Below are 72,089 nucleotides of genomic sequence, written 5' to 3' on the forward strand. Positions count from 1 at the left end.
CCACGCCGAGCTGCTTATTTTCACCAAAACAAGAAAAACCCATTTTGATAGGACATTAAAGCTGTTGTCAAAACCTTGTGCAGTCAAACGTTGTTTAACATGACCAGATCAGTGCTCTGGAAGTGGTTAGTGAGGTGTGGCCACTTTTTTTTTTTTTTTTTTGAAACAACACACACTGCTTTGTGTTTCAAAACAAAACAAGTACACACGCCATGATTCAAATGTTACTTGTTTCTGTGACAGTACAATGACCCCCCCCTCACCTCAGGCACAGGACCTGATGAGGACTGTTTTCTTTTCTCTGGGTATGAATGGCATCATTTCCTCAGATGAACCTCAGTGATCCTCCTCCTCCTCCTGACTGGAGATGTAGAGGATGCATTAGTGCAGACTTGCAGCCTCCTCGCTCGCTGCCTGCAGAGTCCTGTGGTGGGGGGAAACCAGGACGAGTGCCAGGTCTGGAGGGTGCACGCACAGACCCAGCCATGCTCAGCATGTCCCAAACAACCGGTGCACAAACCAGAACCATCTGCTGTCTCGTTCACTTACATTCTCACTTGATGCTGCGCCAGATGCTTGCTTCCCCCCCCCACATCTGGAACAAAAGAGACAGCGAAGGTTCAGGTTCAGCTGACGGGACAGGAAGGAACACCTTTGCAAACAGAAGAGCAGCAAGAACATTGCTAATGCTATCTTTCCTGGATGCAGAAACGGACAGAAGCTCTGCCACGAAAGTTAAAATGAGGCAGAGAAGGAAAGCAGAGTGCTGCAGTGAGGCTGCAGCTATCACTGATGGAGAAAGAGTGAACAGTGTGTCGTGCTTAAACACCTAATGCACCTTTTACTCGGGTATTAACTAGTATATATGGATATCTAGCAGTGGCAGCTGCTGGTCTGTGAAACGGTCAAACTGACAAACAACTGGAACGAGGAAACTTAGGATATTGATTTTATTTTCAGTGTATAATATGTACAAAAGGAAATGGAAATGGTTCCAGACTTCACTCCGGATGCGGCTGAGACATGAAATAAGGCTCTGGTCTCTAATTCTACAACGCTGTCAATCAAAAAGTGGTTCCACCTTTCAGACAGTTCCTCCGATCATCATGCGTCAGCAAAAAAAAAAACTAGAGATCAATTGAATCTAAGCTTCCTCTGGTTTTAATGCACCGTGCTGCTGCGTTAAAGTACCAGAAGAAAATAGCGTTATATTGTGATAAACTGATTCTGAAAAAACTATTCATACAGTTTTATACTGCTTATACTTTTAGTCATGAAATCACCTCTGGTTACAAGTTAATGTTATTTCTATAGGTGCAAATCTTGACAGTTTACTATAGTATTACTATAAGTATTGAAATTATACAAGTTGTGATGAAATTGGTGCATCTACTGCCTCTCTCTGGTCAAACACCAGCTACTGCATCCAAATTTTGCGCCACTATCATCAACATCTTGTCTACTCAGCGCGTGACTCCTCCCTCTTTTAATAAACACTGTCGGCGACCTTGAGTGTCTTGAAAGGCGCCTTCAAATATAATGCATTATTATTATTATTATTATTATTATTATAATTAATGTTGCCCCGCCCTCTTTCTCTCCCCATGGCTTCTTGTGGTTTGTCTCACTGAGCACTTCACTCGGCTACCAGGCCACGCCCCCTGCACTGATCCCCACTCTCCCCCACTCACTCAGCCCACTTCTTGGCATTGAAAAAAAATTATTAGACATTGCAGCAGTGTTTTACAGCATTTACGTTACTATTCTGTACAAACACTGATAAGCAATGACTTTCAGCTGCTTTGTCCCTCCTCTCCATTATTGGCCACACCCCTTGCACCTCGGAAATTATGCAACTTAAAAAAAAAAAAAACTCATCATTGAAATTTGCCACGGTGAATAGTTGAACATTTTCCTGTGGAGTGAAAAAATCTGTTTTTATTACTTCACTCTTTAAAAAGTGCTTGAAAGGTTTAAGTGCACAGAAGAACGACTCAATTACAGGAACATAAGTAAATGTAATGTCCACCTCTGATATTTGGTAAGGGAGGATTCTTTCCTGTAATATCTATCAGAGCTGCGTTTAGTATTATGGTACAAACTACTTCCTGTCATGACCAGATCTGCCTTCCCACTCTTGTTGAGTGTGTTTGAGTAATTTCCATCCGCTAAATAACCATTAAGCACTCAGTGGTACGACCTCAGCCGCTGAAGCACATAAATGGCTCGCGGCCTGAGCATCAGATGCATCATCATCATCTTCACGACTGCCACATCACTGTTTGAGTGATTTCCTCCAATTAAATAAGCATTAAGCACTCAGCGTCGTCAGTTAGAGCTCGCAGAGGAGGGAGGAGATGGAGCCGAGATGTTTGGACTCGCAGAGAAAAGAGTTCCAACGAAACAACAGTGGTTGATTTCTGTCATCTGCCTTTCAACGTGACCTTTCAACACGTTTCCTGTCAGTTGTAAGAAACTACAAGTGTGTTTCGGTTTGAGTCATTTTTACTCTCTGAGCTCTCTCATAAAACACTGTGCCCATACGGATACTATCTATATCTGTATTTAAGTGTTGTCATGCTGTTAAATATTGGATTTATCAAGCTGGTCATAAACATTTATGACATGATTATGTTTGAATGTATATAATTATGCTACATGTACTGTGTTTTTATTATTATTCCCCATTATACTTTATTATAGGAGATGACAAAATCATAAACGCTTAAACGTATTGGCATTAATTAAATATGAGCTTTGTTACATGGCTTGTAGAAATGCATTCAACTTATATTATTCTGCACTAAAGGTGTTTATTGTTTTAGTCTTTTATGCAGTTTGTCTAGAAAATATGTTCACCTAATCCACTGGCAAATAATCCATAATCTGACTAAGGCAGCAAATAAAATATATATATATAATATATATATATATTGTATTTGTATTTGTAGTTATATAATGTATATATTGTATACATTATATAAATGTTTATTTTGAATAATACTTTCATGAAGTACGCTAACCCTTTTTTTTTTTTTTTTTTTTTTTTTTTTAACCTGTCCTGTCCAGTACCTTGGGCATGCACTATGGTTGACTGCATGTCTGTTGGTGTTGAACAGATTTTGCTGTTTGCAGGGCGAGTGATTACAGCGCTGTAATGCCCGTCCTGCTATTTATGTTTTTATTTATTAGGTTGTGTGGGAGGACCGGGCCAGACAGGGGGGGTGGGGGTGAGGGTGGGTAGACAGACAAGGGAGGTGTGAGAGAGATGGGGAGAAAGAGGGAGAGATAAGAGAGGGGGAGGGAGGGAGGGAGAGAGGGAGGGAAAGAGAGACACTAGATAGAAATTAGTAGCATAACACACTAAGGCAGTAATGACAACATTACAACATTAATAACACTGATATGCATTTGTATTACAGTACCATTAGAATTTGTTAACAACCACATATAGATAAGGTGATCTTGTCTATAACGGTTGTATCAGTTTATATTGGTTCTATCATGAACCAGAGTTTGTCTGTGTGTGTATCTGTATGTCTGTGTATTCGCGCATCCATATATATGTATGTGCGGAGGTTGTCACTTGGTGTGGTCGGGAATCGGTGGTGAAACCGTGTCGCCGCCCCCCAGCCCCCCGGAAGGAGACCGGCGGTAACCCAGGCACACGGGGCGTCCACCAGCCCCCCGGGCCCGGAGATACCCGCCACCGCCCGACACAGGGCCAGCCGCGAGTCCACCCCGCACAGGACCAGGGCAGGGCGCCGCAGATCTGGCGCCCCCCACTCGCAGAGCACGCCCCGAGGGGGCAGGAGACGACGGCACCACGAGCACAGACCAGCCCACCACACGCCGAGGCAGGTCCTGAGGCCCCAGGTCCCCACACCCGGGACCCACCCAGGCCCCCAGGGCAGCCCAGCCCATCACCAGGGACAGTAGAGCCTCCCCCAGAACGCCCCCCCAGGAGGCAGGCCGGAGCCCGCCACAGCTATCCCCGACGCCTACCCCGGAGCCAACCACACGACTTCCCCCCCAGAGGGGAGCCGGCAGAGGCTCATGTAGGGATCCCAGCCGGGGGCCCCCAAGGAACAGGAGGCAGCAGGGTCCCGGATGCGCCCCGGGCAAGCCCCCTCACGCAGGTATGGGTCAGAGGCCGTAAGACCTGTCACAGCGGACCCCACGCCCACCCGGCACAGGGACCCACCGTCCACCCAGGGCAGGGCGCCCAAAGTCAGCCCCCGCCGAGCGACCAGCCCGCCGCCCACCATCACCCTTCCCAGGAGTCATGGAGAGCCACGGCCAGGTCCCCCGGGGCTCCCCCCGACAGACCGACAGCCGACCCAACTACCCGCCGCAGCCGCCAGCGCCCCGGAGCTCCACAACCGCCCCCCAGCCCAAACCACCGACCCCAGCCCAGCCGGGAGGCGGGCGGGACACAGGTACCCGGGAGGCCCCCCCCACCCATCCCCCACCCCCCCCCACCAGGATGTGGTGTGGTGTGTATGTATGTGTGCTGTGGGATGTGTGTATGGCGGATGTTGGTATCTAGTATGCATTAAAAATGTGGGGGGGAGGATGAGGTGACAACACCCCGCTGCTTGCTGACAGCGGGGTAGTCGATATGCCCCACCCCACCCCCAGGCCCTAGTGTCTAATATGCCATAAAATATTGGGGGAGAGCGGAGACCCCTGGAGGGGAAGATAGGGGATAGGCCCACTACTTGGTGGGCCCGCCCCCCAACCCCTCCAATGGTCTTCCTGTATCTCCCCCAATACCCTAGTTGTGTGTGAGAGTGATATACCAGATCTGGTGGGGGAGCACGGAGGGCAGGCAAGGTTGGCCACCCGGGCCGGCTGCTAGCTTCCTGACTAGCAGACCGTGTATCCCCGCCCACCCAGCCCCCCAGCCCAGCAGAGGCCAGTACGCTCAGACCGGGGCGACGCCGCAGCTCTCCTTAGTACGCTAACCCTTAATCAAGCAGGATATAAAGCTATTGAATTCAGCACCACCTAGAGGCCACTTCTGATACAATGATATAATTCTGAATACAGTAATTTTGCGTATTTGTACGTTGTTGTGTAATTTTACACATGTATTTGCTCTTTTCCTCAACAAGCTACTTTTATTTTTAATTTGTTGTTATAATAACATCATTTGTGGCGTTTTAAAGGTCCAATATGCAATACTTCGGTGTGTTTATTATGTATATTTATGTAAATTTAAATCATTTGATTTCTGTGGCCTGAGAATAAGTCTTTTATATATATGCTTATAGGCAAGGCCCTTGTTTTGTGGAAGCCGCCATCTTGTGCCGCCATGTTTCTACAGTAGCCCAGATGGACAAAAACTGTGAGTATGTGTTTCGTGTTTTGAAGCTGGAGCGTTTAATGAAAAAATTACAACGTAAACGTGATGCTTATACCACTGAAGAAGAAAGAGGAAGTGACAGGAAGAGTCGATAAAAGAGTGTAAAAGAGTGTTTACGTCCTTTCTGGTCTGCAAAGGCCACCGTAGACTCTGATTCTCGCACACTGGATTGAAATTGTCCATATTTTCATCATGAGATGAAGCCAATCTAGTGGTTTCCCATCAGGCATCTGTTCACATGAATGTCTTCAAAACATCCACACTTTTGTTTCATTCACGCACCATTTACCGCTGACGCTGACAGTATTCATATGTGCTTGTCCGTCTGCCAGATGAAAACATTATTATTCTATTTTTCTCTCTTTGTATTTGAGATCATGAGTGCTGAAGCGCCTCAAGCTCGCAATTTTCTTCTTCTTCTTTCTTTAAATGTTGGAAATTTCCAGCGTCTGATGAGAATCAAACACAAGCATTGACTCATCCACTGAGCGACGTTTGCGCTCCTCGTCTGCCTCTCTGTGTCCGTCTGTGTCCTCGCTGTGTCTTTTTGCCACTAAACTGAACTTCCTGAACGAGATCCAGGCTAAGATGGAAAGTTTTAGCTTCATGTCTGTTCCAACACCTTGAAGCCAAAACAAAACACAAGTTATTCCAAAATAAAACTTGTCTGTCCTCAGATCATTGTTATTTGTGCTTTGCAGAGATGGACCCTGCCAACCAGGCTGTCCTTCTTCTGCTCTCTCGGAGTGTGTGTGTGTGAGTCTGTGTGTGTGTGTGTGGACCACACGCATAAGCTGAATGTCACAAATGTGAAGTTTTAAAGCCATGGAGAGAGAAACATGGTGCTGATAATTCTTTTAATTTCTCTTTGTACACCGGCGGTATGTGAACACAAAGTGATAGTGGTGTATCCATCAACTGCTGTGACAGTGTGCAATCTCTGTGTGTGTTTGTGTGTGTGCACTTGTGTATTTATATATCTTTGAGAGGACATTTTGTCTGGTCCTCACAACTTTAAAGGACTTTTTTTTTTTTTTAGAGTTTAGAGACACTTAGTTTGCATTCTGTTTATGATGTAAAGATCTCTTTAGGACCTTTTCTGGCACTGACCAGATGTCCTCATGGAGACCAAACCTGGTCCTTAATGACCCAGAACCTGTGGAACTGTTTAGTATTTGAATTGTGGTGAAGTTAGGGTTAGGGTTAGGGATAAGGCTTTGTTTATTCTGTTCAAATGAATGGAACTCAATGCAGAACAGCTGTACAAGCCTATGTGTGTGTGTTTCAGGTATTGCTCATGTTGTGGGGACCTAAATCACATTATGGGGACAAACAGACAGTAGGTTATTACATTTTAAGACATGTTGTATGGTTAGGATGAGGTTAGGGTTAGAGTAAGTGTCCAGGAAATTAATTTAAGTCAATGTAACGTCCTCTCAAGTCATGGAAAGCAGACTGTGTGTGTGTTCTTATATGTGTATATTTGTGAGGACCAAAAACTGAATAAACCATAGTGAGGACCTCACAACTTTAAAGTTTAAAGTTTTTGTTAAGTTAAGATTGGGTTTAAATGTTAGATATTTGTGATAGGTAAGGTAAGGATAAGGGGCTGGGGAAAGCATTATGTCTATACATGTCCTCACTTAAAACATCATATAAGAATGTGTGTGTAGGAGGGGCCATCATTTAGCTGTGAATGACTAACGGCAGGAAGAAATGATGCATATATGATCCATGAGGACAAAGTGATGATAAGGTCCCACAGAGTTAAGTAGGTTAACACACCGTCGTGCTGTTTTTTTATTATTTTATTTAATTTTATACACACACACACACATACTTTATTACTGGCTGATCACCAAATACCTTTTTCCAGCTGCATTTCCAAGTGATCCGCAGAGAAAGAGTGAGACAGAGAGTGATAAAGGGGAACGGCCTCATGTCGAAAATGATGCCAGTTGTACATCTGTAGAATCTATAAATACCTCGTCGGTGAAACGTCAACAATTCATCATCAGTAAAACGCATTAGAGCGCAGACGGTATAGGACAAACCCGGAAAAGGACTGACATGTTCCAGACGCCTGTTCCAAACTCCACTCAACCTTCGGTGCATGTACACCTTCAGGGAATAACCACTTCAGGTAATTTAATTAGCAGGATAAATTACCTCCATCTCCCTCCATGTTCATGTGATTACACCAGGTTTTAACAGATAGACTCCACCACGTGTCAAGCGTTTGACCCCCCCCCCTAAAATCCAATGTTGCGTGTAATACTGTGTGTTTTTACCTTCCGGAGATATGATCATCCATGGCACGAATCAAGCAGGACTGGAAATAATAAGAGCTTTAATCAGGCTTGGATCAGGCTAAAAAAGAAAGTTCTGTCATCTCTGCGTGCGGCCCAGAAGCTACTTTAAAAAGACAGAGAATCTTAAGAACACACGGAGATAAGGAACGGTACATTGGCTTGATGAACACTTGGATACCAATTACTCTTTCAAATGGAGATGAAGGTGAAAGGTGTGCGGAACAAGTAACCTGAGCAGAGACTTTGATTTCAGGTGAAAGTTGGTGTTTTGTGAAAGTGTGGTCGTATCAGGTACTGACGGATCTAAAAAAGATGAGACGATAATAAATCATTTGCAGACTCATTCTTGGTGTGTTTGGGCCCCATGGTTCCTAACCCCATGGATCCTAACCTGGGGTCCAAACCCCCCATACAGGGGACACCAGAGGTCAGTGGCCAGCAGTCTGATGACGTCAAAGTTTGGTATCCGTTCAGATCGCTTGGAACCTCAACAGAGACAGGTACCGTCACTAATGTAATAGCAATTAAAACCGAGTAGAGTGTACAATGGAAAACACTTCAAAAAGAAGGCAATTTCTCAAAGAGTTACCTTGATCTTGATTTTTTTTTTTTACAGTTTTTATCCATATACACTGAGAGTATAGGAACAAAAAACTGACAACTGCTCTTTTTTGCAAAATTCACTGCAAAAACAAATTGTAATTCACTTTATCCCTTTTGTGTGTGTGTGTGGACAGGGGTTCAACTGTGAGGCCTGGTTTGTCTTCAAGGAGAAACTTCTGGGAACCACTGTGGTAAGGTATATTTAACAGTCCAGCATCTAATGAGAGAGGAGGTGTGGGTGGGTGAGAAGAGGGGATTTAAAGGTTTTTAATGGATGCTTCTCACCTGCAGGCCGTCCTGATTGATTGCGCCGCACACACCGAGAATCAAAGAGTGCGACTCAGCACTTTTCTCAGTTTTTAAAACCCTCGTTCACATTAAAAACTTCCCACGATGGCTGCCAGTTTCACACCAGGCAATTCATGAAGTCGTTAAAAAACCACGTGCCCTCAAAATGTGTTGGCAGCATCTTTTTTTCTTTTTTTTTTTCTTTCGGGTCAGGTCATTTCATTCACTGTCATCCTCCCGCGGTGCAGGTGACTCAACACAAGAGCTGATCAGCATCTAAAGGAAATGAAAACAGATTTGAAATTCATTGTTCCAAAACTGCTGTGCTGTGCAAAGACCCACATTAGTTTCTGTTTTGCTTGCAGGGTGACAAACTGTGCTCTGCAAATAATAATAAAAAAAACACAGTGTCAAAGTGAATTAGAGGAAAACCGTGCAATAAAACAATACCCAGAGGTGAGTACTTTCCCATACGGCCGGGCACGAGCAGTGGACACGGACAGTCTCTGAGGACAGGGCGGGGACTGGGTGCTATGAATGATGCATGGATTTACTGCGTCTGCTGTATGAGGAGGACGAGGGACTGAACTGACTTGTCCTGTGAGGAGTGTCAGAGAAGTCAGCAGGGACTGTGACACAGAGACAGGGTTACACAGGGACTTTTATACAGGGACAGGGACGGATACACATGGGCCGTTACATGGGATCAGTAACACAGGAACAGTTACACATGGACAGTAACATGGAAACAGTTACACATCTATCTATAGAGCAAGTTGCGTCTGTCTGTGACAGGCATATCTCGCTGACCTTAGTCAAATTAGCCTAAGACTTAATTTTCACTGATTTATAGCAGCTCTCGGAATGACTTGAAATTTACCATCATAATAGTCAGCATCGCCCCGAACAAGGAACTGTTGAAAATATTTGCAAACCACTTAAGGAATATTTTTAATGCATTTTTTGAAATTCAGGAAATGACCCATTTGCCCTGATGCACTTTGACAGTGAGCTGGCTTTCTTCTCAAAAACAAAAAGTATCTCGGAATGACTTGAAATTTACCATCATAATAGTCGGCATCACCCTGAACAAGGATCCGTTTAAAATATTTGCAAACCTCTTAAGGAATAATTTTAATGATTTTTTTAATTTCAGGAAATTATCCATTTGCCCTGATGCACTTTGACATGGAGCTGGCTTTCTTCCCAAAAACAAAAAGTATCTCAGAATGACTTGAAATTTACCATCATAATAGTCGGCATCGCCCTGAACAAGGATCCGTAGAAAATATTTGCAAACCTCTTAAGGAATCATTTTAATGAATTTTAGAATTTCAGGAAATGATCCATTTGCCCTGATGCACATTGACAGTGAGCTGACATTTGCACATGGACCGTTACATGGGGACAGTAACACAGGGACAGTTACACAAACAGTAACACAGGGACAGTTATACATGGACAGTAACATGGGGACAGTTGCACATGGACCGTTACATGGGGACAGTAACACGGAAAGTTACACAAACAGTAACACAGGGACAGTAACATAGGGACAGTAACACATGGACAGTAACACAGGGACAGTTGCTGTTTTGGAAAAGGAGAAGTGGTTTTACACACAGGTACCATTATGTGTGTGTGTTTTTGTATTTGTTATCTGTTTAGGACCTTTTATTCGGCATAAACAATGACCTTGTCAGGACCAGTGGTTGTCATGGAGACCAAAACCTTGTCGTAATGAGGCAGATTTCATTTCTGAGGAACTGGTTTAAGTTTATTGCTGTGATTTGAACTGTGGTTTTGTTCAGGTTAGGGTGAGGCATTAAGGATTGCATTATACCTGAGTGTCCTCATTAAGACTGCTGGACAAGACTGTGTGTCTACTCCTTTCTGACCCAAACACAGACCTTGCCAGGACCAGCAGTCATCATGGAGACCAAGACCTGGTCCTAATATGGCAGAACATCATTTTTGGGGGGAACTTTGTGGGACGTCTCGGGCTAAGATTTGAACTGTGCTCTAAAGTTAGGGTTGGACATGAACTCGTGATGGTTAAGTTTAGGGATTATGTTTTGGTTTGTGTGTCCAAATGAATCGATCTAACGTCCTGATGGAGAACAGCTGCAGAGACAGTTTCTGTTTTAGAAAGGGAGAAGTGGTTTTTAACTGCTGCTGCGTGTGTGTGCATAATAGGACACATTGTGATTTAAAGCTATTGTTGTGGGGACATTTTGAGGGTTAAGACTGGGTTTTCGGGTTTAAATCAGGGTTAGGGCATTTATTTATGTATTTACCCATTATCTGTCTAAGGTAAAGGAAACGGGCTTTGTGAATGCATTATGTCCTCATAACTATAGAGATGTGTGTGTGTGTTTATAGGTGTGTGTGAGAGAGTGAGATGGTTGACAGTGCATATACACACACACACGCACATCAGTGTCAGCTGTAGAGGGTGTGTACCCACAACCATAAACCACAGAACACACACACACACACACACACTCACGATTTAAATGCCTGTACACTTTAACATAGGTGCAGTCGATCAGAGTCTATTCCTCTCGATGACACCATCATGCGACGCTCTGGGCTGTTGATTTTGGGTCTCCTCCTAAACGTAGCTCATTGCTTGGGAATCCTGGGTAAGTGTGCAGGGTTACAGTCCGTCTGTGACTGTCAGCTGTTTTATCGGCTAACTTTACTGGCCCTTAAGGTCTTATTTAACCTGTGGCATTCACACTTAAACAGTGCAGCTTACGTTTTTCCATGAGTGATTGGTCCAATTATAAATGCACAATAAAGCCACTCACTGGGTGCATCTTTAAAAATAAATACATACTACATAGTTTATCATAGGGATTTATGACTTATTGTATGTTGGTTTACTGTTATTGATCAGCAGCTTCACCTTAAAAACCACATTAGCTCCTTTTATAGCCTTTTAAAGCTAATATACGAGTGTTGTTATGTTTTTTCTTTCTTTCTTTCTTTAACTGAGAAGGGAAGAAACAAAACCTCTGCAGGCGAGACTTAACCCACGGTTTAGTTTCAGTCTTTCTGCAGAGTCACTGGAACTCGGATGAAAGTTTAGAAATGTGTGAAAAATGCTTGCTTTGGTGCGTCAAAGTCGAAACTCTTATTCGTTGACCACATCCCCAGCCTGGTGTGTGAGTGTCTGTGTTTGGCGAGAGGGAAAAGCAAAGCCTGCAGGCTCAGGAAATATGATGCAGTGCATAAATGTATGATATATATTTTTTTACTTGGTTATTACTGCTCGTATCCTTAAGGTGTGCCTCTTTTTTTTTTTCTTTTTTTTCTTCCCAGTCTTGGCTGACATTTATTTTTGGCAATAACGTGCAAGGGCAAATGAAGTATGAACCCATGAGGTATAATTGAACGAGAAATATGGCTCTGCATTGTTTCCATCTTCTGTCAGTGAAAAGAAAAACGGCATTTCACTGTTGGCATTATGGTTTTCTTTGCTGTATGTGACCACGGTGAAGTGTCACCCCCTGTTTTTTGCTCATCATGCACCTCCGGCTGAATAGAAGGTGTTGGCTTGGAGCGGCTGATGGAGCAAACTGTGTCCTCGTGTGCACTTGTGATGAAGTCAGCAGAGTGAGCAGGACTTGGTATGCACCGGAGTCTGCACACTGTCCCCTTCTGCAAGTGCTAAAACCTGTCAGCTTCTATTAAATGTCCTCTTCACCGCGGCCCTCTCTAATCACGGCTGATTTCTCATTGCCGCGGTGGGAAGAGGTCGCTGGAGTTTGGGTATAGATCAGGGTGGAACTCCTGGACCGCTCGCTCTTAAATATACACAGGAGAGGACAAGACAGTTTATTAAGTGCCAATGTGTAAGAGGAAAAAGTTCAGTACCTGTTCAGCCTGGAGGGTTTTTAATTTAAATGTTCAATTGCATCTTCTTCAGGTCAATGTTTTTGGACATTAACTTTGTCCAGAATGCTGAAGTACTGTGTTTTTTCCATCATGAATAATTCCAATTTCCCTTTTAACCCCCGTCCTCCCCTTTTTTTAACGGCGGCAAAAGTTTGTTCAGTTAAATTTCGATGACAGCTTTTTGTCCTGGGCTCCTCAAAAGATGAGCATGATGTAGATGCTTTGTTCCATTTACATCAGAATTTGGAACTGAAAGTTTCACAGCGTTCCAGTTGCAAAGTCAAAAACACAAATGAATCTTGAGCTATAGCCACTGTCTCCATGTCTCTGGTTTCTCTGTGTATGACTGATTTAGTGTGAAACAAATTCGACAGAGTTTCAGAGTTGGAGTTCATGACCTTTTTTTCAGTGCGTAACCTCTGTCGCCCCCCTGAGGAATTCTGAGTAATTACCAAAACACAATTTTTTGTTGAACTCCCTAAAAAAATATTTATTTTTTTTGCCATTTTATCCATGAGTGTTTATTGATATAGCTGTGGCATATAGGGGGCGCCAAATAGCTCAGTTGGAGGTAGAGGTGGCACCCCATAGATTAAGTGTTTAATGAAAGCAAAAATACAGGAAATCAGATTAACACATGCAATAAACTCAATAAAATAAAACTAGGTATTAAATGCCATTCTAATGAAATATGTTTTACTTGATCAGTGTTTCTCAAACTCTATAAAGGCACCTGGTTTTAAAACTAAATTAGAGCACCAATCATGATGAGAGACTAATTTAGCGAGTAATTTAGAGGCGTATTTGTAACACCAATAATTTACCCTAAAAATATGTTTGGTAAATTAATTAAACCTTCATTGTATGCATGTTATATACAACATATACACATCAATCTGAAGTAATGGGTTGAGCCAATTCTACAAGTTTGTTTTTGGACCCTAAAAGCATCTCCCATGACCCATTTATGGGTCCCGACCCAGTGTTTGGGAATCCCTGCAGATATGTGTTGAAGCACTACCCGTCATTGCTTACAGTGATTAAACCTTTAGTGAATGCTCCATTTGTCCCCGGCCTCCATGTCCTCACCTGTTACCAGTTAAGTCACAATAAAAGTATTTATCTCCATCTTTGATTGCATTAGCGTAACGACATTAGCCTTTAGCTCCGAGCCCCAGCCCCTGATTCGGTCCCATTTGCATTGATTTGCTTATTGGCACGTTGTAATTGTGATAAAATGACGGACAGCCTGGTGACCACTGACTCGTTTACTTCACCTCATCCATCACAGTTTCACTTGACCAGTGAAAGACAATGAGACGAGCAGAAAAAGCCCTTTCATGGGCACAACAATGGACATCCATCAGCCTGCTGTCTGTCCTCCACAGCAGCAAGAACAATCACATTTTGTCCCTCAAGACATTTTCTGCTCAGTGTCAGAACAGCTCAGAGTGAACTCTTGACCTCTCATTATCACTGAACGTTGTTGTTGTTGTTTTTTCTGCGTCCCAGGTGCGAGCGAGGAGCCCAGCGTGGAGATCGCAGACGTCACGGCGGTGCTGGGCGAGGTGGCGTACCTGAGCTGCAGCTACCGGGGTCAGAGTGAGGTCCAGAGCGCCCACTGGGTCCGTCAGCTTAACTCCAAACTCAAATCCAAGAAGCTGGCAGGGTTTTCAAACGGTCAGCTGTACAGCAGCAGCAGTGACCTCTCAGAGCCAGACTCTGTCAACAACCTGACGGTGAGGATGAGTGTGTCCAGTGTGTCCGTGGAGGGAGAATACATCTGCGAGTTCGAAACCGAGGAGGGGACTCTCTTAGACCGAGCGTTTGTCACTGTAGTAGGTGAGCATTATTCTGTCAGTCATGTCTGAGACACTGTTGGCACAGAAACCTGATGTTTGTAAACTGCTCACGCTCCTGCACCAAAGACCATAGACAAAATCAGCGTTTTTTTAACTCATACAGACACAGGAGCTCCTGGTCTACTGCTGTCAAGTTTGGTAGCTTTGTGTCACTTAGGTAAATCTGAATGGATTTCAAACACCAAAGTCACAATTCTTCCACATTTGATATCACTGATAGAGGAAGCTGTGGATCAATGACTGTTGTGTGCTGTGGTGTAAAATCGTTGGTTTTCTCTATGGAGTTTGGTGCAGGAATGCAGTGTGTCAGAAACTTTGATTTCCAGTTGAAAAAGGTCATTTTACAACAAGATAAAGATATTCTTATGATATCAAAATCTGTTTTTCCCTCGACACATACACTATCATTCAAAAGTTTGGGGTCACCTGTACAATTTTTGTTGTGTTGTCCATTAAGAGTCACACATTTATTAATCAAAAGAGAAAATATAGTCACAACATTGACAAGATTAGAAATTTATTCAAAATAATCATTTTGCCCTTTCGTCAAAGAATCAGCCAACCAAACTGTTTTCAGCTGTGCTAACATCATTGCACAAGGGTTTTCAATGGTTTTCTAATCATCCAATAGCCTTCTAACTCCATTAGCAAACACAATGTACCATTAGAACACTGGAAATGGGCCTCTATACACCTATGTACATATTCCATTAAAAACCAGAGTGTATTTCTGATTCATTCAATGCTATATTCATTGGAATTCAAAAATAAGGACATTTCTAAGTGACCCCAGACTTTTGAACAGTAGTGTATTGACCAGAGACACCAGTGCATGGATGACACTGTCAATTGTCAATCAATCCACAGCTCGGCCTGACATCCAAGTCCTGGTGACTGCAGAGACGGTGAACGGCACTCACTACCAGTCGGTGTCGTGCATGGTCAGCGGTTGCAGGCCCTCGCCTCAGATCTCCTGGCTGGTCAAAGACCGCCCTCCCTCAGATCCTCAGATCTTCACCGTGAGCGAGAGCAACATCACGGCTCACACGAACGGCACGTTCACCCAGAGCAGCACCCTCCGCTTCCCCACCCGCCTGCAAGACGAGGACAGCGTGACATGCGCCGTTCGACACCCGACCCTCCCAAACCCCAAACTCACCACAGTGAGGGTGGAAACCTATGGTGCGCTTACATCTAACATCTATGTGTGTGTGTGTGTGTGTCTTTGTTGCTGTGTTTTAGATTTTTGTAGTTTCATGTTACATGGCTCTGCTGCTGCTTTTCACTCCTTCATGTGGTAATATGCTCTCACTTGTGTTTAGTATATGGAAAAACTTAAGATCAGAGGTCAGGTCAACTTTATTTATACAGTAAGTGACAACTTCTGTCCTTAGACCCTCAAACAGTGAGGAAAAACTCCACAAAAAGCCCTGTACAGTGGAAAAATGGAAGGACACAACAAATTCAGCAGAATAAGAACAAAACCTCAGAGAAACTATAACATTAATAACAGTTATCATCATAACTATTATCTTCATCATTTCTCTGAGGTTGGTTACAGCTCCTCAGGAACCCCCAGAAAAAAATCATTTATCACAGACTGATGGTGCCATAAGATAAAAACGAATAAATATAACCCTACATATAAAAGAGCACACCTCCGCCAAGGCTCCAACACTTTGTCACCTACATTTGTTACATCCTGACATTTTAACATTTTCATCCACTGAATCCCAAAGACATTGATGTTGAATCGACGTCCTGTGTGCCTAATAAAGTGGCTGGTTGAGTACAGGTGCTTAAGATCAACACACTGGAAAGCTCTAATCAATAATCAATCAATCAATCAATCAATCAATCTTTATTTGTATAGCCCACAGTTTACAAAACATAGTTTGTCTCACGGGACTTCACAGGGTTGGTAACATCCTCTGTCCTTAGACCTTCGACCAGGGTAAGGAAAAACTACCAGGGAAAAAAAAACCCTTGTAAAAGGGAAAAAGGGTAGAAACCTTAGGGAGAACCACAGGTGAGGGATCCACTCCCTGGACGGACAGACGTGCAGTAGATGTTACCCAAAACATACAATACACAATGACAAGAATAAAAAGTGAAAAAAAAAAAAAAAATGCCCTAAATTATGAGGAATATTAAGAAAGGAGCAGGTTGTGAGTGCAGTGTCTCTCTCTCTCTGCTGTCATATTAGCTGCTCTGTGTTTGGAAGCCGTTGTGTTTTCTCTTCATTTTGTTTATTTCTTCATGTGCGAGAACATTTTTCTTCTTTTCCCATTTGTGCTCCGTGTCGTTGAAAGGCCTTTAAGTGCCGTCCACTCTTCAGGCAGAGCATGGTGGAAACACCGTGTAAGCTCACAGCGCTGCGGTCGATTACAATCGGACCACGATAAGCCCCGGTCAGCCGGATCATTTGTTCGCGATACGTTCAACGCGGCACTAAATCACCGCAGCTTAGCTCATTTCCTATAACACGCATATCTTTAGGTGTTAACAGATGGAATATGTAAAGCCCAAAGCGCTTTGATCGTACAAATTCTTCAGCTATTATGAGCCTGTAGCTCAGTTTCCTAACTCATTACGGACGCCTGGCGATCGCATGACACCGCTGCCTCTTTTTTATGGATTTGATAATAGTTTGTGATCTCTGTTGATTCCTGGTCTTAAAGCCTGTGGTTCTCTCAGCTTTGGTTGGAGCGCAGCTGTGCCAGACATCTGCTCTCAGCTTCGGCCCGGGCCAACAGATGGGACAGGTGATAAGCCTAAATCAGCACTCCATCCAAAAACCCAAGCAGAAGCCCCCTTATGGTCCGTGTTTAGCTAACATTCGCCTCATCCGGCCCCAGCTTCCTATTTTTACAAAAACACCCCGAGACTTCACTTGCTCTCTGACTTTTTAATTTTCATGGAAAAAACACATCAGCCCCAGTGAAATAATAACTCTTCTCCCCTTTCTGCAGCGAGGCCAAATGTGACCATTAAAGCAGAGATGGTACAAAAAGGAGGAAATGAATTCTGGGTGGTCTCGTGCATTTCATCTGGAGGGAGACCCGACACGGGTATCAGGCTGTCTTTGAACTGCGACGAAGAGCCGAAAGAGAGAGACTCGGACTCTCAGAGCAGCTCCGTCGTCCTCCCTGCGACGGCGTACGAGGGCTGCAACGTCACCTGTGCGTTCCACCATCCCAAATTCACCCGCACTGAGTCACGGGCCGTCACATTGCCGTCTTTTTGTGAGTGCTGTCAACATCTGCTCGTCGCTAGGCAGGAGATCACGGAAATCATTTGTGTGTTCTTTTCTCTCGTGCACAGATTTGTCTGGAGTTCGGTTGATCAACGTCGAGTCGACCGTCGACGGCAAAGGAGCTGAAAACTTCGAGCTGCGCGAGGGGGAGAGCGACGTTGTTATCGGCCTGGAGGTCACTGGGAACGTGCCACGATACAATGTCACCTGCACAAAGTAAGAAGTATTTGAACACTCCTTTCAGTTCCTTTGTGTAAGAAATAGTGACCCCTAATGGTGAGTCTTCAGATTGCCTTTTCCCTAGCGCACAGGTCTCATACCTGCGACGCCCCAATGATTTTTTTAATTTACAGACGAAAGACGTTTTTATTGTCAACTTTCTATCAAAAACATAGGCTTTTATTTTGAAATGTGTGAAATAGCTTCACAAATATCACGATTGTGACATCATGTCATATCCTAATCAATCAATTATTACCAGGTCGATAAATGATCTACATAAATGAATCAGAATGGCTCCCACAACAATGATATTTCATCATTTCAAAATAAAAGCGTTTGTTTTTATATGGAACATATGTAGACGTAAAATAAAACAGTAATAAAGAAATAACAGACATTTTGAAGTGATAGTACTCTTAAACAAACATACACATGGGTAGTACATGTAATTATATCTGCCAATAAATCTGCCAAAAAACTTACATACTATATCTTTAGAAGAGCAATGGTGGAAACAACAGTCCACTAAACCTTAAAAATAAAATGTACAAAACAGTACGTACTGTATATGCGTCTCTATATATGTACACAAATACCATGCATGTGCATTTATTTCACCTGCTACTGTTAATGTGTACATAAAGGTCTGCCAGATGTTGTTTAGGAAAAGGCAAAGTTATTTATAAATCACATTATCACTCACACAGAGAGTACATTTAAAGAGAAGTAAAACATAAAAAAAGAGATTTAAAAACCTGCCACTGTTCTGTTTTGATTATTTATTATAACCTTTTTTTTGTCTTTAATGTGAGGCAAAGTGAACATGGCAAAGTTTCTCATGCTCGCACCTTGCGTCAGCAGCTGCTGCACAGTCTAATTATAGTTACGTGAACATACAGTTTTTTTATGTTAAGCAACATTCAGTGTTTTACTGCAGTATCTGGGTTAAATGTATTGTTTCATTTCAGCACTACATCTATTAGATTTAAGTGAGTGACTTTAACACATTATACCTTGGATGTTGTGGTTGTGAATTCTGTGAAATGTGTCATTACATCAGTGAGAAGGTGCTATAAAGTTGCATTATGGGAAGTGTAGGATTGGGAGTCATCTTTTATGTCCTTAAACATAATGAATTCTTCTTCTTCTTTGGTGTTTGACAGCAGTAAAGTTGCATCACTGCCTCCTCCTCCTCCTCCTCCTCCTCCTCCTCCTCCTCCTTCTGTCCACACTTTAACTCTGTGCCAAAACATGAACAGAAACCCTTTAAAACAGACTTTTTTGGGTGTGTCGTCATTCACTGATTTGAGCAATAAGTGTTTTTCTTTCCAGATCACGTCGTCTGCAAACAGGAGATCCTTTGTCTGCGTTTTTTCCCCCCTTTTTTTTTTTTACATATTATTGTTTTTCTCAAGAGCACATCGGAAAAAAGTGTTTCCTTTTTCAGAGACAAATTGCGTCTAAACCTTGCACAAACCTACTGTATACACAGAAACAACTTGCATACCTTCTGGAGGATGTGGTCACACATTTGGTGGCACCAGACCACAAGTGAGTGACAGCAAAAACATTTAAACTGAAGCTTGACTCTCTTTTTTGTATATTTGCTTTTGTGTGTTTTTTTTCAGAGATTCTGAGCCTTTGCCTGAAGGTTTGGAGCTGGTTGGCAGTAACCTGACAGTCCACGGTCCTGTGGAGCAGCAGCAGCACGCTGGCCTGTATGAATGTGTTGTCTCCTATCGCCATCTTAAAGCAGAGGTGCACATCAACATCACAGTTCAGCCCCCTGCGATTCAGCCCGGTACGTGAAGCTGCAGGTGTTCCCTTCACCCTGAATGCTCTGCACTGTATTAGTGAGTGTGTGTGTGTGTGTGATGTTAATGGTGGAACCTTCTCCTCAGTTCCTCCCAGGATACGAGTGGATTTTCAGACTAAAGGTGGACACTGGGTGATTGAGTGCTCAGCAGCTGACGCTGTTCCCGCAGCCAACGTATCCTGGATTCTACCAAAGGGTGTGTCTGGAGTCTCTTGGTCCAATTTCACTTCTCATAATGGAAGCCACTCTGTCAGGGGAGTTTTTCTGCTCCCTGCCTGCTCGCCTCGGGAGCTCACTGCAGAGTGTGTGATAAATCACCCAGCGTTTGAGGAGCCAGAGAGCAGGAGCATAACGCTGCCTCATTGCGGTATGTTCAACAAATCAAGCCGTGGATAATCCCGTGTAGGGCCGTGAACATACAAGCATTTGGCCTGCGCATAAAAACGCACTGTAGAATTTAACTCACGACCTCTGTCTTTTCGCTTTTCCTCCCCCGTGCAGCTCGCACTAACATCACCGTCAACTCCAGCACCGAGTGGAGACACGGTGAAGAGTTCACACAGGTGGACTGCTCTGCACACAGCGTCGCCCCTGCACCACTGATAACCTGGTATGTCGGGAACAGCGACAACAGCATCACCAGTAACCTTTCAGAGGCTGAAGTAAAGGCGGACGGTTCGGTGTCGGCGCGCAGCTCTGTGCACTTCCTGTCGTCTTTGTACGCCGGGCAGAATTTGACCTGCAAGGTCGAGCATCCGAGCACAGAGGAGGCGGAGAGCCGAACCATACGCGTTCCCACGCAGAGTACGTCACGTCATCTTTACTTCTATGAAATATTTAATTCTATGACAACCTCACAGCGCTGCTCATCTCCTACCTGTCACCTCTCATTTCCCGTCAGAGGCCCCTCAGCTGAGTGTGTCACTGGTGAGGCAGCGGGACTCTCATCTGTGGCTGGCAGTGTGTCAGTGCAGCGGGGAAGGCGTCCAGACGAACCTCGCCTGGCTGCTTCCCGAAAATGCCAAAAGTCAAACGTCCCTGCACGCAGAGTATGAAGGACACTCCCTGAAAACCAGGCTGACTTATCAGTTCCCTTTGGCCCTTCACGAAGGTCAGGACCTGACCTGCGTTTACCAGTTTAAACACCGGGTCACGGAGAGGAGGACCATTCATGTCCCCAGATACTGTGAGTTTTAAAGACAATTGTATGAAGTAAAAGTCCTGCTTTAGAATACAAATTGCTTGTGTTTTTGGCCTTGTTTTTTAAAGGCGCTCCATTTTGCGCTTAAATGGCGCCGATTCTTACATACTAGACCTTTAAAGGTCACCTGAAAGGCAACGCCAAACATCGAGGTACAAGAAAGCAATTTCTAAGGCTAGAAAATCTAATTATATTTATTTTAAAGCATTTATATACTTACACAAACATACTTTTGGGTCACGCATTACATTTTTAGCCAATAAACTAGAGCTGCAACTAATTATTTTCGTAATCGATTAATTTTGTCAAACCTGGAAATAAAGACGTTCTCAAATGTCTTGTCTTGTCCACAAACCAAAATGATTCAGTTTTATAGGTGCATTATGTAATAAATCTAAAGCAACTGGCCATAAAATCCTCCTAATATGTCACAGAGACTCAGGAATAATGTTCATATAACAAACTGAACTCACCAACAACAACCAAAATATAAAAAAAAATCTTTTGCAGACTGTAAATCATGTTTATGTTTTGAAATCATGTTTTGGCATGTGGCGCCACCTACCGCCGTCTACCAGTCATTGCAGTCAGTAGAGTCTCAGCTGCCAAGCAACCACGAGGTTGCCAGTTACATCAGAAAACGAAACCTAAAAGACCTCGGTGTTTTGAATTTGAGTGTAGTTACTGTTTTTGCCACATTCTTACATATGATGCCTTTATCTTTGTTATGTGGAGCAAAGAAACGAAGAATATTTAAGAACACATTTAAGAAGCTAAAACAATCAGAAATCTTGTTTTTATCATGAAAAACAAGCTCCAAACAGATTATCCATCATCAAAATAGCTGACGATTCGATTAATTGTCTCAGCTTTACAATAAACCCATCCCAAATGTTGCACACTGGACCACACGAGGTTAATTTCCAAAGTTGAGCTGACTTTCTCTCTCTGTGCAGATATCTCTGCTGTGCGAGTCCTGAACCGCACGACTCCTCTGAGAAGCCGCCACGGTGCTGCTGCTGATGCAGCCGTCATACACAGATTAACTCTCCAGGAAAATCATCACAACCAGAGAATACTGCTGCGAGTGGAAGGCAACGTGCCACAGTATGACCTCAGCTGTAAGAGGTGGTGTATCACTGCGTTCATCACGAGGCAGCACCTGTGAAACTCTGTGTTCTGCACTAAATTCAATTGTTCTGAGCTAATACAACCACAATTATGCATCATTTTGACATTAAATGGGCTAATTTTCTTTTTTTGGGGGGGGGGGGGGGCAGTGAGGGATGCTGCAAATAAGATTGATAACTCAAAATGAAGCACAGCCAGATAGTGAGAAAAGCTTAGCACAAAGACTAGCATGTCTTTGTCCAAAGACAGCAAAACTCTCCCCACACATTTTCACGGCTGTTTATTTAGTCCAAGAAAAGGGGAAATAAAAATGGCAATTTGTGGTTTTATGTGGATTTATGTGCAGGAATATTTCTTTGCCGGGTGCAGCAATAAAGAGCGGTATCAATCTTCTTTGCACCTCTTCTTGGCAACAAAGCAAATGAGTGTATTTCACAAAAATGTCAGACTTTTCCCCCCCCCTCCCTTCAAGGACAAATTAATTTAACAGTGGCGCTCGTGTTTCAGGAGCGGCGGCGCGTTCGTCCACATGGACGGACTCGAAATGGTCTTCCCGTCGGAAATCACAGAGGAAGACGGAGGCCTGTACACCTGCTGTGCTTCCTTCTATCACCACGCAGCCACAGTCAAGATTCAAGTGGAGGTCACGAGCGAGAGCAAAGTCTTCGGTGAGCGTCTGCCGTTCTGCAGGTTTTCCCGTAAAGAGACTGACGATGTTTTCTTGAGAAATACTACACCGACAGGCCCGACGTATAAACTCGCATGGTTACTTTACCATCTGCTTCAGGCTTTCACGTGTTGTGTGTCCTGAGATGTTCCGAGTTACTGACCTCTGGGTATCAACAAATTTCAAAATAAAAGTCACCGCAGCTGGAGATAAAAAGATAAAAGACATAAAAAAAATGGGGTTTTAACGAGTGATTTTGAAGAATTCACCGAATCTGCGAGCCTTCTGTCGTCAGGTAAGTCGTTTCCAAAGTCGATGTCGGGCCTTGACGGAAAAAGCAGAGTTCAGCCTCGACTTTGGGACAGATAACAGAACCCCAACCAGCACCAGGGGACCGACAGCTGCGAGCTGGCTCGTGTTTGGTCTGCATTTCTGCGATCTCGTCTGGAATTAGAGCCATTCAAGCCTTAAAAGTGATCAGTAACATCCTTAAATCACTCACAGAGCCGTGCAGGGAAGTCGGGAGGTGGTGTGAACTTTGAACTTCAGCAGCTTTTCTTGACCTTTCTTACAGTGTTGTACAGTAACAAAGTACACACTTACTAGTACTTTGCTTTATTTGTACTTTTCCCCCACTACATTTCCTCTAACTTACTACCAAATACAACCAGAAGAAGAGTTGCCAATGGTTTTGTCTTCATGAGCTGCTTTTACACTAGTTTTCAACCATCCACAAAGTATCTTACTCAAGGACACATAGACTAGCAGAGCTGGGAATTGAACCCAAAACCTCCAAGTTGAAAGACAACTCACCCTACCACTGATCTAGCATGGCTCAACCCTTACTCCTCACTTTTTTACTCATTTTATAACTTTATGACTTACTTAAAGGTGCATTATGTAATAAATCTAAAGCAACTGGCCATAAAATCCTCCTAATATGTCACAGAGAATAATGTTCATATAACAAACTGAACTCACCAACAACAACAGTACAGACAAAATATTTGCATTAAAAAAAATATTTTGCAGACTGCAAATCCTGTTTTGGCATGTGGCGCCACCTACCGCCGTCTACCACTCATTGCAGTCAGTAGTCTCAGCTGCCGAGCAACCACGGGTTGCCAGTTACGTCAAAAAACGAAACCTAAAAGACCTCGGTGTTTTGAATTTGAATGTAGTAACCGTTTTTGGCCACATTCTTACATATGGCACCTTTTAATTATATTAAAAAAAGTGACTTCAACGTCTACCAAAGTCACTTTCTGGTAAGATACTTGTACTTTTACTCAAGTATCCCTTTAAGGTACTTTATTCAAGACTGCTTTCTAGTGATGCTATCATGCGATTCTCCGACTAATATCTTTGTCTCATGTGTGTGTGTTGCAGGACTGGTTGCCCTGACTTGCATTTCTTTGGCCCTGACCATCGTTTCCCTCCTGGTGGTCACTCTCTGGGTGTGCTGGTGAGTTAAATGCCCTCACAGGTGACAGCGGGCACCGTGTGCACATGGGTAAATGAGGACAGCGCAGCCAGAGCTGTACCATAATGAGACAAAACAGGATGTGCGGATCGTTAACCAAACTCGCCACAACCCCCCCCAGCGTCGTGCAGATTATTCACAAACAGGAAGCAGTGTGGCAGACGCAGACAGGTGTCGTTGCCACCGCAGCTCCTACGTGTGTAGACAGGTAGAAAATGTTCTGCACTGTGAGTTTTCTGAAAAACAGATTTATTCTCCGGCGTCCTGCTTGGCTTTTATCACTGTTACTTCTGGCATATTCTGCAGCCCCGGCAGCTGTTAGTTGGTCCATTATCATCGACGCCGCGCTGCCAAAGCAAAGGTAGAAAGGTTCAAAAAGTCCACATTAGTATAATGAAATCTGAGATGTCGTTCGTCAAAGACGAGAAGAAGGGAAAAAGATCCACAAATCCATCTCTTAATCTTATTGCTGTTGGAAAAAAAAGAAGAAGCAGTGAGTCACTCGTCTTTTACAAGTGATGTGGGATGTGTCGCGATCCTCCAGCCGTTTATGGTTTCTGTCTGCGGAACTTTCCACGTTTCCACGCCCCGCTGCCAAATCTGAACTTTTCTATTTAAGAATGTCAAGTCAAGAATGGACCAGATCAGGCAACTATGGTGAATGAAGCTCCTCAATGGGGCCCTGCCTCTGTGGTCACAACGCTTGGTCAAGGTGCCATTGGTTGACGGTAGCCTCTGTCCCATTATCCCCGGGCTCCAGTGGGAGGAGGCTCCTGTCAGGCTAATTTGAGAAGGTCGGCCTCACCGCGTTACAACAAGCGTACACAAGAAAACATGACTCCCAGAGAGAAAGGCTATTCTGGGACTAATGTAAACCCCTTCCACCTCCTCCCCCTGTCCCGTCCAGCAGCGGGGACACTTATAGTGAGCAAACTCTGCTGCTCCTCATTGAGTTCATGTCAACAGGGTCATAATGTACAAATGTACAACTGCTGCTGCTGCTGCTGCTGCTGCTGCTTCTGACACCAGAGGTCAACGACGAGGTCTCGCAGGGTCTCCGCTCGTCTCCATCAGTATTCCTGTCACATAACACACTCTGCACACCTGCAACTCGTTCTGTTGGCGTGTCAGATTAGGCCACACTGCCATCTAGAGGTTCCTCAAAAATTATTCTTCCAAAACAGGACTGTTTTAGTGACTTATGTAAATGTTCCCTCTGTTTTTTTTTTTACAGCACAAGAAAGAACAGGAAGCAAAATAAGGTGCGTTTAAATCTCACTAACAAATTTGCAGAGTATAAGTAAATAGGGTGGGGCTTATTGTCAGAAATGTATATCCATAAGTGTGTGTGTAGAAGTGTATAGTGGCTCTAAAATAGAGATTTTCTGGTATTTGTTGCCTTAGAAAAATGTGTAATTTAGTCAAGGGCCTTGTTTTAGGGAGGCAGCCATTTTGTTTGAAGGAGAACGGCGTCCTTTCTGAGCTGCAAAGGTCACCGTAGTAGATGTGTTTGAGAAAGAGAGGGGTGTGGTTGCACATGCAAAGTAAAAAGTTGGGTTTATTGGCTCAGATCGGGTTGTAAGCATCCATTTGTTGCAATCTACAGTCTCACCACTAGATGTCACTGCTTCCTACACACTGTACCTTTAAGGTTAGGTGAGACTTTAACGGTTTAACCATCAGAGAAATTCACTTGTTCAGTCGTCAAGCGACTAAAATGAATAGATGAAGACGCAGAATAAGTTGTCAATAAGATCAGCAGGCTGATGAACTCTCGTTTGAATTTATAGAAGCGAGGTTCTCTCTCGGCTTTGACGAGTCAGATGCAGGAGCCCGGTTCTCCTGAGGTGAAGAAGCCGGCGGTGATGGAAAACGAGAGCAAGGAATACGCTCAGCTGCTGAGCTACTCCATCGTCATCGACTTGAAGAGCACGGTTTGAAGAGGACGGGGTGTTGTTAAACGTTAAATGCTTTACATTCTGCACAAACTTGATATGAGAGTCTGTTCTCAGAGCAGAAAAAGTCTGTGAATTCAGTGTATTTTTTTATTCTGCGAGTGTAGCATTTGAAATGTAGCGATATTGCATTATTTTTGTACTGAAACAGCATTTTTTTTGAAGTTTTAATTTTGACTGATGATTTAAAATGCATTATTCTTTTCTGGCACTTTTTCATGTTACTTGAATTTCCCCATTGTTGTGCACATCGTATTCTCAGGTAATTGTCAATAAAATCATGACTTTATTAATGTATATGTTCTACTCTGTTGTTTTTAAAAACTCATCCAGATACTGTATTGTAGCTTTTATGTTTATGTTAAGTTTTTCTTCATATATTACATATTTTATTTTGCAAAATCCAAAATTCTACTATGGAGTCACATTGCTGTTTTGTACCCCCTTGTGGCAAAGGGCTATAACTGCAGCAAGGTTAATCCGGTCTTAGATTTGTCTTTTTTTCTTAGCAATTTCATCAGGTAATATTTATTTTAAATAATAATAAGAGATAAAACAACCAGAGATATTAGTTTTAAAAAAGCTTGTATTTTACATCATTCAACATAATTTTTTGGAATGCAACAAAACATTCCTTACATTTTCTTCACTCTCCTTATAGAATTGTCTGGATTAGGTCATTAACAGTGTGACATGCAGCCACATGCTATATCACATTTTAGCTGTAATATAATGCTGTTTATTTCACTTATTAGCTCAATGATGCGTCTGCTTATAAAGGAAACCTGCACTTGTAACTGAACCACCAGAATGACAACATTTCTATAAGGATGTACAACATTGTGCTCCTTAAAAACAACAACAAAATAATTAAAGTATATTGATATATACTTTGATATAAGAAGAATTATATACACTTTGAGTTCCATAAAGTTCTCCATCACCCTCATCTTTTCTTGTACACACAGGCCTTCAACTCGAGTCCAAATTTCTTGATATTTTCTGGAGAGTTCCCGATCTTCTCAAATTCAAACGAGTAGAAATGAGTATTCTCTGCATCCTGAAGAAAGAGAGAGAAGAAAAACAAATCATTATTTACATGCGAGTAATCACTGGATGAGTGCATACAAGAGAAAGGGTTAAAGTAACCAGTAAGTTCAACAACTTTATCTTAATTTTAAAAAAGTCTGTCTATGATTCATATATACGTTTATTATTGAATGCATGCTTTAATTTGAGACTCCACTCATCGCTTTAATAACTGGAAAAATGGGTTCTAAGACTGTCTTTCTTTAGATTGATCTGTTTTTCTTGGATACATTTACCTGTGCGTCTCTTAAAACTGTTTACTCAGTGTTCTGCTCTACCTGAGGTTTCCTGACCACAGCCACACGTTTACAATGAAGGATGTTGCTGCAAAATACCAACTCGTGCACACAGATATTATCACAGATGCTGTGGTTTGAAGAAGACTGAGCTTCAGGAAAATAACTTGAATAATATGTTTATGTTAAAACAACAAAGATAGTGAGCCTTGGTTTGTTTTTGTTATTGGTGATAAACTAAGTCTAATGTTCTATTTAATAATGTATTGTTGTTCTAATTTAGTGATCATCTTAGTAGTTAAAGATAACATGATGTCAGATTATTGTTTACTGGGACTAACTGTACTTCTACTTACATGTGCATGCAAACATACAGAGTACTTTGGCAGCGAAGTTCCACAAAGTTAGGGCTAAATTATTGAGCAGAAATAGTGAGACATGCTTGTCTTCAAGCTAAAATAACACTATTTAAAGGTATAATATGTAACATTTCTGCATTTAAACATAAAAGAACTGTGACACTAATGTTATTTGTCACCAGAACGAGACAATAATACAAATCCCACGATCCCACACTGCTTCCTGATGTCATCAAACTAGGTCTTTGTTATTATTTTGACCCCTAGCGACAGATATTTCACACTGTGCTTTTAATGCATGCGCTAACTTAGCTAATATTGACACTAGTGATTTCCAAATACTGGGTCGAGACCCACAGATGGGTCAAAGGAGATTATTTTGAAGATGTGGTGAATCATTCTAATTTTACCAACTCTAAAGTGGGTCCCAATTGAGACAACATCATAGTAGGGAGTTGATAAATAAGAACATGTTCGTCTGTGTAAACTGACACTGTCACCTCACCTTGGAAACCAACTTGAATCCCAGATTAGCGAGTCCAGTGATGAAGCTCCTCACGTTGTTGAATCTACTGGCCACTTCTGCTATTTTGAGCACAGCCCTGTGATAATCCGTCAACAAACGGTTACAAACACATTCAATTACAAAGTACCAAAAAAAGATAAATATCATGGATTTTATTCTGTTTTTCACCTCATCTTTAAGACTCGATTGGCCTCTGCTAAAAATTCTTCCAGGTTGGTTCCCATGAGGGAGAGACAGAACACAGCGATGTCCACAGAGCGGTCAGCGAGCGGCACCTGGACGGAGAGAGAACGTGTTTTTTTTATTTCAGAAGGAAAATGTGCCGTTATTAGGAAACAGAAGAACTCCACTCACTTTGGCCATGTCACAGACGGTCACGAGCTCACAGGTAGAAGCCAGGTCGAAGCTGTGCACTTTGTTCTTCACGCTGCGAGCTATTTTACAGTCGCCACAACCAAAGTCTGCGATCACCAGAGAGGGCGGCCTGAAATGAACCATACATGTGTTTAATAATCATAGGGCATCACACAGGGAAGCTACATGTTTAGCTTTAACCTGCATCCAAGTTACAATCTGAACACGGAATACAAAACAGATTTAACCACAGAATATTTGATTTCCCCCCAAACTGCTCATACTAACGAGGTCATATTCTCACAGCAGTTAACGCAAGTGTCATTAAACACCTGCAGTGCAGTAATTATCTCCTGCACGGCTCCAGTCCTCACTGTCAACGCTTCGTCACAGTTGTTTACAGCAGACAACAACAACCTGCCTCAAAAACATGTGAAGGTATCTTTCTTAGAAAGAGACAGAAAATGGAATAAAGCTCACAAGGCTAAGGCTTTATAAGTAAGGTTGGATTAAATTAGATACAAATGGAATGCAGCATACGTCACACCTGCATGAAGACTAGAAGAACCAGGGATTAACATCCCACAAATTCTCCAATATTTCAAATGTAAAATGCTAGAGCAGAGCAGTGGAGTGAAGGCGACTCACTTTTGTTGGATGTAATCGATGATGGCGTCGACTGGATTACTGGGCCACCTCTGAACCTGAGCAGTGTATCCTCTGTGATAGACCCCAAAGGCGTGTGGATCCTGGCTGAACATGCGCTTGGCCTCGCCGCTGCTCGTGCTGTACAGAAGTTCGTTGATGTAGCGGAATCGGGCTGAGTCCAAGCGCTGCTCCATGCGGGACCTGAGGGAGGCGGAGCGGTCCAGTTTCAGTTCCTCTGCCGCCGGTTCTGCCCGGGACAAAGGTTCGTCATCTTTTTTTTGCTCCACGCTCATCTCATTTTGCTTCGTATCTTTCTGTTGGAGCATTTTCCGCAGCTTCTCTCGTTTCATTATCTGGTCTTTGCTCAGCTCCGGTTTCAGTTTTTTCACGGGCAGCTGCTGCTGATCCTCTGTGATCGTAGTGTTTTCACTGTCCTCCTTTGCTTTAGTCGACTGTTTTTCCTCCTTCTGTGTTTGTGTTTGTGGTGCAGATGCTAATAAGACGGTGTCCTCTTCACTCTTCTTCCTCTTCTGTGCTTTAGGCGTCATCTCATTTTTCTTTTTAGGGGCTGAGGTCTGACTGTTTTTTGGGCTTTTTTTGTTCACAAGTGATTGTGTTTTCACGTCTTTGTCCAGCTTTTGTTTCTCCGCAGGTTCTGTTTTATTCTCTTCGACCTCAGGATCATTCTGACGGTATTTATTTTTACAGTTCCTTTTGTTCTTCATTTTGTTTTTCCATTGTTTTCGACTCAGTGTGTCTGCGTTCACTGCTTCGTTTACGTCTGTCTTTGCAGATGTTGTGACTCCTTCGGTCTTTGTCTTAACTGCAGATGTGGGTTTTTGCTTCTTGGCCACTGCAAAAAGAAAGAAAACATGATTCAATTGCACAATGACATTTTTCTATTTCTCTAAAATGGGCTGTGTATTAATTAATCTGTTAAATACTCACAAAATTTGGCTCCTTTTTTTGCTGCAGGTTTTTCCGTCTGGTCTACGTCCCCATTTTCTTGCTGCTCCTCTGAAGTACTTGCTCGTTTTCTGTGTTTCCTTTTCTTCTTTTTCTTGGTGTGTGCCGGAGCTGCTTCTGTCTCACTGTCACTGTCTTGTTCTTGCTCCTGGTTGTCGCTCTTCCACTCAGGTACTGAACCCAGAGTCTGCAGAGTTCGCAGCAGGCTCTTCTTTCCAACAACCTTGGAATGACCAAGAAAACATAATCAGTTTATGTCACTGTAGCACATCAAGACTTCCAGTTTATCCTGACAACCAGATCAGAAATCAAGCCATAAAAACTAGAGTTGTTCCGATTACGATACCAGTATCGGAAAGGCCTCCGATACTGCCGAAAATGCTGGCATCAGTATTGGCGAGTCCAGGAGTCCAGGCACCGATAAGCCCCATGTCTATGCTTAGTTTAACATCACACTGGGTGGACAGAGTCAACATTTATAAGTTGCTGTTGCAAAGACATGTATTTCTAGATTTATTCTGTTAATTTGCTTCTTTCTTTTTTTACACTGCTCTTTTCAAAACTTTTTTTATTTTACAATATTGTGGCTGCACTTTATTTAAAAAAAATAAATAAAAAAATCCTAGATTTATTTAGTTAAGTTACTATTGCACTACTGTTTTATACTGTTCAATTTAAAAATACATTTAAATATGAATGGCTTCCATTTGCTGTATTCATTCATGTTTTTAAAAGGTTTAACCTGAGCCAGGCCTCACCACAATGATAATCATATCACAGTTATGCAGACGTAATATGATAAAAAAAAAATACATATATATATATTAGTATTATTATTATTATAACACACTGGTATCGGTACTCGGTATCAGCCGATACCCACAGCACAAGTATTGGAATCGGTATCGGGGAGGAAAAAATGGTATCGGAACATCTCTAATAAAAACATCTCTGTGCTGCAACTTTGAACAACTAAAGGTTAGAGTCAAGTCCATTCCTGGTGTAATTGATTCAGTGAAGTACAGGAGAATGAGAATAATCAGCCATTTAAAAAAATCAAGTCTTCAATTATCCAACTTCAAGACACGATGTGTAATAATGTCAAACATAAGGTGATTTGGATCAGCTAATACGAAAGATATATACGATATAAAAGCACTGTGTTATTATCATTTGACTGTGTCTATGCTGTTTGTATCTATGCGACTGAATATAATTCTACTACTACGTCACTGTTACAGTGATATAATGCAAATTTACAGGTGTTTGCATCATGTAAAAGTTCTTTACATGTCTTTTTACCTTGACATCAGTGCTGTTTTTCGTCTTTTGAGTCTTGGCGAAGACAGATTTACTCAAAGTTTGAGCGTCCTCTTCATCACTCCAGTCTTCTTCCTCATTAAACATGTTTTCCCTGTTCACACTGCAAAAAACACACACAAATGTGATTATATATCTTAGTGAGGACACGTCATAGACACAATGCATTCCCTGACCTCTAACCTTAACCATCATAACTAAGTGCCTACACCTAAAAAATGTTAACTCAACACTAACATAAAACGTAGCCCTAAAACCAAGTAAACATAAAAAGCCTTTTTAAACTTGTAGGGAGCAGACAGAATACCCTCACAAAGATAGGTTTGTACGTTTTTGTGGTCCTCACAAAAATATAAATGCACGTACACACACACACACTTAGAAAGCCACTGCTAAACCGACCAGAAAACGTGACCAACCAGCAGTTAACTCAATAAACGTAGTTACTCGTTTGTTACCTGTTCACTGGTTGAACCTCTTTCCCCTCCACACACTAACGTTAATGTTTATTTAACCACTGTAAAGGTTTCTTGTAAAAAATCGAGGACCACGTTGAGGTTCTCGTGGATGAAGGAAGCAAAACAGACGTAAGCCCGGGCGCAAGTGAATGACGTAAGCACACCCGGGGGATTATGGGAAATGAAGTTTTTTTTCTGTCACGTCAGGAATTGCAGTTTGTAGGTTATTTTCCCTCGGAAGTAAAGACTCAGTCAAAATTATGACTTACTAATATATATTTTTCATTTTTTTTTCTAATAAGTATCTAATTTGTGGATATAATAAGTCAATTTTGGGAAAGTATTTAATTTATGAAAAAGTGTCATAATTAGGAGAACGTATCTATATAGTATCTATAGTATCTTTATGAGCTCTTAAGTCATAATTATTATAAAATATATATATTTTTTAGGAGATGATAAGTCAAAATTATGAGAAATTATTTAATATTTATGAGATAATAAGTTGTTATTACGCGAAAGTATCCCACAATACGTATATATATTTTTATTCGTCAAGTGTTTCCATGATGCAATTCAAAAATAAAATCAAACATTTACTTTAGTGATTAAAAAAAAAAACATAACCTGAGGCCATGGTTTTGTTGCGTCCCTGCTGTCCTCTGTGTGACCTGTAGAGGGCGGTCGTCTCTGTGGCAGCAGCCCCTGTGACGTCGTCACGGCGGCGGTGAGGGTGTGGACGTTCCCCCCTGCATTCAACCCGCTGGAGACAAGATACACCGCTGCTAATAACTTATGTCCCTCTGAACTGTTATTACTCTTCAACGGGCGAACACACCGGGTAAGTTTAAGCTTCGCGGCTCAGTTTGAGCAGCTTTAAAGCAGCGAATGAGTATGTTTTAAGTGTCACTTTCAGTCATTCAGCGTCAAATGAGAGACACACGACGGTCCGCGGTGTCTCATTAGTGGGTTAGCTTGTTAGCCAAAACCTGCCTGTGGATCACGTAGACCGTCAGGAGGTGATGTTTGGTTTATAAATAACTTTATTATTGTTTTATCTACTGTAATGGGGGCGCACTTGTTGTACGTGTCATGAACCGGAAGGTTAACCAGCTAACTTATAACCCTGTGTTAGCCGGGTTAGCAGTGCAGCTAGTCAAGACTGCTGATTTAATTATGACAAATGACTTTAACGACCGCGAGTCCAGATTGCTGCAGTGTTTATGCCAACAGTACAAACACGTAATGTATATAAAAGAAGAATAAAGTCAAACTCACATTCTTTTTTTTTTTTTTTTAAATATCCTGTTAACGTCTATGAATTTAGCCTGCAGCTATAGTTTTAAATAATCAGCTGCAATACACCTTTTTTGCAGTTTTCAAAGGCCTTATTTGTGTAGTTAACAAATGATGATGAATGAATGCATTATTCACGCTGTATTCTATCTCTGCAATCAGAGCATCCTTTAAAAAATTATATATGTATATTCAAAATGTACCTTATTTATTTAGTAATGTATTACTCGATAATAAACTTGATCTATATAGCATTTTTACGACAACAAGGATTTTACAACGTGATTTGCAGTTACAATCGATGAATGCGTAACAAGAAGTAGTTATAAATGATGAAACTGCTTAAAACCAAACAATCAGTTATTTTAAATTACATGACCACATTTAAAAACAAATAAAAACTAAAACCATGAACTTACATAAGAATGACATATGAAGTGACTTTTCCTATTAAGGCTTGTTCTAAAGTCAGATATTAGTGATATATAGTGATTTATTCAACAAAGTAGTTAATTTTTTGACATTTCTTATTAAATGACATAATTGTGCTTTGAGTCACACAAAATAAGTCATAGTCTGATTGCAAGCCAGCAAACTAATCAAATCAGTCTTTCATTTTATAATCTAAACATAAGAAAGTGCAGAAATTGACATGATGCATTCCATAGAAATATGTATTTGCTGTGGCGCTCACACAGGGTGCAAGTCACAGCCAAGTGTTGTGAGTCACAATGCTGTAATCTGAATACCCACCCACTATGACAGAGGTGGGTAAAATTGCTCAATACTAAGTTGTTCTTCTCCCGTGTGGGCTTTGCAAAAACACGGTTAAATATGAAATAATATACTGATCATTACGGTAAAACCCGTTACTGCTGTCAGTGTTTTAATAGCAGCTTTTTTGTGTTGGTGTTCCTTTTGTTCCTCAGGTTTGCTGTAGAGCTGTTGAGCTCTGACACCGTCTGACCCAGATGAGGGACTGATGCTCACCAGGACTTTGCTGAACCCTTTGGGCCGGCCTCTCTCTACACTTTAGTTCTGCATCTACTCTGAGGTGGTGACACCTGTCAGAGGGAAAACACCACAGCTGAAATGGATGACATCTTTACGCAGTGCCGAGAAGGCAACGCAGTCGCAGTTCGATTATGGTTGGACAACACGGAGAACGACCTCAACCAAGGGTAAGTCAAGTGGAGAAAACGGCCACATCAGGAATTCACAATAATCAAAGCAATAATTAACACAAATGAATTTAGTTATTTTGCATTTCAGACGGATGCTGTCTAATCATTCGTCATTAGGAAGTGGAGAATAGAGTTTACACTGGGATACTTTGCTTTCAGCTGCTCCTTTATCCTCCTCTCGATCACTTCCACATTTGTAACTGAAAGTGCGACTTTATTGCATTGCTACTGCTTAACGATTGGCGAGATAAAGAGCAAGAGAGCAATATACTGAATACAGAGAGTGAGAACAACCTCGGAGCAGGGAATCAGACTCTACACGTTTTTCTAATCATTACACAACACTTATGATGCAAAAAAAGAAGAAGAAGCAGTTGAGTTATAATGTGAATACAAACATGAGCTCAGGCCACGAAATCAGGCAAAATCACAGAAACGAGCCTCAGCATCCTGGAAGGACTGAGACATTCAGAATTTAGAAGGCAACAACTGTTCCACTACACTATCAGTGTTTACTTTAAATGTTGCGTTGAGCAGACTATGAGCCTGCCTTTTTTAGTCCCCAGTGAGATTTTGGCCAGAGATTGAACCCATTTCCTTGTGGGGGCCATGTTAATGACATGGAGCATAATGTAGGACAGGAAACGGGCAGTGATGGCAGTTAGTGACGCTGTGTGGCTGCAAAATTCAGACCTTACAGAAAAAGTTACAGCACTGGACAGGACGTAAGATATATAGATTTAGATGCTAAATACAATACCGGCTCCTATTACATATTTGACATGTTTACATCACAAAACACCTGCTAGAGACGTTCAGATAATTAGTGAGTGCTGAGCGTCTTTTGTCTTTTCAGCTGATTTCAAAGAGAAAAAAACTTGGCAGAGCTCGCCACTCAAGTTCTCACGGCCACCCATGGCGCTTGTCTTCCTCACTTTTTGGTATTTCTTTTAAAAGCAAACAAAGATGGCATGAATTAATCAGTTCAGCACAGCTTCGAGCTCCTTTTCTCATACACGAATGGTAAAAAGAAAGATAGGGCTCACTATCAACTAGTCTGATACTGATGAGAACAATTATGTTCCTATTTTAAGCATCTTTACAGTTTAACAGTTTAGCTCTCACCTCAACTTCAGTTTAATCAGGAATAACGTGTTGTGAATATAAATTAAGTCACACTTTGAAAGAACCAAATCAGTACATTCAAGATGCAAAAGTCACATTTATTTTAGCCTCTTATCATTTTAAAGCTGCAGTGTGCAACTTTTTGTAGTTTTTGTCATTGTTGATGTTGTTCTGCCTCCGTTTGGTCTTTGTGAACAATCTGAAAGCAAGCTCCGTGAAGCAAAACTATCAGACCTGACTAAGGGAGCGCAGGGGTGGGTGGAGACGAGAAGTATTTATCCCATCGACAACCAGGTGCCTTTTATTGGAAGTTAAATTTACTTTTGAAACTTTTGTGGGCACTTCTTTGTGTTTTCAGTCATACTCCAAATACATTTATATCAACAGATTTGTTTGTATATAAAATGTATGCACAACGGATACATCAATTTCCTCCTGTTCAGAATATTTGTTGACCTCAGTGTTGCCAGACTGATTACATCACACACACACACACACACACACACACACACACACACACACACACACACACACACACACACACACACACACACACACACACACACACCCACCCCACATGTGACTTGACCATTAGCTGATTACATGTCAACTTCCCTTTTCTGGTTGATGTATCTCAGCCAGATGCTTGTATTCTTGCCTTTATAATTCCCCACAGAACATACTATACTTTTACTAATCCCACTGTACTATCAGACCCTCACAGGAATATTTTGTGCTCTCTGACAGTGTGCTGTCACTGATGTATCTCCCAGACATAGAACAGTAGTGGAATGCTGACTCTCCTTACAAGGAGTAACACACAGGCCTTAAGGGAACCATTTACCACCTACCAAAACTGAGAGAGGGAGGGAGGAGATTATTGAAGTGGGCAGGACTGGAAGAGGAGTGTGTGACAGGACACAATCTGTGTATATGTGTGTATGGCTGTAAAGATTTTTTCTTTTTCTGAAGAGGAATGCACAGTAAGTCATAGCACAGCACATCACCTTCCCCTCCTCCACCAATGTGTTTCAGGAATTTGTCTCCCAGTGGTATTAGATAGCTCCACTCACTTCCCCTCAATCTTTCCTCGAGGCTCACTGGAGTTAATTGCAAAGTTTGAAATGATCACAAATGTCTGCACTGACTGTACGTTTGCTTTTTAATTCCTACTTTGGGCTTTTATTCCTTGTTGTTACTATTGTTTATAGCTTATTCTCTGTTATTTATTTTGGCTTCATATTTTTTGACCTGGTATGTCAAAGCACTTTGGGAACTTGGGAATAAAGTTGTAAATATTATTATTATTATTATTATTTACCATCCTTGGTCTTTAGGTTTTAGTCTACTACTTCAAGTCAAAGTCATAGATTTGTGCTGAAAATAGGTTTATAAAGCAAGTGGGGAAATCACTTCATCAGTTTACTTGTCCAGAGCCTTCTTCATGTCTGTGCTGCAGCGATTAATGGATGAATTGATGACTAAATTTAATGATTTGTCAGCTTCTTAAATGTTAATATTTTCTTGTTTCTTTATTAATGATACACAACTAAATAATTTTGTTTTGTGGACAACATCTGACATTTGAGAACATCATCATTTTGAGGTTTGGGAAACACTGATCTGAATTTATTTAAAAAAGAACCTTTCCTGACATTTTTCAGACCAAACAAGTCGATCAAGTGGATTATATAATGTTGAGTTGCAGCTCTTTTTTTTGTCTGGACAAGTCAAAATCAAGAGAGTTTCAGGTTACTATCGTGTAAGGACAAAGACAATAGGCAATTCAGAATTTTTGGCATTGTGTTCATAAACTAAAACAACTAAATGATAAATATTCTTTGTTCATTTCCCCTGTGCTGAGGCTTGTTATATGACCTGGAGTGGATTTCAGGCCAGATACATCCAGGGTGCAGACAGGGGCGCTTCCTTGGGCTTTTCTGTCTGCTAAACTGAGCTCTGTTGGCAGGTGGAAGTGCCTGAAATAAATGACCAGTGTGGAGGGGTGAGCACAAGAACAGCCCTGGCACTCCAGTGCCTTTGGTTGCATGGGTGAAGCTGGCTCAATGCGAAAAATGTAATCTCTTAAAAAAAGAATCCCTGAATAGAATATGCTCACAGAAACCAGTAGCCTGCTGCCTGAACGTCACCTTCTGCTGATGATGATGTTGAAGATTAAATGTATTAGAAGATCTGAAGTTCCCCAGAAAACACCTTTTAACATGTTTCATCTTGTAGTCTCCTAGAATTTTTAAACAAATCTGTGAGCTTTGAGAATCATTATAATTCGTTGGCAGTGACAGCAGAGTGCGCTTGCAAAACCAATAAGCAAAATGTAATTAAATTAGGCGAGATTATGTAATTTCTCAAAGTACATTCTTCGTCAAGTTTATTCCAGAGCAAAGTCATTTGTTTCTCCTCAGTCTTATGATGGACAGATTTAGTCTTCTCTCTTCTCTTAGCCTTTCACTTATCATCTACTCTACTCTTCACTCCATGCATTCTGTAAATTTGGACATGGCTAATAAGAAATGATGATGTTCTAATCTGAACCTCTGAATATCCCTGTGCTGAAGAATACAGCCATTAATTTAGTCATAAATCCACATCCTCCCCTGAACAGATCTAACTTTAACCTAAAAGAAATAATAGGAGTGAGTCTGCGGGGAGTTTTTGTCTCATAAGCTTTGACTAATTAGTTTGTAGTATTTGGCCTTTTGCTCTGAGAGGAAATTGCTCAGGGAGCAGATCTGTTGCGGCCACAGCGGGTCAGCCAGATGCACAAATAACGGAGTGTTGTGGGACTGAGGGTCTCTGTGGGGCTCTTGATGCTGTTTTGAACCAGACTCTGCAGGATGTGTGAATACAAGCCAGTGAATTGATGATGATGAGGCGGGGGGGAGGCGACGGGTTTCAAATTCCTGCAGATTCATAAACCCCCCTCAGTTCTCTGATTGTATTATTCTGCCGTCTGCCTACTCACAGTTTCACAAAAAAAGAGTCTCACATTATTAACACAAGGAATGTGCAGTATCCTTATAGTAGTGACAGATGCTGTATATGAACGATGAGGTGTATCAGCTGTTTTAAAGGGACAGTTCTCAGCCCTTCCTTTCCTAAGTGCGGTGGGGAACAACAGTGGCCTTCACATACTAGAAATTATGCAGTTGTTGTGATTTTTGTTGAAAGATTCTGATTCAAAATGTGAAAGGCACACTTTACGGCAGTAGAAACATGCAAGATCAGGGTTGCAAAGGGTGGAAAATTGCTGGTACCTTTTCCAGAAACTGTCCATGGCAAATTCAGTTCAGGAATTTTGGAAAAACCTTCCATAGGTATCAATGGGAATTCATGATTAATTAACTGGAAAGGGTGGATAATTTAAAGAACATAGACATGCATGCAAAATAATGCAATTAAAAAGCATTGCAATTCATTCATTTACTAGTACAGGTTTATAGAAATCATCTGTGATGTCATGTGATGGGGGAGTGGGTGTGTAGGGGGTGTGGCCTCAGTAGCCCTGCAGTAAGTAGTGTGCTTTGTGCCTGTGATTGGAGGAATAGCATTGATATTCAACTTTATTTGCAACAAATGATGATTGTTTTAGCCAAAGATTATGATACAATCTATTATTTCCCAACTATGTTTCAGTTAATTTTGAAAATAATTCCCATGGCAAGTTTCCAATTCCTGAAATATTGTGGTGGCCTATGTAAAACAAGGCCCTTGCATACAGTAGATATGAAAAGCTCATTCTAAAGCTAATAAAAACAAAAAATGAAGTCATTATACACTTGATCATACATGTGGTTGCTACATATCATTTCTCCCTCTAAATGTTTCATTGGATGTTTAACTCTTCCGTTACCATTTGGCACGCATACTTTTCATTACTGTAACTCCTACACCGTTTTTGATATCTAGAAAATATTTTTTTGACAATACTACAGCCATAAAATCAAAATAAAATCCAGGCGGCCTGATTATCATGATGGTCATAAGAGGATAAAGTGAAGCTGAGGGGATCATTTGTGACTGAGAGAGCAGAGATGTGACAAACAATCACACACAGCAGCTGGAGTTTTTGCATCTGCTGAAGAAAGTCTCGGGGCTCCTCCTTATAAGGAGTAACCAACACTCAGCCCACTTGTTTTCTTTTTGGTTTTTCAAAGCCTGATTGACATCCTGTCGCTCAGCTCTTGCTCTCTCAGTCGTTTGTGGAGCTTTCTGTCGTGTAACTGAGGCCACTGTCCTCAGTGTCAGTGTAACAAAGAGGAATAACAAGTGCCCGAGGGTTGTTAGCTGTCGTCTCGCTCCGGGTTGCCTCAACTTCCTTTTTTTAGAGTGAAATGACAGAAATACAAATGAAATTCCTCGTAATTCTCTCCCTCAGCTCAGCGTGTACACGGCTTTATGCTTCAGGGTCAGATTAATGCACTGCAGTCATTTCCACCGTGATTAAGCTTAACTTCCTGAATGCTAGTGACAAAATATCAGAAATACTTTGTGATTTAGTGGAGAACTGAGACTGCTGTAGTTTTAGATAGATGTAACATTTTGATGGAACTAAAAAGCATGAAGTCTGACACCATCATAAAACAACTAAATGTTAAGGTAAACATAGAGTTTGGACACTATTTCACCTGAAAGACAATCACAACTTGTTAATTGACCTGTTGGAACTTGTATGGCAGGTCGGGAAAGATCAGCAGCTAAACATAACACCACAGCTGATGTTTTAAACCTCACTGTAACACAATTCCATTACCATTTCTTTTCAAAAGTGGTGCTAACTGAAGTAGACGAAGCAGATGAAGCTGTTCAAGGAATCTCAAAGCACTTCCTGGATTAATTTCCCTCTGTTTGAAATGATGTGATGGAGCCGAGGTAGTCGAGGGATTTGTAGAGACCGTGATAAGATCAGGACGTCAATTTTCTCATAAAATTGCACGTTTGAGTAAGAGAGCAAACCCCCATATGACTGCAGAGGACCTGCAGGATAGTGGTGGTGTGGTAGTGCGCGACTAAGACGAGACTAAACAGCAGATTAATCGGTAATAAACGAGAAGTATTTTGACATAGTTTGCAACGGAACATCTGGATAAGCTGGAGTCAATTTGTAAACCAGCACTGTGGCCAAGGTTTTGGGTAAAAGGTGGTGCTTTGATGAAAAGAACACCTTCATAAACGTTTAAAGCATTAATGTGACTTCTCTGTGAACTCTTTGCTCAGCGTTGACTGTCCGGTTTTTGCACACTTGTCTTTTTTGGTTTTAGAAAAGTGTATTTGTTTTGTGATTGGATTGTCCAAGCAAAACACAAATCCTCCCAAAAAACTCAGGCCCAGTCTGTACCGTTTGGATCGGTCTCAACTGTACCACAGTTTGCAGTGGAAAAACCCTCATGTGGAGAAGTTTTAAAAACTCTTTTTCTCTGAAGTTATTCTTCATCCATGCTGTGCTGAATATTTTTTGTGTGTGTAGCTTCTCCTGAATGTGATCGCTCCTCTCTTTCTTCCCTGCAGAGATGACCACGGCTTTAGCCCCCTGCACTGGGCCTGCAGGGAGGGCCGCTCCAGCGTGGTGGACATGCTCATCATGAGAGGAGCTCGCATTAATGTCATGAACCGTGGCGACGACACGCCGCTCCACTTGGCCGCCAGCCATGGGCACAGGGAAATCGTTGGGAAGGTGAGCGCTACGTGAACACAACTAAAAAATGGTTGCTTTATGTTACATTCTTGTTATTAATTTTTCAAAGCGTGTTGGCAGACCCATGCCTTCTCGCATAGGAGATTCCAAAAAATATTGATGTGATGTATCTTTATTGAGGTCTACCTGATAAATCACAGGATGTTATGAAAGCTGCAATGATGTCATCTAAACAGCAGTGAAACCAGGTTGTGTCTTGTCTGTTCTTGTACTTCTACCATCAGCAGCTTTAAAGGCAGGACCTAGCAGTTTTGTTAGCGTCGAGGGGAAATTTACAGCTCCACTATGAAACATTTAGAGGGGTTTATTGGCCAAAATGTTATATACTCCCCATAAGTATGTTCCTGTGATTGCATAACGGCATTATAATGAGAATTATTAGGCTTTTCATAGGCTTGGAATGAATCTTTTATATGTGCTTTAGCTAAGGGCCTTGCTTTATGAAGGCCACCATCCTGCTCAGAGTCTAGTTTAGTGAAAACGTACTAAGCAAATGAAGGAGACATTGACCGACCTCTTTTCCCTGAGGGATGGCCAGAGGAGTCCTCAGTTTGTTAGATTGTGCAGATCCACCATTAGATGAGTTAATCAATGATTCTTACTCTCTGGACCTTTAAATAAGCATGGTTATGGAACCTGTTTGATGATGAGAGTACAACAAGCTGTTAAGGATGTGGGAAAAGTTAGAAATTCGATCCATCCATTATCTACCGCTTTATCTTCCACATGAGGGTCACGGGTGTTTGCTGTGCCAATCTCAGCAAATCTCAGCCCCATATTACATGTCTTTCGAGTGTGGGAGGAAACCCGAGAACCCGGAGAAAACCCACACACACACAGAAGGAGAACATGCAAACTCCATGCAGAAATGCCCTTTTTCAAACCAGGTCACGCTCCATGGCTGATAAACTTTTTTTATCTTATCTCTTTTTGGTGTTTAAAAAACAGTGGAAGTGTCTTTTTGTCCTACTGCAGATGAGAATATGCAGTTAGTTTTTAATCCACTTAGATGCGACTTGCAGTTTGTTTGTACATTTATTGTGAAACCATTTGTAAAGCTCTCGTTAGATAAAATGTAACCCGTCTGTCATTATATTTATTAATAGGCGTTAATGTGGTGATAAGTTGTGAGAAATATAAAGACAGCCTGCAACAGCTCACAGTGCTGGTGCCATAATGCACTGCCTCTGCTGCAGTGTCTGATTTAGAATAACTGCCAGGCAGCTATTGAGTTTAATATTAGTCGTGTCTCAATACCTCTGGTATGTGTCCACAGGCAAGACATACCTCCATGATTTTTCTTGGCAGCATTATCAACACTCATCCCTGTATACAGCCCAAACAGGATCTGACCAGTCTTGTTATGCTTTTAATCCTGGGATTTCTCTTTGTTTTTAGCTCATCCAGTGCAAGGCAGACACAAACGCAGCCAACGAACACGGGAACACACCACTGCATTATGCCTGCTTCTGGGGCCAGGACGAAGTGGCTGAGGTTAGTGCACCCCCTGGTGGTGATGCTGAAGAAGCTCCCCTGTTCCTGTATCATGACTGTTGAGAAATCTCAGTGAAACTATTGCTGTTCTCATTCTCAGGACCTTGTGACTAATGGGGCACAGGTGAGCATCTGCAACAAATATGGACAAACTCCTATGGACAAAGGCAAACCTCACCTACGTGAACTCCTGAGAGGTATTACTCACACACATCTCAATATCAGCTTTTCAAAATCCTGTTTTATGTCTCTGTATGTCTGATTTTTCTTATTTCTCTATCACGCAGAAAGGGCTGAGAAACTGGGACAGAGCATGACTAAAATCCCATTCAAGGATACGTTCTGGAAAGGCACCACCAGAACTCGACCACGTGAGTCCCACAGTGCTGTGCTACATTTTTACATAAATAATGAGACTTTTGTTTCAACCTTAACTTACAATGAACTTCTGTCTCCTTTAATTTTAGGCAACGGCACTTTGAACAAACTTGCTGGCGTCGACTACAAACAGCTCTCCCTCCTTGCTAAAATTAATGAGAACCAATCAGGAGAGGTACTCGACGTTCTTGTTTTCACTCTTTTCATTGAGCTGAATATTCATGGAGAACTGCTCCATTTAGAGCTACTAAAAGGAAGGGCCATGTCATTCACTCCTCTTTTCTGTGTTGTTTTCCTCCTTAGCTGTGGCAAGGACGCTGGCAAGGGAATGAAGTTGTTGTGAAGGTGCTTAAAGTTCGAGACTGGACCACGAGGAAAAGCAGAGACTTTAACGAGGAATATCCCAAACTCAGGTTATTATTTAATATCCAGTCTTTTCTTACAGTCTCAGACCCTGCTCAGGCCTGGTATTAACATCCGTCCTAACAATGTTAAGTACAAATCTATATTTGGGATGACTTGCTACCACCTTTTTTAGTCTGATACTGATATCACAATCTCGACAATCTTCCGATACCCTTACTAGTCCGATGTTTACATCTTTTAAAACCTCCTCAGCTGTCGTCATTTGACCCACTGCACTTTGACAGTGAACTTAAAGTTCATAAAAATGTCTAAAGTTTAATTTATTAGTTGCTAATGCCCCAATAGAACACTGAGCATAGTATGATTTCGGTTACAGCAGCACCAGTAGTGCTCTGATTCACTCAGCTCATCCAGACTTTTTTTCTCGCTCCTTGATCTCGTGAACAAACATGACTTCAGTGTGGCTGAATCCAGATTGAATTATGTGGTCATGGGACACTCATCCAGGTCATTAAGGCAAGTTTTTATTTTTATTAATAGCGCTGTCCGTTTGTGATCGGATCACTCAGGACGGATGTTAACACCAGGTCTGAACAAGGGCCTCATGTTCTTTAAGTCTGTGGTCACTCTTTTGTTTGTTTGCATTGTGCTGAACCAAACTGTAGGTATAATTTATTTTGGAGGAGGTTGTTGCATCTCACACTAGTCGTTAGTTTATGTCAAAGTCCTCCCTCTCTTTGTCTGTGTGTCTGTGTCTGTCTCTCTCCTCTGTGTCCCTCCTTCGCTCTGGGCTCCATCCCAGGATATTTTCCCACCCGAATGTTCTACCCATGTTGGGAGCATGTCAGGCTCCTCCCGCCCCTCACCCCATCATCATCACACATGCGATGCCTTATGGCTCCCTCTACAACGTGCTGCATGAAGGCACCAGTGAGTACTTTTTACTCTGGTCACAAAACTCCCTACTTTTTACCCCTTTTTGTTGGTTTTTGGCAGGAATTTGTGAGTTAAACCACATTTGTCTTTATGTTTTCATCACTTTGTCTAAAGGAAAAACATAGAGTGGTGAGTCCAAAGTGACTGAAACATGTTTTTTTGTGTGTCAGACTTTGTGGTGGACCACACACAGGCAGTGAAGTTTGCATTGGACATTGCTTGTGGGATGGCTTTCTTACACACACTTGAACCCATGATCCCTCGCCACTATCTCAACAGCAAGAGTGTTATGGTAAGAAGACGCCGTCGCGACACCAGTACTGCTTTCTAGGTTGCATTATTGACACCTCTGTTGTCCATACAACACACGACTGGGTCTTAGGGGTGTGCCAAAAAAATTGATTCACATAAGAATCGCGATATAAAATGTCCCAGAATGTTTTTTAAAAAATTTTAAATAAGCAGTAGTTCTGGGCATGCCGCGTTTCCATGACGACTGACCGGAAAAAGACAGACGTGTCATTGTGTTTCCGTGCCGTGGCACCAGAGTCCAGCCACCAAGTTAGCGCCGTGTACTGCGTATGTGTGCCTCTGTTTTCAAAGTTTAGCGTTACTTTAGAGACTCATTTTAACAAACGGGAGTCATGTAAACATGTCATCACGCGCGTCTTTTTCTGGTCAGTCGTCATGGAAATTTAATAAAGCACTTTTATTTCTGTTACTTACGCAATATATGATATTGCTTTTATGCAACAATTACAACAATTACATCTAAGCATGTATAAATGTTTAAAAGACACTTTAATGTCTCCATTTGTCTTGCAAAGCAGACTATTTTGAAGCGAATCGTAGCCCCAAAAATCGGAATCGAATGGTGAGATAGTAAAAGATTCTCCTTCAGAGCTGCACAAAGTAGAAGGAGATGTCTTACACTTGTGCGAGCTGTCTCACTCTGCATTCCTTGTTTCCACAGATAGATGAAGACATGACAGCCAGGATCAGCATGTCAGACGTCAAGTTCTCCTTCCAGTGTCCTGGCAGGATGTACTCGCCTGCGTGGGTCGCCCCTGAGGGTAAGGTATCACTAACACAGCAGCACAGATCCTGAGTGACGGCAGGAGCCACACAGGCTCGAGCGTGAATGACGGGTGCAGCTTCTGAGCTAAATATAACCCACGGCTGAAGATGAAATCTGAGCAAGATGGAAACATGAAACTTGTTATAAAAATGTGAAAAGTAACCTGGAAACTTTGGTTGCAGCGAGATTTTACTTTTTACTGAAGAGTGTATCGAACATGACGGCTGTGAGTGTAGAAGAGAGCTGTCGCCTTCAGTTACCATAGAAACAAGCTCCACACAATGTTCAGGACGTAAAGTGGGTAGTGAGCCATGAAATGGCTGCTTTTGATAAAGGACAACTGTATAGATGTGGCTGATGTAAAGAAGCCTAATAGACTTTGTCTTCTTTTTACAACCTGCACTATAACAGATGTAATGAGAAAAGAGTGTTTAACGAGCTTGAGTGTTGACTTGTGAATGTGCTGATGCAGAATATCTGCATTTTACTTCCATTTCACTTAATTTCTCTCAGGAACATTGCATTTGCTCTGTTAAGTGCACTAAAATATTATTATTATTATTATAGCGTAAAGTAATATGGAAAATGAAAAAATGTGATTCATAGTTTTAAAGCAGAAATTTATCCACTGTTTCTATTTATTACCACCTTTCATCTGTGACCTATCTAGCTCTATGACCAACATTATATCAAATGAATGTACCTCTCATCATCTTCAAACATTAGGTTTGGTTTGGTTTAAATAAAAGTGTGGTGGCTGTGGTCTTGAGTGAAATCCTTCACTTGTTTTTCTTCAGCCCTGCAGAAGAAACCAGAGGATATTAACCGTCGCTCAGCAGACATGTGGAGCTTTGCTATCCTGCTGTGGGAGCTGGTGACCAGAGAAGTTCCCTTTGCTGACCTGTCCAACATGGAAATAGGCATGAAGGTCGGTTTTCACTCATGTGTTCGAAGAAAATGCTTTTTTAAATGTGTTTCCAGTGCTGTCCTTTAGTTGCCAAATTGGTTTCCATTGAACTCTGCATTTATCTGCCAGATTTTTCACCTTACTCGAGAGTAAAAATGTATGATTTCCCAATTAAACCAATTTGATTCTTTAATCAAAATTTACATTTTTAGTAAATGGCCTGTTGATCATCTCAATTTGTGCACTTATGAATTTAAGTCCCTAAATTAAACTCAGTAAAACCTTCTCATTTGAACAAAAAGTTTATGATGTTTTTTTGATGACTAATCGATATTATAATAATAATAATAATAATAATATACCTTTTTTAAGGTACCTTATCAAAACACTACAAAGTCACCTTATAGACAAAGTGAAAAAATTAATAACTGTACAACCATTAAAATCCACTAGAGGGGGTTAATGTGCATAAAAACCCTGGAAACCTAGCATGGCGCTCACATCTGGTGATAATTCAATGTTGGCTTGATGCTAGGACCTGTGTGTTGCACCTGGGCTCTGTAGCGCCCCCTTAAGGTGAAGCATGGATGGAGCAGGCCAAAAACCAAGTTGCATGGAATTTCACAAAACTTGGTGGAAACATGTTAATGTCCGAGACGAACAAAAAAGTCCATTGTGACCATGGCTTCAAGTCAACAGGAAGTCGGCGGCCATTTTGTTTATTATTATTAATAAAAGTGTTGTGTCTTATGAATGCTGGACAAAAATGGAAAGGAACCAGCTGAATAAGCAGAAAAAGCCTCTCAGAGAGACAGAACTTGTCACATCAGTGACAGTATATCATGTGTGTGCGTTTTTCTTTCAGATTGCCTTGGAGGGTTTGAGGCCCACCATCCCGCCCGGCATCTCCCCACACATTTGCAAGCTGATGAAGATTTGCATGAACGAAGATCCAGCCAAGAGACCTAAGTTTGACATGATTGTGCCCATTCTGGAGAAAATGCAGGACAAGTGAAACGTTTTCCTCGGTGGTCAGTCGGTGTGTGTATGTGTGCTGAACACGATCATTACTGGATATCTTCCCACTTTTGATACGGTGGTGTGGTGCTTACCAGTATTGCCTTAAACTCCTTCATCTAATGTCGCATTCAACGCCACTATAGCTCCTGAGATGCATCTCGTCTTTTATATCTACCTTTTTTTTCTGTTGTTTGTATTTCAATGTCAAGTTTTTATTCCTCGTCCTCGTCTTTGTGCCCGTTCTGCCGACACATCTTTTAATCCGTCATCACGTGGACTGAGCACAGTCTTATTTAAGCGACTGAATGACAATCGGAGTGTTTTCTTCAGTTGATTTCAGGCCACGTTTTTTATCTGGAAAATGCACCCTCTTAAGTTTGTAAGTTTATTTTCTTTTTTTTTTTTTTTTATATTCTGCTTAAATATACATATATATCTTTTTTCTTTTAAAAAAAAAATTGGCATATAACGCTGAACAATCAAAAAAAACAACAGTGAAATGACGGTGTTTGCCGATTTGCTAATTGCGATGTTTCAAAAATGTGTGTTTTCCTTCTGAAAACGATGAATAAATAACACGTTAACCTAAAGCTTGTCTCGTGGGTAAAGGTTCATGTTTCAAACTGTATGCTGGCATGTCAAAATAAAAGAAAAAAATCGGAAGCCAAGAATAATTTATATGAATGAGTGTATGGAGCCTTTAAGAGCAGGATTAGTTTGGTTCCATAGGAAAATGTAAAGCCTGTCTTGTCCTGACTGTATCTTCTACATTTATTTTGTTTTTCAATTATGGGAGGATGATGCTGATGCTTTCTCTTGTTCATTGTAATAATCTAATCCGCTGGATTGATCAAATAGACCTCTCTCATGTAGTTTAAAGTTTTAACCCCAGTTTTATCATGGTACAAATGTAATGTGTTCTGTTGTCGTCGACAACAACATTTTTACGACTACATCGGCGCTACAGCCAACAGAAGGTGGGATAGTATTATTGACATCATACAATCTGTTCTCCCTCTTTTTTCTTCTCACTTGTTTTTTTATTCATTATTATTATTTTGCAGTTTACTTTTTGTCTCCTCTGTGCCTCCACCAGCTTGCTTGTTCGTGCCCAATCACAGGTTGAAGCCAAAATCGAGAATGACTTATTACAAAATGTATGTATTTATATATATAAGTATATTAAAAAGGAAAAAAGGATGGAAAAGCTTAAGTGTGTGGATTTGTGATGGGAACTGGGGTTTGTCGGGTGTTCAACTTTCTTAAAGGTTGATTCTCTTAAATCTGAAAAACATTAGTTTTAATCTGAATTTAGTGATTGTTTAACGACAGATGAGAGTTTACATGTTTCAATAGTGGAAAAAAATGTACATCATTTTTCATACAAGGCAAAGGTCACATGGGAAGTGAATTAAGTAATTTGATTTAAACGTTTTGAGTAGTATAATTAGTATAGTTTTATTATTAAAATGGTCAAATTAATGTTGGAACGAAGTCTCACTTTAGTCTATACTCTGATGATAACGGAAATCTGAATAAAACAGACTTTATTGGCATATACTGACTGTCAAATACCGCCATCTAGTGGAGACTGCAAATTAACACACTTTATTCTTGTTGCCAGAAATCCTAAATATACTAAATAGTTCTTCATTTAACAAAGCACATATTGTTATCCAGTGTTTCTTAACCCTCGGTCTTTGTGGTTATATTTTGATTCACATTAATAAAAGTGCAATTTTCATAATGTTAAATGATTCTACTCGTCACCTGCCAAAGTTTTGCCAGTATGTAAGTAATATTTTTAACTTTTTATTCACGTTCAAATATACATACACTATGCCTTGTTTATGCAGTATACAGTCTATATGGTCAGATTTAGACGATTCCATGTCTGATATTAATTTAAATTTAATTTATAGACCACTATTGCGCCACGAGTGTATGAATCTTACGCAGGTGAAATAAACATCATGTCCTGTGAAGGTTATTCTTGTTTTGTGTGCATGTTTATTGTCCATAAGTGAGCAAACAAAGGGGAAAAAATACATTAAAAAGCCCTCTCAGGTGCATTCTGGTCCCTCACCTGTCATGTGACATAAATAACTTGTGTGAAGGCCACATTATGACCAAACCGATCATGTTTGTAGCTTGAACATATGCTTCAAAACTAGCAATTTCATTAAAAAAAAAAGAGAGTACTTTTAAATACTGATAATGAAAAATCTGATAATCCAATAAAACTGTATCTAAATTCCAAACAATAATAGTTAATTCTCTTGCTACTCCATGCTTTCAGTACTATTTCATTTTGTATTTTTGACAATATTTTTCATCTATTTTAATGCGGCATCAAGCTGATTTCATTTGCGATTGCTTTGTGAATCACAAAAGTCTGAAATGTCCTCAGGCTGCACCCCCCCCCCCCCCCCCCCCCCACACACACACACACACCCCACACACACACACACACAAACACACACACACAAACACACCCCCCCCCCCCCCCCCACACACACACACACACGTGTGTTGATTTAAGTGCACAGTGAGTGGCCAGGTTTGTCATTTGTGGAACTCAAAAGCTGAAAATGCGAACAAATAAAATGGGAAAAGCACACAGCAGTGCTGAGGAAATGTGAAATCAAATTAGTTTAACTCTAAGGTGGTTGTTTTTTTATTCTCTGCACACACTGAGTCACAAAGAAAGAAAGAAAGCAGCTCCTGACAATCTACATTATCTCAGCAATCTGTCTCTTATTTTTCCTCTCCTTTTTTTCCTCCTTTATTCCCCTCTTTTCCCTCCCTCTGTCTTTGCAGATGGAGCGTTTGGCTGCTGAAAGGGAACAACAGAGGTGAGCCAGTGGTGAACGTACAGCAGAGGCAAAGAAGAGGAGAAAGTCCCTCAGACAGCAGTGGAAGCTGGACTTATTCATGGAATAAAGCAGGAAAACAACAGGACAGTAAAGGTACAGCACAGCTACTTTATCTGTGTGTTTATCTGTAAGGAGTGAGTCAATTGTGTCACTAAATTATGAGTTTTAATGAGTTTTGTTTTGAAACTCCAGAAGAGAAGATGATTGTACAAAGAGATGTTTTGTTGTTTCTCTAAAGTCTGATTTTTGGAAAACCTTTGAAAACTGTCTCATCCCATGTTTATTTACTCAAATGACTCCAAACTTGCAACAGTACGTTTATATTGGAAATGCCATAGTAATATATATGTAAAGCTGTTTTACTACTTTTTTAAAAACTATTTAAAACAGGATGTGTTGCGTTTCAATTCATGTATCACATGTTTTAGAAAATGACAATAAAAATCCTAAAGAGTCTGCAGTATAATAAAAAAAAACACATTATATACATATATATACATATGTGTATATATATATATATTTATATTATATATATTATAGACAATTTAAAAGTAAAAATAGACAGGACATAGACAGGTAATTGGTGATGTGGCAAAGAAGGAATAAAAGAAGCAAGACAAAACACAACAAAATAAGACAAATACAAACCAAAAGTATAGCAATATCAGGAATAAAAATGGTAAAACATATTGTTTTAATTTTAATAGACTTTCATTAAAAACAACAAAAATAACTATTATCATCTACATTATTATACTATTATCACATAATATAATATAGTATAATATAATATAATACAATATAATACAATATAATACAATATAATACAATATAATACAATATAATATAATATAAAACAAATAGGGCCGACTTCCGCATTACGCAGTCAGGTAAATTGAGTGTGACGTTACGTAATCAGGTGACGCCATTAGGTGAGCGACACGTGCGCACACGCAAACAAACAGGATTCCACCTGTCAATGTTTGTACAGTTTTTTGTCAGATAAATAAATAAATATTGTCATGTATCTGCCGTTGGAACACAACAGAAGAAGGTAAGACACTAATATCAAACACATTTAACCGTGTAAACGTTCGTTTTGAGATGGTACAGTCCGAATTAAAACGGCTCAAACGTTTAACTGCTTCATTTTTAAAACGTCATGGTGCTCGTTCCTAATTTACATTACTAACATGAAAAATCTGGGTTTCATTTTGAAAAACAAACAAACAAACAAACTTAATTTATGAATTAAAAAGTTGAAAACTACAATACTGGATTTAGCCAGATTGGATTCCACTCAGGCACTATTTTCGGGAACCTTCTCAAAATGGCGGCGTTTGTTTTTTTTGGCAGTTAGTGAGTAAGTCGTATTTTATTCAAAAGTAGTACAAAGTAGTTTGTAGACGATGCAAACAAATGTGGTTCTGTTAATATATCACATCAAAATGACCTGAAAATGAACTGAAAATGTGTCAAGTTTTTTTTGTGTGTGAGCTATCGTCATTAAGTGGATTCAACTTGACTCCTTTTTAATGTAAGTACTGTTGTGATAGTCGGATATATTTACAATTGCATGACTGTTATGGCTGTGATTCCATATTATTCCCATTTATTCATAAATAATTTCTGAATATTGGTAAGAGAAGTGTGAAACTGCTCAACAACTGTTTAGCTGCTGGTAGTCTTGAACAACTATTTTTCAGGTTAAAAAAATGGCAAATCAAAACGATTCACTTAGCAAATTGCAAAGGCTGCAAATGAGGATATTTAACCCATGGGACCAGGGTTAAATATCCAGGTATATGTTTTGGAAGTAGAGCTGGTGTCAGAAAATTGGTCATTACTGCGTTAAGGCTGTATTTATTGGACTTTTCACTTTTGACTGTTTGACTGAATGTTGAGTTGCACTGTGTATTCATATTAACGTAGTGTCTTTGGGGTCAAATAAAAAAGTTACATATTAGTGTTTTTACTGATGCATCAGATGAGAGACATGGAATTTTTACATTTTGCAGCATTAGTTCTGTGATTATTGAATATAGAATTGAATCAACTCAGGAAATCAGTAGTGAAACCCAGCTGTAGTGTGAAGAAATGGAAGTTTAAATAACACTGTGATGATTGAACTGAAGTTCCACTTAAAAATGATGTTGCAAACTAAATTGCTTTCACAATGTGTCTGAAAAATCACAGTCAGATTTTTCAGCCCAGTCCTAATGACCAGTGATGTTTTGTGTTTGGACTCGCAGCTAATTGTTAACACCTCCATTGGTGCGATGGTACAAAACAATCTCAAAATTCTTCAGGTTAAGTCCTAGATTAATACATAAAAAAGTCCAGACCTCTTCATTTCATCCTTCCTTTGGAAGCCTGGCGTGAAATGTCAGAGTGAATGATAGCACTTAGTAAACTTTGCCAGGCAGTTTTCATCATCCATCAGGGAGACGGATCATCATGATGGATTTTGTGATGGAAAATTTCTTTCTGAAGATGGCAGCAGTGACTTTACACCCAGAAGGTCTTAAATATATGTATAAGTATTATTTTTCATGCTAATGAAGCTAAAATGTAAAGGCATTAGAATAAAAAGTAGAACATTTGGGAACATTTTGTTGTTGGCAGTCAATGAATATCTCGGTCGGTCAGTAGAGACTTTTGAAGTGGTTGTTGTACACGATCCATGGGATTTAGCAAATTTCTACCCTTGATGTTCTCCAGACTAACTAACTGATTAACTGAGAAACTAAAGGCTGTTATAATGGGAGATTAATCTAAACCAGCCATTGTTTCCATAAACATGATTTATTTCACAGGGTGAATTAGGCCTTTCCATGTCTCCATGAGCCCATTGAGCAGTAGCCACTTTGACAGGTCACAGTAGGAAAATTGTATTAAAAAAAGTGTATATAATCAATTTATGGCTAAATTTCGATAAACTTCCTCAGTTCCCCAATACCTTTCCTGCTAAAACTTATCAAAACAGGCCCTGTTTTCCATCATGATCCTCCCACATAGTTTGTACTGACCGCCCATTGCACTACTTGCAGTACCTTGAGGGCCCATTAGGGGGCAGTGGTCCAAACTTTGGGAATCACTAAAAAACAACAACTTTATTATTTAATCCTTCTATATTGTATCTGTTTTATATTTTGAATGACGCAGGAAACCATTGCTGCTCAATAATCTTCCCTCTTAAATGTATGTTTTAAGTTTGAATCATTAATATTTTCAGTCTTTTTCTTCTAAAGCCATGTTGTTTTGGCCTCAAATTAATATTCACCGGTGAATTAAAAAATCTGCCAGTAGAATTTTCATCTTTTCTTGCTGACCTCATGTACTTTGTGATTTTTGTGCATGTTTTTCACATCACGTGCCTCACGGATCTTCGCAATAACCGTACCAAGTTCTTGCCAATATCTTAATTGCTTTTTTTGGCAGTATACATATTTATCTTATTTTCCCCTCAGTATCCAGTGTTGCCATGCCTGCAAGGAGCCAGAGAAGTGTGGGATGCAGACTACGTCATGTGTCGTTTTCCACCTTCCACTGCCTTATGATTCTTTGTAGTGTCTTTCTGGAGGCGCAGGGTCAAGGTAAGATGCAGAGATTTTTTTAAATTCCAAGATAGTATTTCTGCCCAGATAGTAGACAGAGAGCATTTGTACTACCATTCTATCCATTTCCCTCATACTTTGTGGCCACTGTGATGTCACTGGTTGGTTTCTCGCAACCCGTTGCGTTTTTGTTGTTGTTTATTGTTATAAAATGCATATATTTCGTATTTTCTTTGGACAATTGGTCCAACTAAATATGGTATATGAAGACTTCCTTGGGCTTTGTGAAGTTGTGATGGACTACAGTTCAAAATGACTGAAAAATGGCAGATAATTCTTGTTTAACAGACAAATCGAAACGGATCAATTTATTATTATTATTATTATTATTATTATTAATAACTACAAGTTGACAATATTACAGCACGATAATGCCAAATACACCATGAATGTGTAAAATAACGTTTAATATGTTTTGTTTTGTAATTATATTGATGCACATTAATGTGCAAAGGCATAGTTTCTAAGCTGCGTGATAAGCTGTGAATGTGTGCACCACATTTAATCCTCGTATCCTATGGAGACAAGGCCACAACGCCCTTTCCTGTCAAAGCGCTCCACTGGCTTCCATCCCTCCCTGTGACTCGCTTTATTTATAGCATGGCAGGAATTGCTACACTAACAAGTGACAAGTTCTGAAAATATTTGCAAACACACACACACACTCCCACTTACATGTGACCTACACCGGTGCCAGTTTTCAGGGGGTGGTAAGGGGCAGCAGCAAGGTTAATGTGCAAGAATTGGGATCAGTGTATTCAGCAGGTACAAAAAAAAAGCTCAGATTAATGGCAGACCGCTTTGGCAGATGCCAGGATGGATCGTGTGGGAGGACGGGATGGAGCCAGACCAGGAGCTTAGAGCCGACGCATTTTACCTGACATTCAAGAGGATGACTCAACAGTTAAAATTTTCCTATGTGAAAATATTCTCTGTATGAGTTTTGAGAACTATTTTTATTTTAGATTTAAATTTAACAGACTATAGTCCCCAAAACTTTTACTTTGAAGGCTGAAACCTGAGGAGGTTACCAACATGTTTTTTATCATTAACGTTTGTCTGTAAATGGCATAAGTGCTTTTTAAAGTTGTTTAGTTTAAGTGCTATTGCGATAATTCACAATGTGAGAGGGAATGGTACTTTTTACATAATAACACTAATCTTCATTTGAATAACACATTTACTATGTGATAATTGTGCAGATAAGGGTGTTTTCTTCAGTCTATAGAATATGATGTGTATTGGACAAGACAATTGTTGTTCAGCCCTACTATTTGGTTTGAAGAACTGAGACAGGTTTTATTGTCATTCATGACACAACAAGTGGACCCAGAATTTCATTGCAATTTGCTCAGCAGTAGAACAGGGTTAAAATATAAGAGTATCTCAAAATAAACAACAGGGTTACCGTCAGTCAACTTAATTGTATTACCTTTTTGATGAAAACCTCTCTCTCTCTATTTCTGTCTCTACATTCCAAAGGTGTGATGCTCATTGAACCAAGTCGAGATTACTTTTTCTTTGTGACACAGAGCATTGTCATGCCGTAAGCCGCTGAGGATGCTGAACTGATAAAAAATATGCACGTTGGTCAGCAACAATATCCAGATAAACTGTGGCATTCAAACAGTGAATGAGTGGTATTTTAGTGCTCCAGGTGGCTCAGTGATGCTTGGTCCCTCGCGTTCACGCTGTCGTGACTCACTGTCGTCTGTGACCTCAGCAGAAGATTCTGTCGACCAGGCTACATTTGTCCGCTGTCCAGTCTTGAACTGATTAGTTCTGGTGAACCTGTTCCCTCTGCAGCCTCTGATTTCTGTTCCCGGCTGACAGGAGAGCAAACGGTGAAATGGTTCACCTGCTGCTGTCTCGTTTTTTTGTGCATCCTGGGATACTTCCCTGCTCACTGCAATTGTAAAGCGCAATTATGTGACACAGTCAGGAGAGTGGGCTTATTCCACTTGCTGACCGTTTGCAATACCAGATTTTTTTTTTTTCTTGGTCACTTTTTCTTTTCTAAGAATCAAGATTCACCACAATGTGATCACTTTAAATGTAGGCCTGGGTAGAACTGCCAATTTCCTTCCTGAATCAATTTTATTCTGGTTCACATATTTCAATTTCCAAAAATGAAAAATATCTCTCTTACCTGGTCCAACATTAAGCAAAATATATGAATGTTTACGTTAAAAAATAGTTGCACTAACTTCACTGAGTAACTCGGGTGTTATCGTGGACTAATCCAATTCTGAAATGGACTAATCTGACGTAAAAAAATGAGCTGAGTTCAAAATATACAGCCTAGAAGCACCACAGACTGAATTAGCCAATTTGTCCAGCAGTGGGCGCTGTGAGCGGTACAATCTTAACACAAAAGTAGGCACGCAGGTGTAAAACTACTTAGACCTAAATCAAGGTCTTGGAGAAATGTCTGTAATGTTTATTTGTTAATTGATTTCAAATGTTATTTTCTGAAACTTAATTAGTAATCTAGTATAATTTGACATCTTCCTGGTCCAACCTTACACCTCCTTGCTTTGCCCTTCATACGCGTCTATGTAAAACAAGTGTGGAATCTGAGCTCATCACGCTGATGCACTCATCCGTAATTGGTTCCAGTCAAGAGGAGAACGTCTGAATAGTAGAGGAGTAGAGAGTGTGCTGTAGTTGCTGTTCTGGTGGCCCGACATTAAACTGTCATGCAGCTCCATTACATCTGTTTACGGGCGACGCTGCCAAGTCACGAACTCTGATTAAACAATCAATGTGAATGATATGCAAGTAATTTCTCATATACACCGCACGACTGTGGCTACATCACCGGAGGCACTTCAGTGCTGCATGTAATGTGCCAAGAGCCAAGTCTGCCTTATCAGCCAGTGTGGACGCCTGCCAACCTCCACACAGATTGATTTTTTTTCTTCTTTTTTTTATGACCAAGAATAAATGGATATTGAATCTGTGAGTAACGGAGTGACCTCGCAATGAAGACACTAATGTGTTTAAGTCGAGTGTGGGAAAGAACAGTGTGACAGTCGAGCTGATTCTATTTGGTGTTAGTGCTTCTATATTTACACTCGTGGCACTGAGTGACTTATTATAAAATTTTTGACAGTCAGTTTTTTGTTTTTTTAAAGTCCATTTTGAATACTTTTTTGTATTAAATCTCTCTATTTTGGGGTTATGGTAACAGCAGCTCACGACTGTGAAGTGTGTCACTTTACATAAAACCCAATATCTATGTATTTACATAATGCAGCATACGAACCGAGACCTACATTTTGAGGCGCACCTTCAGAGAAAACGAAATAGGATTCGATTTAGAAGGGCTGGTGTGAATGCACCCTAAGAAAATGATGATGGCTTGTCATAATGTAGTCATGACAGTGGACTCACTCTGTGCTTCAGGCCAGTTTTTGCATTTTTTATTGTTTTTTTTTCAATAGTTAATACATGTTATCTGGTTTATTTGCTCCATATAGCAAATAAATCATGGAAAGGGAATATTTTGGTTTACGGACCAAAGAAGTACTTGATTAATCCATAAAATAATTGTTATATTGGACAATCGCATATGAAAATAATCGTTTAAATGGCGCACAAGCTTGCATTAAAATTGAAATTTTCCCAGCATGCTGGAGCTAAATATCTAATTATAAATGTAATGGCCCATGTTTCTGTGTCCCATTGTTCACTTGACCTTAAAAGAACGACATTGTTTTTTTGTGTAGTTACTCCCAGAACAAATATTGCAGGTACACAGCCATGAATACTTTATTGATTGAAGACAGTTGTGCTACTTTGAGCTTGCTTGGGTCAGTCTCAGCCCTGTGTCATGTAGATATTCAGGCATGGGCTTGTGTTTTTGTCACTGTGTTTTAACGTGAAATATTTATGTTATTCATCCACATATGCTGTATTTATATGGTTTTCTTTCACATTTCTGTGTCTAATCCCACTAGATGGCAGTATCGCTTTGTTTTGAGGGCAGTATTTCAGCCTGTGTTTCCATTATGAAACATAAGGGGTCATGAGGAAGTAAGCTTTAATTATTTGTTAAGTACGTTGATAATTTAGTCAGACATGGCTGACACTGTTTCTTTCTTTGAAGTCTGTTCCTGTCGCACAGTATTTGTTATTGTTTGTGTCTGTGTCGTGTTCGGTATTTGTCGATTTTAAATATTAACAAATGCACTTCTGTCACGCAGAGTGGAGGGATTTCGTCTTCTTTTTTTTTCTTTTTTTTTTTCAATTCGGTCGTGGGGTCAAAGTGATCTAGGATTCATTTGGAATTCTGTTGGTAGTGAGTTAAATGAAAGAACCAACAGCACAGCAGGGTGCATCTCCATTACAACACAAATGACTTCAAAGTCATCTTCTGAGCACCACCATTGAGAGAGAGTTCATGCTGGATGCCTGGTTGCACATGCTTATTGTGACGACCCTAATGACACCGAGCCAAATGACATCACGCCGGAAGGCTTTTTTTTTTAGCGGCAGTGTTTATTTTGGACGACTGCGGCTGTTGCCGCTGCTCTTTTCATCTGCTTCAGTCTGATTTACCCATGTGTGGGGTCGTGAAATATTACAGAGGGCCATAAAACCCGCAGCACGACGACTGCCATCACAGAACAAGGGGAGTGAACTCCCAGTGGACTATGTCACAGTCATCGCCTCTGACTCCCTACACACACACACACCAAGGCCCATTAATCCTAAATATCTGGCTTCCTCGCAAACGGCGCCTCTTTCCCTACTAAAATTGCTCCGATGATAATGTTTATTGTGTTTTACATTGTAAATGCGACCCCACTGTAAGGTTATATTATGAGGTTTTGCCCCCACGTCGTCTCTTTGGAGAACAAAGAATCTGCATTTGAATTAATTTTGCCATACAGCACCTAAAACAACTTCAAAAGACTCAAAATCCACACGCAGAACGATCGGCTTCACAAAGACAAATCATTCACTTGGGAACCGGAGCCAAAATATCTTTTATTTGATATTTAAATGAATGAGTATGCCAGGGTGTGGATTTTCATAGATCACACCGCTGAGATGAGAAGTTATTTGGCAAAGCAATCTCACGCCGTCGTCCTTTAGTGTCTGCGCTAGCGCTTTTGATTGTATCACACAATCTCAAGACGGAGTCTCCCCAGTAGTTATGGAAGAGCAGATAAAAATTTTCGGAGCCTGTTAATGGGTCACTCCATCGATGAAAACATGAAGGTTGCTTTACACGTCAGACGGAGTGTTGCTCACCCTCCTGTATAGTTTCTTCTGTATGAGTAAAATGACGCAGACGACATGCTCAAGGTTATTTTTTTCCATCCCACACTTTCTCCATGAATACATGCATGTATTTTCTTTCTCATTATAATGATATAATTATGTTTTAAGTCACAACAGCATGTTCATTATGCCCATCATCTCAGGTATTACACAATATCTATTTTAATGTAGAGACCTGTACAGAGCTTCGTCGTCTACTGTTTTCTGCTACTGCAGTAGTACAAACATCCTGCAGCCGCAATCAGTCTTCCTTCAATCTTTTCCACTTAGTCCGATTCGTCGCAAGCTTCCTTAGCTCCCGTAGGTTTCTTTCTGACCGCAACGGTCCTTGTCCTCTTTCTTTCAGGTCTGCCCTCAGTAGACTCAGTAAGTTTTTGCAATGTCTTCCTTTTCTGGATCTATATGTGTTGGATCCTATCAGGGCGAAGTCCAAAGCCTGCTATGCAGGTGTGTCAGTCGGCATTCTTAGGATGTGTCCGAACATGGACCACCTGGCAGAGCTTAGGTTCTGTCATACATGAAAACCTCTTGGATATTGAGTATATCATTGGGTATCTTATATTTTTGAGCTTGAACTATGTAGAAAAAACGTTTCTTTCAACTATGACGTCAATCATTCAATAACCACATATATAGTGATTTAAATTTCTTAAAGGTCACATAGAGTGGTCCTGTTGCACATATATGTTAGTTATGGAGGTCTACTTACATATATTAACTTGTTTTAATGGTCAAAAACCTCATAGTTGCTGTAAACTAGCCGATAGAAATCCTCTTTTCTGACTGTGTTTTTCTGCTGCGATATTTCAGAGTGAACTTTCACCCCCAGAAGACACAGTCTTGTGATTGGCCAGTACTATCCAGCACATCCGTTCTCAGAAGCGCAGCGCCCCCCTCTGGAACGTCGGATGCACTGCTACTCATTATCAAAACATTGTTTTAACAGTGTTTAAAAATAGCTTCGTCACGACTCCCCGCCGCAGTCCCTTTTATGACTTTAAACCGGAGTCAGACCCAGAGTCAGAAGACACTGTTGCTCGTGAAACACCTCCACAACGGACGTTATTCTTCTTCTGCGGTTCAATGTACGTAACCGGATGTGCCCGGACTACCGCCCGGAGCAGGACGATCGGTTGTTCAGGAGAACCGCTGCTTACGTAACTATAACAGGATTTTCAGTGAACTCGTTGAGCCCCGAGATTACAATAAAACACAACGTTCTCAGCAATGGCTGAACTGTTTGTTTCGAACAGTCAGGCTTCATAAACAAGGTAATGACGCAGATACACACTAAAAAAAACAGCGATAATAGGAACTTTCGGTCTAGTTCCGCTTTAAATAGCGATATATCAATGACTCAATAAGGGGTGGGAATCGCCAGAGATGCCAGAAATACTGCTATATTCTCACACAACAGCTGTAGCGAGAGTGAGCATGTGACACCATATAGTGGACTGAAATCAGTCAGTAGATTTCTATGCTAATCCACAGTAGGTTTAAAAAATTTAAAAAATCCATACTTGGTGTCTCAAAAGCGATGTCTCATTATATCGTCATATTTCACTGTATTGATTCATCTGCATAATAAATATCTGCTTTAAAATGCAATAAGCTCGTTCTAGCTGGTTCCATGTCTGATTGGGCTGCTGTGTAACCAGGGTGGCACAACATGCTAGCCACTGTAACGCTGTGTGTCCATTGGTCCATTGGTATGTTCTCATTTTTGTTTTTTACATGCCCTTGTTGCAGATTATTAAAATGCAAAAGTGTGATTTTTGCATTAAATAAAAAAAAAAAGTCAAGGTACCTACCTTTTTAGATGTATAGATTGCGGCCAAGATTTCATTGTATTAACACAAAAATAAACACTTAAACGGCTGTAATGGAACACGTTGGTGCAGGCTGACCTGCCTTGAGGGAAGAGTTAAAGCTGCAGAAGAAAAGGTCCAGTTAACCTTGTCATCCTACACAGCGACTCCTGCTTTGTGTTCACACTTGTGTAAAGCCCCCCTCTCCTGTGAGAGAAGCCCAGATCACATTCTCACATTGTGATCCTTGGGCTATAATAGCTGTGTACTCGTGGATTTGAGGCCTAACACTGTGTGTCCTTGGATGCAGATCGTTAAGGAGAAATGTTTGATTTTTGAAATGAGAACCGATGACTGTGCATTGGAATTTTTACTTTTTTTCCTTCCCCTGCTCATGAGTGTGTGATTATAATTTTAGCTGCCTGAGTAGGAAGACAACTGATGTCCTCGGAGTGTCTCACTGCTTGTCCTCTGGGTCTGGTTAGAGGTGTGGATGCGTGACTTGGCACCTACCTCGACAGCAGCACCGTCACTGTTCTTCAAAATGACAACTTGAGGGAGGGACCGTTCATCAGATGCATCACAGTCTCATCAAGTGTTGCAGTCTGCCCAGATTAATGGTGCTGAGAGCTGATTATGCAGAGCTGTACATCATGTCTGGCTAACTGCCTGCTGCTCTTCTTGCCTGTCAATGATCCGCCGTCCTGTGTCTTTTTCCTTCCACGGGGGAAGAGCGGGAACTGGAACTGTCGCCTTCAGCAAGAAGGTCTCTAGTGGTTTGCCTCCAGACCTACGCAATATGATGTGGTTGGGCGGTTTGTCATTTATTTGCTGGATGAAGTACAGGTTTAGTGAATCGGCTCCATTCTCCTGAGTGGTACAGTCCAGAGATTTTCCAACATGGGATCAACCCCCCGTTTAGGTGCACTCAGGCACTAAAACCCTTTTGATTTTTAAGGGTATAATGATTCTTAATGTAAAATATACATGACTCAGCATTTAGTTCATTTTGGTGGGGTAAAATGACTAAATGTAATATAATGTTTACAATATATACCTTTACAGATGTTTGACATCATGTATCATCAGGAGCTTGTGCTATATGTCAGTAGTCCTCAAGAAGACCAAAACCTGGTCCTAATGAGACGGAACCTAATTTTTGAGTTTGAGTTTAGGGCTAAGATTTGAATTGTGGTTAGGTTAGGGTTAGGCATTGACTGGTTGTTTCAGGTTTATAGTAACACTTTGTTCAGGCTGTCCAAATGAGTGCAATTCAATGCAGTGTCCTCGGTTAGAATAGCTTTGCAATCTTGTGTGTGGGGGGGTAAAATATGGCTTTTGCAGTTTGAGTTTTAAGCCAAGCTTCTCTTCAATATTTACTGTGTTTATACATTTAGCACAATATGAAGAATTTATACTTAATAAGTCATTTAAATATTTACTGCTATTCTCTTATACAAGGTTTCTAATACTTCCTGTTAGGCACTTTTAAGTTTATTCATTTGATAAAAACGCACTATATACATTTTCTTTAAATATCAGCAACTAAACTCTGCTCAAAACTTCCTCTTTTGGAACCTATATCTAGGGCCCTATGAAATCCGTTTTATTTTTTTCCAAATTCCGTTTTATTTTTTTCCAAATTCCGTTTTTTCTGTTTTAATTTTTTAGAATTCCGTTTTTTCCGTTTTATTTATTTTTTATTCTGTTTTTTTTTACCTTTTATACTTACTTTACCACCATAGAATGTGTGCTTTTTGTGTCAGTGAATAAAATGTCCACTGACTTCTCAATTGTTCAATTGTTTTGACTTAAGTTAAATCCTAATTAAGTAAATGCCAGTGAATCTTAAAACAAGCCATGCAATGCTGGTCACATTTAAAAGTAAAATAATTAACATAAATAAAAAAGTTGTAGTGCCCCCTCATCTGGTGCAGACGGATTTCTGCGCACCGCCCCTGGGCTGTACTGTTCTCCCTCTCCTGCTCTGTCCGCTTCTCCGTATCCGACTGGATCGTTTCTCTACATGCAATATTACCCCTACAACTCTGCAATTAAGGGAATAATCATCAGATGAGCCGATGTCTTTAGTTAACTGTTCAAAAAGAGAGAATGTTCTCTGGTGTTAAGTGAAAGTGGCGGGGAGTTCATAAGTTTCACTTTTGCGCAGAGACTTTCCAGCATTTATCAGGCGATGTTCCACAGTTTACTCGCCGTGTTTCGGCCACCGAATTATCGGTGCATTCCTAAATATAACATCTTTATTGACAATAACAATATAACCGTAATAATGGCGTATTTGATGGTGTGACTTGGGTTTCAATCGGCACCTGGACAAGGAGACGCTCGCCGGTTACATGCGGGCGCAGCGCACTTGCGTTCCCCGGAACATGTCTCCAGACAAACGTTCCTTCTCCTCACGATGACAGCATTTCAGTCACATTATGTCAATTTCCGCGATATTCCGCGTTTAACATTAGATTCCGTTTTTATTGGCCAATTCCGCGATTCCGTCCGCGATTCCGTTAACACGGAAATCATAGGGCCCTACCTATATCTAAATTCACCTTAAATCCAATTGTAAGACACTCTTTTAAAATTCTGGCACAATTCAGAAGAGCTTTTTCTCTCAGGGATCTGCCTACTTGTGCTCCTATAATAAGAAATCACCAGTTTATGCCATCGGTTATAGACAGTGCTTTTCATGATTGGGCTAATAGAGGAGTTGTCACAATAGAGAACCTATTCATTGATAATACTTTTGCATCCTTTGATCAATTAATGCAGAAATGTAACATCCCTAATAATCATTTTTTTAGATTTTTGCAGCTCCGTAGTTTTATATCAACATCATTTATTCACTTCCCATCCCAGCCACCCAACTCCCTCTTTAATTCCATTCTGAAGCTTAATTCCGGTTCCAGAGGAACTATTGGGAAAATATACTCTCTACTAAATACATGTAATTTGGAGTCTTTGACCTCACTTAAGAGTCAATGGGAAGACGAATTAGGGTCCGAACTTCCTGAGCAGATCTGGGAAGGAGCATTAGATAGGAAACATTCCTCTTCAATTTGCTTACGACACACAGTCATCCAGTTCAAGGTTGTGCATCGCCTTCACTGGTCTAAAGTGAGACTAGCAAAGTTTACACCTAGCATGAGTCCTACTTGTGATCGGTGCAGCCAAATGCCAGCCACCCTCTCACACATGTTCTGGCTTTGTTCAAAGCTAAATGACTTTTGGCAATCAATATTTAAAACTTTTTCAGATGTTTTACAAGTACCTATAGAACCTTTGGCCATCATTGCCATATTTGGAGTAACGCCAGAAAACGCTCAACTTAATCGCCAGGCAAAGAATATGATAGCTTTTGCGACTCTTATAGCTAGGCAATTAATACTCTTTAAGTGGAAGGAGAAACTTCCCCCAACCTTTAGGATGTGGATCAATGACCTTCTACACCATTTGGTACTAGAGAAGATTCGCTATTCTACAAGAGGTTGTATTCAAAAATTTTATGTTACATGGAAACCTTTTTTAAGTTATATAGAGAAACTGGATGTCACTAATGTTGGCGTCTTAAACGACTGACTCTGTATTGTGTATAAATGGAACCTCCTAAGGACCGTTTTTGAGTACTTTTTGTTTTAATTAATATATGGATGTATATTTGTGTGGTGTGTGTGGATATATACATGTCTGTATGTAATTCTGATAAGTGATTAATGATTGATAAGTGATTGCATACAAGTTCAATCAATACTAGGCTGGATGGTACAGTAATATTGTTGCAGGGACGGGGCTCTGTTGGAGCAACGGGGGGGGGGGGGGGGGTATATGTACTTGCATTGTCCACCCATGTTTCTGATTTTGTGTGCTTTGTGCATTGTTGTTCTATGTGCAAGTATCAATAAAAAGACTTGGAGCAAAAACAATATCAGCAACTAAGGTGTATGCTCACTGATGCTCATATCATTCTATAAGCAACCATTATAGAATCATCATTTTCCAACTAGTGATGGGACAATACTATGATATTATCGCTCATCGTGATAAGCACTTACAATAAGTTAATCCTCGTCTCATCTTTACGGCATGTTTCCTGTGCATAATGAAGCATTTATATCATACTTGGGCTCAATGGATCATGTCAGGTTTGACTTTGTTTTTCTTTGTCCAGTGATTTTGGCCTGTGTCGTACCAAGACTGAAATGTAACTTACAACCGTAAAGGGTGTAGGTTACAAAGTTGTAACTTACCCCTGCTTTCTCCCAGCCTTTTGCCCCAGTAAAGTTTCACAGGTGGTCATAATGTGTGGTCTTTATGACGGGCTTGTAGTTTTGATGTAAATGATGGTGTCAGACTTGAAAGTTCTAAGTGTAATGAGATGAATTACAACTGCTAATACACAGGTATTTACAACTTCGAAGGACTGAACTGCTGAGTTGGGTTACCTGCACGTGTAAATTACCTCTGTTGCCGCGTCTGGCGAGCCCCAGCCCTGTGTTCTGTGAAATGGATTAATCTTCCCTGCACATATTGAACGTGTTCCCTTTTGCTTGGGAGCGGCCAATAAATTGAGCTTGTCACAATGGCCGTGCACCTGCTCAACACAGCCTTGGAATTTCTAACAAAGCATCAGATTTCTGAACACAGCACTCGTAGAGCTATGAACACGAATAGTCACGTCACAGATGGAGAAGGGAGGGAGGAGGAGAGATGATTTACAACGGAATGAGAGGGAAGTTGTCCTACATTTGTAAACACACTTCCTCAAGAATTAAAGATGGGTGAGTGGGCGACAACGTCTGTATGTATGTTTGTTTATCACATGTCTGTCCAACACTTTGCTTGACAGGCTTCAAAATTGGCAGATAACTTACTCAGGGCACCAGTATTTGCAGTGCTAACTGTGATGTTTGCGTACTGCACTAGTACTGATAATTGTTGTAAAATATGTTTCTGTGGATGTAGGTTATGACCCAAGGAATAAATGATTTTTGGAGTCAGATCTGGATTCAGAGCATTGACCTTGTTAGTTGGAGTGTATTGACAGCAGGAGACCGAGATGCTTTGGTGAGTTTGGTTTGCACCCTTTGAATGATTTGTGAAGTTTTCTGCTAGTTTCAAACCAGCCCTTTTAGGCCTGGGTCATGCTTTTCACATTCTGTATTCGCAGAGAACCAATATACTTTTCTCTGTGTGGTTTGATTTTATAATAATATGAGGATCTGATCCAGGCTTGCATACTCAATCTCGTATTCCATTATGGGGCTGCAACGACTATTCGGTTAATCGATTACTACATTAATCAACTATTTTGGTAATCTATTAATCGGTTTGAGTGTTTTTTTTTTTTCAATAATTAAAACAACTTGCAGCTTCATAAACCTTTAACACAGAGCGTATCGCAGATGACACATTCACACTTTGCATTACCGTAATTACGCATTGGTTTGCGGCGTCGGAAAAATTCCAGTTTCCCGTGTGCTTATTTTTTCATTTTTGGCCTGTTGTTACACATTGTGAGACAAAGGCTCATAAAAAGTTGTTGTAAATATATTTTATACTGTTCAAATGTCAAATTTAATATGAAAAAGTTTTTTTTCTAAGTACCTTTTTTTTTTTTTTTTTTTTTTCATTTTAAATTGTTATTTTAACATGCAGTAAATTGTAAATAACTGCCAGATATTATCACTAACTGGACTAGAAAGTAATGTGCTACAGGGAGAGCGGGTATTGTCACAAAATATGGAGGTTTTTGAATATGATGACATTCATGTCACACGGACCATAGTGGATGCAGAAAAAACATGACCCAGGCCTTGAAGGTACATCATGATTGTGTGCATGGACAAACCAATCACTTGGCATTTAACAGCTGAGGGTGAGGGCAGGGCTATTCAGTTGGTTGCAGTCTGCAACCTCACCTGAATTTGACTGCAAATAGGCGTACTCATACTCTCATTATTACAGTCACAGTCATCTACATACACTTGGCAGTGCAACTGTAGTAGCTCCATGCAGCATGCTTCATGTAGAAATTAAAATCCTGGGCTGCTAACGGCTATAAACAGTCTGACTGAGCAGAAATGTGCAGCCCGCTCAGTCTGATATGCTTAAATGCACATCTAGTATGAATAATCCCACATTTGGAAATCGTCAAAACATAATCAGTGGCCTCCTTTTTACATCCTTTGCATTACTTAACGATTGAGGCGCGTCCCACAGCCTCGTTTTTTTAATCGGTCTCCCTCACACATTTTCAGTGCAGTTATTTTTGCTAAATCAGTATCCTGTACTCTCCATTTAATCCAGTAATGGCTATTGAGTTCATGAAATTCTTGTAAATATCTTTTTCCCCCACTTGGTGCTCTCTCTTTGCTGCTTGAATCTTCCGTGTAACCACACTGTGTAGATACAGAGTAGAAATGCTTCTACAGTTTCACCAGTAGGGGGAGCTTTCACACTTGCCATCGCCTGTGTTCTTCACCAGTTCTTTTCTTGTGCATCTTTATTCATGCCACATCATGTAGCCCCCTTTTTTTCGCAGCTTTTGTTTTACGTTCCACCTTAAAAGGTCATCCTCTGTATATTTCCACAGCTTTTGTTTGCTTTGTCACATGAGTTGTAAATGGTTTGCGGGGCTCACACAGCTGTGATTAGTTCGCTTCATTGGGGGAGTTGATAAAAATATAGTTTTTTTTCCCTGAGTAAGAGCATTGACATCAGTTATATGAATTCCACCACATCCCCTACTTCATCTTCACCCCTGTCTTTCATGTCTCTTTGTTTTCACTCACCCACTCCTCACTCCATCTTTGCTTTCGCCAGCACCCCTCCACACTCTCCCCACCCTGGCCGCCGCTCGTGCAGCCACATCCCCAGAGGTGAAGAGCAGACTCCTATAATTACCCAAGTGTCTGTGAAATGAATCATTGGGCGGCTGATTGAGCTGCATGATGGGAAACATCCATCCTGAGTAGTGAGACTGAGTGTTCTCAGCCCCCTTTTTACCCCCTTCTCTGTGCTGATGCCCAGGGCTGGTTCACGTGCATACTCAATGCTACTGCCGAGGGAGACAGGGTGTGGTCTGCAGCCGCTGCCTGCTCTCACAAAAACCCTGACAGTAACCAGGGAAAGGTAATAATCTTTCACAGTGTTGCATAAGAGAAACCGCATCAACAACACCTTGGATTACTGTTATGAAACGGTAATGTCTTGTTTATCAATCTGTAAAAAGCAAATTAATCAGGCAGATAATGAGTCCATCTTTTTGCACAATACTACAAAGTTAATGTTTTAGGTCTCACAAAACAGCAAAGAGAAGATGTTTCCAATCAGGAGCATAAAAACACCTCCTGAATGGAAACAGAAAATATATATAAAAAAGAAAATATTGCATAGAAATGTTTTATCCTTGAGGGAGGTAGAAAAAGAATGTGAATGAGTGCATTGGAAACGTATTCAGAGGACATTTAGAAATGTAGAGACTGAAACCTCCATCCTGCTTTTGCTTCACTGAAATAGGAGTGGAAACAGTGTAATAAAAAACCCACAACATTCCTCGACTTAAATCAAGAAGCATAAATGAATACAAAATTGAATCAAGGCAGCAATGAAATACAACCATATATTAATTAGGGGTGGGTCAAAATATTGATTTGGTGATAAACGTATATCGTCGCACATTGTTCTCTATGTTTTGCCTTCTTCAGATATTGCAATGCATCGCTATATGATTGTCTCGCAAGATATTGATTATCACAGAATCGTTGTATCACGTATTATTGGTGTCGTGGACCATGCGAGGTACCCTGTGATTCCCACCCCTAATATCCACTGCTATTGGATTTTTGGTACCTCCTACTGCTTATTTTGTTAAAACTAACTCCCAAAATTTGCTGTCGATGGAAACACACATTAATGTGCACTTTCTTTTGCCAAATCTTTGAGAATTACAATACATTCTAATGGAAACATTTAGGTACTGGACCTTCATAGCTGTAACTTTATCGAGAAAAGCTAAAATGAATTTCATCTGCCATATACAGGGCTGTAGAACTTCAAAGAATTTGTCTGTGGACCAAAAAAAAAGTTATCTGTAATTACACTGCATTTGGTAACAGTAGCCTGAATTCCTTCCTTTTAATAAGAGTGAGGTAGTATTTGCTGCATATCAAATAATTGTAACAAATTTTCAGACCAGAAACATTGAAATGTGGTTATTTGAATATGTTCACATTCAAAGCCTTGAGCGATGAACACAAAAATGGATGGAACAACTTTTAAAAAAAGTGAACTCTAAGTGCTAAGTTGATCGTTGAAGTGCATTGTGACTACTGTTCGCAAAGTTTTATCATGGCATCAATTCATTTGAAGCCTTTCAGACACCAGTAACTATGTGGTATCTTTAATTGCAGTATTTTATGTTCCTGAGCTCATTGATTTCTTGTACCAGTGAGTGCTCGAGCTTTGTGGTTCTCAGAAAACCTAAAGCCTTTCGCCACCTCTACATTGGGGAAAAAAAAATGTTTAAGTGAAAGAATACATTTACATCTACGACTGCCTTTGGTTTGCTAAACTAGCAGAGATTCCTTTGTCCAAGAAATGTGTCTCACCTCGATGCAAAAACAGCTCCGTGTCTTTATTTAAACTTCTTACAGATATGGAAATGAAGTAGAGAATAAGAACAGAGTAGAGCAGCAGTACAACTGGTGGAGAAAGAGGGCAACAGAGAGCAGGACTGTAGCTAAGCCAGCTCTATGTTTGTGTAACCAAAATGGTTAAAATTATGCTTTGTTGATTCTGGAGCTTTCTACATTAATATTCTGTAAAAACACTGATGAAAAGCAAGGTTCACCTGCTCTGGTGTTGCATTATTTGAAACCTAATATTTCAACATTTAGCTGAACTTCTTTCATTCTTCAAATTTGTTAATGTGATTAGTCTAAAAGGACATCATTAAAACTGAATAATTGTGATTTGTGGACAAAACAGGGCATCATTGTTTCGAGGTCTGATCGACATTTTCTGACATAATGACCACAATGAACAGCAGAGTGAGGTTTTCTGTAATCCAGCCGTACATCTACTACTTTCTGAAAACACTAACTACAACATTTTCTTGTACTATAGCAGTGAATATAATTACACTGCAGTGTGACTTACTCCTGACTTTATCTACTCCTTGTACTCTGTTACTGATGACCCAGTAAAAAAAAATGGCATTGTTACAACTCCCTCATTGTTCTTAAAACCCACAGTATAGTTGGAGCATGTGACTTGTCCGTAAACGTTCTCGGCTCTTGCCAAACATGATCAACCTGTGCGGGAACTGCTCTACCTTCCAAAGTTCACTGATGATTTCCCACGAGGAGTAAAATGCCAGGACTGTTTACGTGACTGACTGGTTTATGTTGGTGGAAACGACAATCACCTTCAAACGTGACTACACCTCCGTCTTTGCGGCGTCACAACAGACCGTGTAGGGACATGAAACCCATTTAAGTAACGTTTCGACACCATTCACTGTCATGCCACTTTCTGCCCTGATTCTTTATTATGACATGATGTATGGTCGGCTGGTTGAACTCCTTCTCCTTCTATATTTCCTTTCGTCTCATCATTTGTGGTGTGTTTCCACCACCTCACCTCGCCATGGTTATTTTGCGTTTCCAGTAGCGATAGTACCTGCTCTGGCAAGGTTCCAAGTGAGCAGAGATGATACTATGCGTGGTGTCGCCAGACTGCCGGCCACTGATTGGTCAGAGTGTTATCTGACACAAGAATCAAGCCGAACAATGCCGAACTGTAGATCATTCAAAAAGACTTAACAATCCTTAAAACTCGGGTTAATCTCCAACAATTACCAGGTAAATGTCAAAGATCTGAATATTGAACATAGGAGTGTATTTAGCGACAGCATTGCTGATGGAAAAGGGGCTTCAGTCTTTTAAGTGTGTCTGTTGTAAATTGGTAAAATTAAAAGTTCATTTAAATAATGCCACTAGGGCCTATTTCTGATTCTTGATAAGTTACAAGTTACATCGTACAATTCAAATGCATTTTTGCAGTAAAGAAGAGATATTTTTTGAAATAATCGACTTCATTTCTGTCGTATCTTTAAAAGCAACCAGGTTTGCCCAAAGTGCTTTACAAGCTGAAAAGGTACAAGGACATAAAACACAGTAAATCACAATAAAAAAGAAGGTAAAATTGAAATGGTAGCGCAGTAAAAATCTGTTGGATAAAATGTTCTCATCTCGATGGCCAGAGAGAAGAGAAGGGTCTTTCAAAAAGATTTAACATATTCAATAGTGGAGGCAGATTTATTTTGAAAAGGTAAGCGGTATAAACATTTCATAAGCACTTGTGGTAGTTTATATTTTGAACCTATATATTTATTCACCTGTGTTCAGACTGTTATTTAACATGAGGCTACATTGACATTGGCACTGATTAGCTACGGTGTACGGAATAGTCGCCTTTGTTTGCAAGTTCCAGTATAAATTTACGCCTCGTCATGAGTAAGTGCTTTGTGAAATGGTTAATTTCCTTGCTTACAAAGAAAGAGCAATTTAAAAGCACTTTTTACCCAAGCAGCTCTGCGGCACAACTCCACTCCAGTCGTCATATTTGTGCTCAGCAGTTTTGCCTAAACTCCACACTCAAATCTTTCTCTCTCTCTCTCTGAGCTCAGCGGCTGCTGCTTTGATGCTGACTCCGCCGCTCACAGAGACGAGGACAGATAGAGGAACAAACAGTGTGTGAGAGAAACAGCCCGTTGTCTCCCAGACCGACATTAGACATGGGACTTTAAACTGGGAAGAGGATGAGTGCTGTGACAAAGTCAATAGGACAGAGGAGGAATGGGGACTGCATGGGCTTGATTGTTTTAATTAGATGTTGCTGGGTTTTTTTTTTCATATCACGCCAAGCCAAATAGAAAATAAAATCCTAACTGTCGCGGC

The 72,089-nt window shown here is 40.7% G+C and overlaps 3 protein-coding genes across 3 annotated transcripts; 2 read left to right on the forward strand and 1 right to left on the reverse strand.

Moving 5' to 3' along the window:
* Positions 1-19,331: 19,331 nt before the first annotated feature.
* Positions 19,332-26,052, forward strand: LOC310924633 (uncharacterized protein; the record flags this gene model as incomplete). Its single annotated transcript, XM_083886421.1, has 9 exons — positions 19,332-19,365; positions 19,466-19,615; positions 20,132-20,434; positions 20,532-20,816; positions 21,788-21,959; positions 22,470-22,630; positions 24,019-24,094; positions 25,347-25,374; positions 25,903-26,052. The coding sequence occupies 9 exons, from the start codon at positions 19,332-19,334 to the stop codon at positions 26,050-26,052; spliced, it is 1,359 nt and encodes a 452-aa protein (XP_083742547.1).
* A 690-nt stretch (positions 26,053-26,742) lies between these two features.
* On the reverse strand, positions 26,743-32,152 carry rrp8 (ribosomal RNA processing 8). Its single transcript, XM_083886055.1, has 8 exons — positions 32,024-32,152; positions 31,548-31,668; positions 30,228-30,468; positions 29,280-30,132; positions 28,632-28,761; positions 28,446-28,552; positions 28,257-28,353; positions 26,743-27,127 (listed from the first exon to the last, which is right to left on the reverse strand). The coding sequence occupies exons 2-8, from the start codon at positions 31,650-31,652 to the stop codon at positions 27,014-27,016; spliced, it is 1,647 nt and encodes a 548-aa protein (XP_083742181.1). The 5' UTR covers positions 31,653-31,668; positions 32,024-32,152; the 3' UTR covers positions 26,743-27,013.
* Positions 32,153-32,768: 616 nt separating this feature from the next.
* Positions 32,769-48,720, forward strand: LOC310925272 (scaffold protein ILK). The gene is made up of 13 exons (XM_083887175.1): positions 32,769-32,864; positions 34,249-34,500; positions 41,155-41,320; positions 42,740-42,835; positions 42,936-43,032; positions 43,123-43,206; positions 43,303-43,388; positions 43,517-43,626; positions 44,382-44,509; positions 44,686-44,807; positions 45,489-45,588; positions 46,391-46,521; positions 47,366-48,720. The coding sequence occupies exons 2-13, from the start codon at positions 34,412-34,414 to the stop codon at positions 47,513-47,515; spliced, it is 1,359 nt and encodes a 452-aa protein (XP_083743301.1). The 5' UTR covers positions 32,769-32,864; positions 34,249-34,411; the 3' UTR covers positions 47,516-48,720.
* The last annotated feature ends 23,369 nt before the right edge of the window (positions 48,721-72,089 follow it).

The sequence above is a fragment of the Microchirus variegatus genome (assembly GCF_963457635.1).
Source record: "Microchirus variegatus genome assembly, chromosome: 3".
In the NCBI taxonomy this organism is placed as follows: domain Eukaryota; kingdom Metazoa; phylum Chordata; class Actinopteri; order Pleuronectiformes; family Soleidae; genus Microchirus; species Microchirus variegatus.

Bases quoted from the DNA above. Each gene is read 5' to 3' on its own strand.
- rrp8 (XM_083886055.1), bottom strand. From the start codon at position 31,652: ATGTTTAATGAGGAAGAAGACTGGAGTGATGAAGAGGACGCTCAAACT. The intron at 30,133-30,227 runs GTGAGTATTTAA...TTCTTTTTGCAG, and splicing joins AAAAAAAGGAGCCAAATTTT to TGGCCAAGAAGCAAAAACCC. The intron at 27,128-28,256 runs GTGAGGTGACAG...CTCTTTCTTCAG, and splicing joins GATTCAAGTTGGTTTCCAAG to GATGCAGAGAATACTCATTT.
- LOC310925272 (XM_083887175.1), top strand. From the start codon at position 34,412: ATGGATGACATCTTTACGCAGTGCCGAGAAGGCAACGCAGTCGCAGTT. The intron at 43,389-43,516 runs GTACTCGACGTT...TTTCCTCCTTAG, and splicing joins ATGAGAACCAATCAGGAGAG to CTGTGGCAAGGACGCTGGCA. The intron at 44,808-45,488 runs GTAAGAAGACGC...TTGTTTCCACAG, and splicing joins TCAACAGCAAGAGTGTTATG to ATAGATGAAGACATGACAGC.